The sequence below is a fragment of the Rousettus aegyptiacus genome, unplaced genomic scaffold, assembly GCF_014176215.1.
Source record: "Rousettus aegyptiacus isolate mRouAeg1 unplaced genomic scaffold, mRouAeg1.p scaffold_m13_p_8, whole genome shotgun sequence".
In the NCBI taxonomy this organism is placed as follows: domain Eukaryota; kingdom Metazoa; phylum Chordata; class Mammalia; order Chiroptera; family Pteropodidae; genus Rousettus; species Rousettus aegyptiacus.
The window spans coordinates 111,935,267-112,004,243 of record NW_023416311.1 but is presented as its reverse complement, the minus strand read 5'-3'; the positions used below and the strand labels follow the sequence as shown (position 1 = coordinate 112,004,243).

Here is a 68,977-nt window from a genome sequence, read left to right as displayed (position 1 = left end):
CCTGTGATTTCCATAGTCTCCAGTGCAAAGTTCTGCGTTAGTCTTGTTTCCTTCTCCTTTGGAAGCCGCCATGCCGTTTTCCTCTGGCTAATGTTTTTGGAGCTTTTCCTTTGTATTAGGTTTTCAACAGTTTGATTGTAATGGGTCCAGGTGTGGTTTCCTTTGTATTTATTAGATTCGTGTTCACAGAGTATCTTCGGTTGTGGGTTGAAGTCTTTCATTTTGAAAAATAATTTCAGCCATTAGATCTTCGAATGCAGTCCCGTTCAATCCCTCTGCCCTTGGTCGTTGGGGTGGATTCCTCGATCATTCACCTTTCCGAGCACGTTTTACTTATCCTTCACAGTCCGTCCAGTTCTTCTCATTCTTTTTTCTCTCCGGGTGTTGGTTAGGGTATTTTTTAAATTGATCTGTCTTTCAGTTAATATCCAGTCTATTATTGGACACTCCCGATACAATTTTAAATTCAAATATTGCATTTATTATTTGTAGAATGCCAATTAGATTCTTTTGTATAGATTCCTTTTCCCTATTGAAATTTCCTATTTTTAATCCATTTTATCTTTTTGGCTATTTCGTTTATCATATTTGTAAAAGTTATTTTAAAATTCTTCTTTAGTAACTCCCAAATCTTAAGTATCTTCAAATCTTTTTCTATTCTATTATCTTTTTATTAACTATTATTTTTTTTTCTGCTGCTTTACATTTATCACAAAATTTGAGATAGTTCGAAAGCTGGACAATAGTGCTCAAATAACTACCAAGTCTGAAGATGGTGTTATTTCGCCCTGAGGTGGCCTGTTTGCTGTTCTCTTAGGTAAACAGGGTAAGAGATGATCACATCACTCTGACGGGGAATTGAAGTCGGTCGAGAGTTGGGTTGTCATTATACGTTTACTCGGCCCAGCTTGAGATATCCATATTCCTTAGATTTTAAAATCTGGATAGGGAGGGATGCCATTTTTTATCGCAGGCCCTCCAAGTTAGGGAGACATTGTCTCTTAAGTACGGTGACAGTGCAGGGGACTTCGCCTTGTCTTTCTGGCCCAATACTCATGGTTTAGTTCAACTGCTCTCACTGCTCCATAAAGTCTTGAAAACGATGACTTTTTAAATTTATTTTAGTATTCTCTAGGTTTCACAGTGACGTGTGCCATGCTGATACCCACTACATCCAACCTGGAAGTAGAAGTCCCAACGATTTACAAAAAAATACGCCTGTTCCTATATCTTAACTTCCGCTGACGAAGGAAGCTACTTGCAGCCGAGGAGCGGAGTAACTTGCTGCGCGAGACCCGTGTTGGGGGCAGGCGCTGTAGCTGGCCGGGGCGCGAGGAAAGTCCGCGAGGGAGAAACAAGTCTCGGGGCTTCGCTCCCCTCCTCCCGCCGCTGCGCCACGTCGCAGTCCTGACCGCGCTTTCTTCCTGATGCGAAGCTGCGGGTGGAGAGGAAGTCGGGGAAGGCGGGTGGAGGGAAGCGCTAAATGGGGAAAGAATACATTCAAAAGGGGGAGAGAAGGAAAAGACGACGGAAGGGCTGCTCTGGGCAGCTTCGCCAGAGGCCCGGGCCGCCCTCCTCACCCCGCGGCCCTGCGAGGCCCCCGCGTGCTCAGGGGCTGGCTCCGAAACGGGGGCCAACCACCCCTCGACACACGGCCACCTCGTGGTGCTCGGGGAGGCAGAGAGGCAAGATTTCCGCAACAGCGTGTGCGTACTCGCCCAGCGGCCTCAAACCGGGGGGTGCGCGCCCGGCACTTGTTAACCGGCTGCGCCTCAGGAAGACAAAGGGGAGCTCGGCGCGGAGGCAGCCGTTCGCCTGTGAACCGTGTCGGGGCCGCAGGGGAGCGTCCCCTGGAATCACCAGCCCAGCGAGAGCGGTCGGGCGGACAGAGACGCTGGCCATCAATCCCGCCGTGCGCGCCGCGTCGGCGTGGCGGCTGACAGCGCCTCTCCAGCGGGCTTTTCTCGCTCTTTGTTTAAAATGACACACAACGGGCCTGGACTTATCGGCGTCTCTGGATGCTTCTCCGCGCTCCTCGCCAGCGGGGTGGGGGTGGGGTGGGGGATGGGGGTGCGCTGCGCTCTAATGGATGGCGCAGGATTGATTTCAAGCTCGGTGTAATTTAATCCATCAATTTAACATTAAATGAATATGCAAAGGGAGTGTCTTTGCGGATGAAAAACAGGAGAGGGTCGTTCTTATTAATTCAAAGCGGACTCGAGAGATGGGAGGGCCCGCTGCTCTTCGTATCTGCCGTGGGGTCCGCAACGCACCAGCCAGGGGGCCGCGCAAACTCCGAGCAGCTAAAACCAGCCCGAGGCCCTTCAGCTGCCCACAGCCGGCGGCGCGCGCCCCTCGGGCGTGGCGGGGGCCCCCCGTGGCCCAGGCTGGGCCCAGGGCCCCCGGGGTAGGGGTGGGGGAAGCCGACACTGCGGCTCCGCGCGCCCCGGGGAAGCTGGGGCCGGACAGCTGTCGCACCGTTTAAAATCACATCAAACGCCCAGGGTTGGACAATAGGGCTAATGGACCTCGGAGTTTTTTGGTCCCAAAGGTGTGCTAGAAGCTTTGGAGAGTGGCTTCGAACGAAGCCGGGGAAAGCAGAGGCGCGCATGGCAGTGGGGGAGGGCGGAGCGCCCCACGCCGTGCTGGCCCACGCAGGGCGAGGGCCGGGGTCGGGGGGCACACGGGCCCCGCCCCTGCAGCTGGCCCGACTGGTCCCCCCCTGGGCAGCCTGGGGGGGTGTCTGGGCTGTGTCGGGCGTGGTGGGGTCCCCTGCTCCCAGGGCAGCGCCAGCTCTCTGCCCCCAAATGCTCTCACCCTCCCGCTGTGAGGCTGTGAGTTCATGAACCAAACGCGGTGGTTTCGTCCCTGGAAAACGGCGGGTGGTTCCATCCTGTTCGTCTCCCAGCCAGAGCTTGTCCTGTTCGCCGCGCGCGTTCACCCCGGTGCCTGGCCCTGCCGCAGGGACCGGCCTCCTCCGGGGGCCTGCCTGGCATGGACTGGGGACAGCGCTGCGCACGGCCGCGTCCGACCCCGCACTGCGCACGGCTGTGTCCTGAACCAGCGACAGTGAACAGAAGGCAGCAGACCCCCGTCACATGAACCTTGTGGCACATAGTAAACATAAGTGTCCCCAGGCGTGAAGCCAACAGAGCACGCGGTCCCCTTACTGGGGGGCTGCTGTCCCCCCCTCCCCTGCGCCAGCCGGCACAGAGGCCAGCTGACTGACGCTTTGTGTCTGCGTCCCCTGCACTCCTAGCCGTGACACGAGAGGACCTTGAGAGGAAATGGGGCTTCCGAGCATCGGCATGTGACTTTTGCAACCAGAGACTCCGTCTAAAGCAGGGGAGGAGGATCTGGGGGGCGGGGCACCTCCGCGGAGACTGCGGAGCCGGGTTCTGACCACGTCCACAGGGCGCGTGCGAGGTGGTCAGGGGGCTGCCATGGGAGGGCGCGGGCTCCTGATGGGCCCGCCCCAAAGCCACTGCCACGCAGGCGTCTCGGGCGCTGTTGCTGCAGCCAGAGGCCTCGCGGGCCATGGGCAGAGCTGACGCCAACCGCCTCCCCTCTGAAACTGGGCCACGGCTGTCCCCAGCCCGCCCTCTCCTGCTCCACTGTCACTCCCGCGACCAGCGCGTTCCCGCGACCTCGAGCCGCAGTGTTTCTCAGGCTGCTGCAGCCGCCTGGGCCGCGCCAGGACCAAGCGTGCTCACCACCCCCCTCCGCGGGGTCTGCAGGGCCCCCAGACTCAGCCCCTGTCTCCGGGCTCTGTGCGCCCCCCAGGCTGTCGTCTCCCCGAGTCCTCAGCCTGGCGGTGAGTCAGCACGTCCCCAACCTGAGGGACAAAGTGTCCTGAGTGTGGCTGACTCCCCGTCAGATGCGCTGGACACATGCTGGCTCGAGGGTCTCGCCTGGACGCGTTGACAGCAGCAGGCGATGTCCAAGTTGCCACCTCTGGCCGGGCCGCCGCGGTGCCCGAGACCTTCATGCTGAGTCTGTGCAGAAACAGTGGCATCAGGGCGGGCGCGTGGCAGACAGCGGTGTGCGCCGACTGCTGGGGGCGCCAGGCGGCTGGCCTGAGACCAACGCCGGGTCCCGGCGGCCACCTGCCCCGGTGCGCCTGGGCCGGCCCCCTGCGGGGAGGACCCGCCGCGTTGGGAAACAGCCTTGGCGTGTCTGCGATACACGTGTGTCGTGTGTCGCGTGCGTCCATGGGGTTGGAACTGTGTGTGTCTTTGTGGAGCTGAGCAGGGACTGGAGGTGTCAGGCTGGTCTGGCCACTCCCGGTCACGAAGCGACAGCCAGAATGTGCAGCGACACAGGACAGACGGGCTTGTGGATGCCTGGCCGGGCCTGCCGAGGGGGGGGGCCTTCCCCCCACGGGCGGGTCCCGGGGCCGCGGCGGAGGAAACCCAGCCGCGGCGGCTTCCGCGCAGGGCTTCGCAATAAAATGCAAACTCGGCAAAGCCTCGGCCCTGCGCTAAGTCCCCCTCCTGTCACTCCGACCCGATCACTTGTCCGGGCTGGCGACATGTCGGCTCGCTCCCCGGGAGGTTATCTTAACGGCTGATTTCCATCTGGAAGAAGCGAAAGGCAGAGTCAGGCGAAACGGCCATCATCTGTCCGCACATGTCACCTCCAGCCCCGCCTGCCCCGAGCCCCGCCTGCTGCAGCCCGGCCCAGTGGCTGCAGGCAGAAAGGCGGGGCCAGGGCACTCGACGGTGACCGGGGGTGGCACCACCTTGCTGGACGAGGGTCTGCGGGTCGCAGCCCCCTCTGTGGTGGGCGCTGGTGGCACCCGTGGGCGGTGAGGAAGAAGGGGCTCCTGCCCGGTCGCCCCGCACCCTCAGGCCGGCGCCACCCTGGGCTCTCCCAGCTCCAGACATCACCTCTTCATCACCTGCAAGACACTCATGTGCCACGGTTCTCTCCCACAGGCAAGGTTCACGTTTGGGGCCCCCTGGGGGGAACTTTCTGGTCTCTTGGTGAGGCTGTGAGCACCCAAGGATGTCTGCAGCGTGGCGGCCATCTGTCCTGGACAGGCAGGCCCCCCCGGAATCGGCACAGCTGGTCGACCCTGCTCCCCCCGCCCCCTAACCGGCACCTTCACGGAGCGGCTCGTTTTCTGGAAAGCGATCCGTCATCTTTTCTTCATTTCACCAACCCGATTTCTCAGTGCAGACGCACAATGCCACACTTGTCGTGTGTGTGTCATTACCAGATAAACTGGGGACAGGTGTCCTCGTCACTGATCTCCAGGTAAGATGCCAGCGTTCCAAAGATAACTGAAAACTGGCACCAAATATCACGCCCAGCGTTGGCGCGGTGCTCGGATAGACTTGCATCTCGCTGGGTCCACGCGCCACTGGCTGCTTTTATCTGCTCATTCTGTTTACAGTTGGACAGGATTTCAGACAGAACGTTAGCAGCAGATACAGCAGTGACACTAGGTATCGGGGAGTAAAAGGCGACGGTCCACGAGTGACGAGAAGCAAGTGAGTCGAGCCCTGAGATCTCTCCACCTTCCTGCCTCGAGACTCTCCCAGCTGTGGTGTGGGGAGGGGGCCTCAGGCCCCGCCTGGCCGGCCAGTGAGCAGGAGGCGGAGCTGAGCAGCGGCAGCAGCAGCATGGGGTCTGCAGGACGGGGCTGCAGGGGAGAGGCAGGAGGCCTCCCCCGTGAACCAGGCGGTGCAGATCGGCGCCCGGGTGCGTGCGACCTGCAGGGGTCAGGGAGAGGGGACTGGAGGGACACGCCGGACGCCCACACAGGGCTGGGCTGCCGGCTCCCACCGGGCAAACCTGGAAATGCGAGGATTTATGGGGCACCGAGCAGAGCACACAGAGGAGTGTCACGTCGGTCACGTCGGCCACGGAGGCTGACTGGCCCTCAAGGGAACACGGCTCAGGTTCCGCCGAAATGCTCCTAACACTCCCACAGGACCAGTCTGTCCCCAAGAAACTCAACTTCGTCCTTGATCAAAGCTCAGCAATAGTTACCTAACAGAATAAATTTCTCGATGTCTGGAGTCCTATGATGGGTTAACTGTGTGTCCCCTCTTCGTTCGAATGTTGAGGTCCTAGGATTTATTTTTGTTGTTAATACAAATCATTCTGGTGAACTTTTATTGTTAAACCAACCTCACAATATTGACATGAACTTGGTCCCGCCAAATTATCTTTTTATGTATTGTCGGATTCAAGTTGTTCAAATTATTTTAGAATTTTTGCATCCGTATAAATGAGAGATTTTTTTCCCCTTTGGTTTTCTTGTAAGACTTTGTATGGTTTTGGCATCTAGATAATGCTGACCTTATGAAATGACCTGAGGAAAAAAATTCATTTTCAATTTTATGACACAGGTTGTGTAGAAATAGTATTTTTTCTTCCTTGAGATTTAGTAGGATTTGCCAGAAGCCACTCTGGTAGACAGCATGGAGATTCATTAGGAAGTTAGGCACACACCTACCCAATGATCCAACCAATTCACTCCTAGGCATTTATCCAAGAGGAATGAAGGCACGGGTCCACACACAGCGTGTGCGTCAAAGCTCAGAGCAGCTTTATTTGTGACAGCCCCGCCTGGACACAAACCAAATGTCCATCAGTAAGTGAAAACACAAACTGGGGTATGCTCGTTATTTTGGTTGTGATAATGGTTTCATGATCGCATACATCTGTCACCATGTGTCTCAAGGTACATTTAAATATGCAAAGTTTATTGTATGTAAAGGTCAATTATACCTCAACAAAGCTGTTACGAAATAAAACAGTGTAACATAAAGCTTATTTTTATAGACAAGAACTGAAAACAATTCCATAGACTGGAAACAAAATGGTTGCATAGAGTTCCATAAATGGAAAAGTATAACAGTAAAAATACAACATCTGCAGGTGAATCAAACAGCAGAGATGACACAGATGAAGAGAGGATAAGTGGACCAGAAAATGAATCTGAAAAATTATCCAGAGTGCAACATGCAGAGCCAGATAAATAACAAATGTAAAATAAAGTGCAACAGATATTAAAGATAGAGTAAGAAGGTCTGATATGTTACCTGGTTGAGGTTCACAAAGGAGGTAATTGAGTCAATGTACGGAGAGCTAATAGCTGAGAATTATCTAAAATTGAGGAAACACACAAATCCTTAGACTCAGAAGCACAAATCCAAACCAAGGCATATAAAACGAAATCTGCAGCCAAATGCAATACAGTGAATTTTAAAACAAATGGAAGATCTTAAAAGTATCTGGAGAAAAGGCAGATTATAAACCAAAGAACTATCACAGTTAGCCTGACATCTGACTTCTCCACAATAAATATGGAAGCCAGGAGACGATGGAATTACGTCTTCCAAGTGCTGAGACCAAATCATTGTCAGCCTTCACTTGCACTCCCGGAAAAATATCTTTCAGGAGTTTTCAAGTTTTAAGCATGATTTTTTTCCCAGATTAATGCAAATAATGAGATAAAGGCCAAAGCCGCCTCCTCAAAGTGATTTTTTCAGTCTCTCAAAATTCAGCATCGCTCTACCATTTTCCAATCTACTGATGCCGTTTGGAAAGTCCTGCTTTCTTCTCTCCTCTCACAATGCTTGCCCGAGACCTGATCGTTTAACTCACCGACGTATCTCACTTGCATCCTCTGTGGGTAAAGAATAAAGAGAGATACTTATTTCAAAAATATGGTCATGTGTTTCGGGTGCCCTTCCTGGATACCCTACCTCACTACTTCTCTTGGAAAGAAAAAAAAATGTTTTCTAGAGAAAATGGAGGCTACAAAATGAGATTTCCAGGTCGAAGCATCCAAACCGAAGACATGGTTTTCGGGCGCGGCTGGGAGGAGACTCGGTGTCCCCAGGACTTCATGAAGTGGCAAGGTCTCCACTCCTGGAAGTACCCAAGTGGAGGACAGACAACCCTTTCCCGAAAGTGCTTGAAGAGGGGCGAGGGGACTGTCGCCTCGTGGAAGCCCCTCCTAGTGCTGAGATTTCGGCCCCCGGGGTCCCAACGACCGCTGGTTTCGATGACTCGCTCGCTCTGCCACACGCCCTCTGGCGCTCCCGCTCCTTCTCTGCTGCTCGAAGGACACCCACTGTGTCTTCATCACTGCCCCTCCCCGACCTCACCTGGCCCTCCAGGAGACTTGCGTTGTCAGAGGGAAGGGCTCTGTCTTGTCTTTGTATGTCCACTGCCCACCCCGAAGCTGCGCACAGCACGGACTCTCCCTAAACGCTGAGAGACAGGTCGCGGGTCGCGGGGAGAAAGATGGAGGCGAGCCCGGGGGCCCCACAGCGGACCCCACGCAGCAGGGAAGTAGCTCCTCAGGGGAACTGGTTTTTGGGGACAATTATATGGCTTCCTTCTGTATCACTCTCCTACCATTCTTAATAAGCACTATTTTAATTCACAACAGCAATTTATAGTTCAATTCGCTCACAACACCACAATCCATTATAATCACAGTGCCATACATTTATGTTTTAAATAATTTTTAATGCTGTAGCAGCTGGGCCTTTGGAATGTGGAAGTAGCTAACATTTTTCACCTTGTGCAGCCAAGGGAAAGAAGTCTCTGCTCTTTAACCACACGGCCGGCCGCGAGCAGAGCGGAGACGTGCGGAAGCGGAGGCGGAGGCCCAGGAGGCGGCGGGGCTGTGCGAGCGGCCGCGGGAGCGTCGGGAAGCGGCGCCAGCGCAGACAAACCCACAAGCGGCCGCCGCGGGCCACGCAAACCGGCGCCAGAGGGAGCTTTGTTAGGAAGCGGGAATCGTGGGAGGTGGAAACAGGGCTTCTAACCGCAAGCCGGCGTCGTGGGGCGGGGGGCGGCTGGTCTGTGAGCGTCGGGGATGCAGCCCCGTGCGGGTCCTGACCGCGGTGACCCGGAAGGTCCCTGTCCCCAGGCCCTGGTCCCGCCCGGGCTGCGTTCTGGTCCTACTGCTCCCTGGTCTGACACTGAGGCCATACAGTGTCTCCCTGCTGACGACAATTTCACGCGGGCCCCTCTGAGGAGGGGGTTTTGGGCGAGGCCCCGGGTTTGCTGCGCAGGGTGGGGCGGGGACAGCTCCTTTGGCTGGTCAGCCTGCGAGCGCTGTCGCCGCCTGAGCCCCGCGCAGCCCCGCGCGGCCCCGCGAGCGGCTCCCATCCGCCCCAGCTTGGCCCGGTTCTGCCCGCGCGCCGGGAGCTCTCCCTCCTGTGGACTCCTCCCTGCCTGGCTCAGACCCTGCCCTGGCCCCGGGGGCCCTGGAGGGGACCCACAGGACGCAATTCTGCTGCAATCGAAGGTCTGCAGGAGCCGGGGAGGGGGTACCCCGTGGGTGAGAGGGCCTCACTGCCCCAGGAGGTCCAGAGTGCTTTGTCTCCAGAGTTCTGTGACCGCCCCTTGCCTGTCCCAGGCCTCTGGGGCCAGCAAACGTTCTGTCAGGAACCTTCACCTTGGTGGAAAGTAACTCTGGGAGATGGTTTGAATTTTCTGTGAAGAAAAAACCACACACACACACACACACACACACACACTTTAAATGCGTGGCGGCCGCCGCTCCAGGGGCGGGACGGCCACCGTGTCAGGCGTGGAGCTGACCCCGGTGTGTACGGTCTGGGCGCGCCAATCGCCAGACGCACCCACCACTCCCCGCGACTGGGTCCCCAACAGCCCACAACGTAGATGGGAAAGCGGGGCGCCTGCGCGCCCAGCCGCGGTCAGGAACCGTGGGCCGCGCCCTCACCCACGGCCACCTCAGGCGCCCGGTCCTTCTCGGATCTTGGACCCAGCCCACCGCTCTAGTTTGTTAAGCTCGGTCACCAGAAACCTCCACGCCCGACTCGGGGACACTCGGGCAGGGTCTCAGAAGCCGGCTCTGCTCACAGCCCAGGTCTCATTCCTGCACCCCGAGTTTCCTGGCAGTCTCGCGGGGGGTGAAGGCTGCGCCAAGCCTTGGCTGTCGCCTGCCGTGTCTGCAAGACGCGAAGGAGAGGGGAGCGCCGGCGGCCTGTCCGCGGTCCCCGGGCGCCGTGGGCGCGAGCGGCCACTTCCGGACTGAGCTGGCGACGGACCCCCGGCCGCCGGGCCGCCACCCGGAATAGGGGCCTCGGCCGGGGCCGCCCGGAATTCGGTTTGGTGACTATCCTGGCAACCCTGTCTCCACTTTCTTTTTTACTTTTTTGCTTCTATGCCGCAATTCAGGGAGCTGTTCAGAGAGCCGAGGAGGGGGCCACAAAAACCAAGTCCGCCGTGCAGCTTCCGGTGGCCCTCCCCCCTTCGGCCATCGCGGGTTCCCGGGCTTCGGCCGCCGCGCCTGCGCGCGGGGGCGGCGGTCTCTCCTCCGCGGACTGGAGCGCGTGGCGTGGCAGAGCCAGCGGTGACCACGAGGGGAAATGCGCCCGGGGACCGGCCGGGGCACCGTGGCGTCGTCATTCCCCCCGCCCCTCCCCCCCCCGTTCCTGCCGGAGCGGGTGGCGCAGATCCTGTCCGGAGCCCGGGATCTCCCAGAGCGAGACACGCCGCGGCCGCGACCTGCTTTCGCGTGTCGCGTGAAGAACAGCCCGGTCTCCGAGGTCTCCGGAGTGACCTTCCTATTGGAGACGGAGTACTAAGTGCTTTTGAGCTCGGTCTTTGTCTTAGCGAAGCGCACCCTGGGCGGGGCGACCCGGGCCGCTCTGAGTGATTGCTGGCCGTTCGGGTCCTCCGCTGTCAGTGATGCATGTGGCATGAAAATAAGCAATGCGTGCGCGACACGAGGGCGGCGTGAACCCCGCAGGGGGGGGGGGCGCGGGCGGCGCTTCGCCCTTATCTGCATTTGCAGGTCCCGGCTCCGCAGGCGCAGACGCAGCCCGGCCCCGCGATCCATCCTGCGGGAGGCCGGCGGGCGCGGGCCGCCACGCGCCGCGCATCAAATGCGGCGGGTCCATGTAGAAATTCCTGCTGTGGGGCAGGGGCAAAGTATCTATAATAATTTTAAGGACATTCTCCAAATGTTTATTTAGATAAAAGATGGATAACAGTAAAACTCCCGAACCTGCAGCCCGATAACTAGGTTTTATTAATGACCTGCCATACGCTGGGGCTGGATAATTAAAGTTTTTTCCCCCAAAAGAAGAGAGTGGACAAATTTATTTGATGGTTTGATAACCAGGGACACTGGTTGAAAACTATTGATGTAATCGGAGCTCATTCAATTTGCTCGAGACAGCCACTCCTATCAGCTAATTTCACCTGTGAATGGTTAATTATCCTCTGAATGCATATGGGTGAGCCATTAATAAAATTTGACTATGTCATAGTTTCTTTGTCACCCACATGTGCCTTTTATCGCCTGCATCTCCTTCTTAGTCTTTCCTTTTTTTTTTTTATTTCCTTTCCATTCTCTCTTAAAAAAAAAAAAAGCTCGGGAAGACAGATGCGGGCGTGTGGGTTGGCAGGCTGTGTTCCAGGCGGGGCGTGGCGGGCGGGCCTCAGCTCTCCGGAGCTGGAATGAGCCCCAGAAAACAGGGGGGGGGGGTGTTCCCGCTCCCCACTCAGCCTTGGCAAAGGCCGCGGCTGTGGGGACCAAGCCTGTTTGCAGCCGGACTGGGTTGGGGCTGACGCCAGGCTCACACAGCCTCTGCGCTGGACTTGAGTGTCCAGCAGGCCGGGCGCGGTGGCTCAGCACCTGCTGGTGGGGGCCCAGGCGCCGCCTCACTGCCCGACTTGCATGCAGGCAGCTTCCTGGCCCAGGACCTGCCCAGGGTATGCCGGAGCCTTGTCACCCAGATGAACCTTAGCAGGCTGCGACCTAGTCCTGGGCCATGACCTCAGACAAGTCCCTTAATTTCTCTGACTTTCCATCTTCTCAGATGTGAGACGGGCTTCGCCGCATCACCTGCAGTGACCGTGTGGGCTTGGAAAGCAGCAGGTGTAAAAGGCATCTCGGAAGACACCCCCGGACGAGGGAGGTGCCTGGACGGGGGGGGGGGGGGCGGGGGAGTGGGGTGCGGCTCTTTCTCACTGGGGGTGGCCGGGCTGCCTCAGTTTCCCCCCTGGTGGTTCCAAGCCCTTCCACAGAGCGGGGTGAACTCTCAGTTTCACTCACATTTAGCTCTTCAGGGCGACGTGTCTTCTGTGACAGTGGCTGTGCTGGCCTTCTGGAAGGACACGTGTGAGCCCCTCAGGTCGGCTTGGAGCGCCGGTCCAGGGAGGGGCTGGGGCTGGACCCCGTGTGGGGACCCAGTTCACTAGCGAGGACGAAGTGTCGAGAGGGGAGGAGAGTCTTGAAAGCTGTGAAGGGCAGGTGGGGGGGGTGGAGCGGGGAGCACGGCCCCGCGCTCCTCCGCGGCGCCAGCGTCTGTGGGCGCCAGGCGCGAGCCCCCAAGGAGCAGGGAGGAGATGGGGGCTCGGCCCCTCCCCTCACCCTGCTGCTTCCCGCACCTCCCCCCACTTCAGCCCTGCTTCCGGGCCAGTGGCCCCTAGGCCCGGCCGCTCCCTGCCTGGGACGGGGCCCTGTCATCTCGCCGCCTGCCCCGTGCCCGGAGTGACGCCTGGTGCACGACGCGCCTTCCGTTGGGGGCGGGTCTGTCTGCTCACCCGCCTTCTGGAGAGAGACCCTCGGGGTTCTGCTTGTTCTCTCGGGCCCTGGCAAGGCTGCCACGCCGTAAGGACACCCCACAGCCCTGTGCAGAGGGCCAGGGCAGGAGGGCTCCGGCCAGCAGCCAGCTCACCCTCCCGGCGTGTGAGCGAACACCCAGCAGCCCCAGTCAGGCCTCGGGACGAGACGCGGCTCAGCCCCCGCGAGCTCGTCACGGCTTCGTGAGGGGCCCTGAGACGGAACCGAGCAGCAAGGACCCCAGATCCGGACCCGCGGAAGTGGTGTGTGACAGCTGACACTCGGTGCTGGCTCGGCTGCTCAGCTCTGGGTAACCCCGTACGTTGCGGAGGTAACTGGTACTGCCCCCCAGCGTCCACGCCGGGGGTTGGGGGGGCGTGGCCTTAAGTCATGCGAAGCACCTTTGCGCCCCCTAAACCACTCTTCCTGACTCTGGAGAAACACTTTTAAAAAGCTCCGCCTTCGGCACAAAGCAGGCGAAGGAATGGAAGTCCGTTTGTCCCCGGATCACGTCTCCTGTGGGAGCTGCGAGCGGGGCCGGGGCGTCTGACACGCGGCTTTGCTTCCCGACCTTTCCTGCAGGACGGCTCGGGGTGACAGCCGGGCAAGTGTGGGTCCATTGGCTGCTGCTCCCTTGGCGCTCATGGTAGGCAGCGTTGACACCCCCAGCGCTGGGGCCCGGCTGGGGCTGGGAGGGGCGGCCCCTGGCCATCGCAGTCTTTTCTGCTCGCCTCTCAATCCTCCAGGGCCTCCTCCAGACCCCCTGGGCTGGGCCCTGATTCCATAGGACCAACGCCAGCAGCACGGAGGTCGCCCTGGGTTCCGGGGGCAGCGGACCCAGGGCCCCACAGGCCAGGGGGTGGGGAGGCACAGAGGAGGGGCTCGGCCCCACAGCTGGAACAAGCCCCTGGGATTGGCAGCACTGTCGGGCACCGTGACCTAGCTGAGGGGGGCGCCGGGCCTTCGGGGGCGCCCGCGTGCTCCCAGCGCCAGCACCCAGCCCCCCATGCTGCGCCGTCCCCGCCTCCGGCCAGCCCGCCCCTCCCTGGCCACCTGTCTGTCCCTTCCAGATTCCACTTGGGGATGTGACGCTGTGTCCCGTCTCTCGGTTCCCAGGCCTTCCTGGCCTGACGCTGGGAGAGGTCACTGCGCCCCCTCCCTGTGGTCAGCCCGGGCGTCTGTCCGCAAACAGCCCAGGGGCCCGCACTGCCGAGGGTTTCCACCCGCAGGCCGTCCTGCCCAGCGAGCTGCGTCTTCTGGGTCTGTGACAGCTCGCTTCGCAAATCGAGACATCTAACTGTTCACGTACTCACCATGTCTACGTGGAGAAGGACTCCTACTCTGATCACCAGCGGGAGACGTGCGAAACGGCCACGAACTCGGCGACCGGCTGCCGCGACGCCAGCAAACACCCCCAGCCCGAGTGCTGGCCAGGGCTGGTCTGCCCGGGTGAGGCGGTCAGGGCTCCGGCAAATAAAGCCCCCTGGGGCCTCCCCCAGGGCAAGGGGGCTAGTAACAGGGACAGAGGTCTCAAGGCCCCTTGGAGGACCCTCAGCCACAAGACCATTCCTGGGCGTCCAGGAGTTCTCGAAATGTCCCTGGCGGTCAGAGGAAGCAGTGGTGACAGAAAGTGGATAAAAGGAGAAACGGGCCAGGAAGTTGGCCACACTCTGCCCCCTGGAGCGACAGATGTCGAGACCCGCCACCCTCAGGAAAATGGACGGCCAGAGTTCCCAGACGCGGCCAGGGTGGCGGCTGGACCGCGAACCCCAAAACACGCACCTCGGGATCCACTCTTGGGACTCACGTGCGACCTGTTTGGACGCCGGGCGGTTGCAGGAGTAGCTAGGGAAGACGAGGTCACCCTGGGGTCGGTGGCCTTGACCCCGACGGGCAGCACAGACGCGCACTCGGAGGGCCGCCACATGAGGACAAGGGCACGGACGGGGGACAGGGCCGCGGGCCCAGGACGGGCAGTGACCACAGGGGGTTGGGGGTCCCCCAGGCCCCAGGAGGAAGCTGCCCGCGGAACGCCCGTCTCTCAGCCCTGCCCTAGGGTCCGTTTGTCCCTCTGAAACAACCCCAAGCTGGTTGGAAACGCCGCTTTCCTGGGTCTGTCCCACTGTTCCCACGAATGCCGCCGGGAGGTCCCCGGGCCTCAGCTCTGGGAATGCGCCAGCCAGGGCTGTCCTGCCGAGTCCCCACCCAAGGGACGCAGTGCAGCCGCGCGAGGGCCGCTGGCCAAGCCAGTGTCTGGGCTGAGGGCAGAACGGGCCTCGTTCCGGGACCCCTGACCTCTGCTCAGACCAGCCCCCTGCCCCTCCTGCCCCCTGGAGCTCCTCGCTCCGGCGTCTGCCTGTCCTCTGCCCCAATCCTGCCACTGTAGCTCCCCACCCCCACCCAGGCTCCTCTTCCCTCAGAGTCCCCTGGGCACACACAAGTCCCTACGTGGGCCCAGCTCCTGGTCAGTGGGGCCACACCCCATGCTGCCCACCGTCCCTCCCAGGGCCTCCCACAGAGACGGGGACACGGTGAGGACCAGGTCTCCCACCTGGAGGGCGTCCCCACCGGCCCCTGTCCCTGGTTTCAGCACAGGTTGCTGAGAGGGCCGGCAGCTTCCGACTCTCATGGAGCTGGGGGGACAGGTAGATCAGAGCCTGGAGGGCCGGGGGTCGGGGCTACGAGAATCACCCCTCGCCCCAGCTCACGGGCGCCTGGGGGCCACAGAGGGTCAGGCTGGCACCGAGGGCTGGGCATCCCCCGGCACTCTGTGTGCGGACGTCTTGGTAGAGGCTGGGGCCACCTGCCCACTGCGCCCCTGCCGGTGAGGGGCTGTGCAGTGCGCGGTTGGCCCACCCACCCCTTTCCTCAGGAGCAGCCCAGGCTCTTCTGGACCCGGCCGTAGGACCTGGCATTTGGGCATCAGGATGTGGGACCACACACGGCTCTGGTGGGCAGACCTCACTCTCTGTTTGACGGAAGACAGCTGAGAGCCCACAGCCAGGCCGCGCTGGGCCGGAGGGGCCGCTGGGAGCGCCTGCGGCTCACTTTGTCTTGCTGGAAACGGTGTTCTCCCCCAGGACCCGCGCGCGGCCATTACAAAACGTCATTCATATTGCATGAGCTTGGAGGTGTTCCTCGCGGGCGACAAATGGAGGCTTCAGTGAAGAATTTATGCTCTGCTGTGAGCAAGACATCCATAAGTCATGGGGTCCCCGGGCACTCGGCCGGACGCCTGCTCCGCGCCCCAGTTTCGCACTTAAAGCCAGAGAGCGCTCTCCCCCACCCCCGCCAGCAAGGGCGTGGCTTCGCTGTGACGCTGGGAGCAGGTAGCATCGGGCCAGCACCTCGCGCTTGGCTCAGCACGCTCCTGCGTCTGGGGACGGGCTCGACTCCGCTTGCTGTCACCCAGGGCTCATAGAAGGGAGTGACGACAAGGGAGCGCGAGCCACCCTGGCACAGGCGAGGACGGGCTCGGAGCGTGCGAGAAGTAATTCGTGTCGGGGGGATGTGCACGGACACTGGAGGTGCCCCCGCAGCCGCCTCTGCTCCTGCGGTGCGGAAGGAGATCAGGGGCGCGGCGCGGAGTGCGGCGGGCCTCCCGGAGGGGCCGTCCCCTCGTGGGTGACCTAGCACAGCCCCCAGGCGTGGACCTAGTCACCCCCGGCCAGGCCCCTGGCTGGGAGGAAGAGATGCTGGGTGACTTTCCAAAGCTAGGTCACCAAAAGCCATCCACCTTGGCGCCAACCTACGGTGTGGCAGACAGGGCGCGGGCGGAGCGGGGCGGGGCGGGGCGGGGGCACCACAGTTCCGGATGAGCAGCCGGACCCGGCTTCCCGCTCTCAGATGCAGCCGCCCGCCGCTGGGCGCGCCGCGCTGGCCGTGGGCACCTCAGCCCGGTGCTCAACCTGAGCTCGACCCGACCGGCGCTGGGTGCCCACACTGCAGACGACCACCCCGAGGCTGGGACCGAAGTCAGTGCCGGTCCCCTGGGTGGGTGGGGGCTTCTCCCACTGCGCCCCGGAGTCATTGCGCTTTGTACAAATGAAGAATAAAATTAGAGCAAAAGGAGAAAATGCAATCCTGAAAATTGAAAACAAGCTAAAACAAAAGAACCTAATTATGTATTGGGTTGACGACAAGGCCCTGGGGAGGAAAGCATTATTTCCCGAGACTTGAGAACGCCGGCTCTGACTGTTCATCCGCCCCGGGGACGACCGTCAGGAAGCTTTCCGGCGGGGCGGGCAGTGGGCCGCCAGGCCCTCAGAGATTGGGGGAGTGGAGCGCGGCCCTGGAGCCCAGTCCCGGGGACCCCGGGGGAGACGGCCAAGGATGAGGACGCAGGGCCGTCCTGCCCAGCCGCAGGCATGCTTCCAGCCTTTTGCTCTTTGGCCTGACCTGTGTGCAGCCCTGGTGGCTGGGGGCACCCTCCGCCCTCTGGCCCTTCCCCTCCCCAGGGTCCCACCTTTTGCCTGGTCCCTGAGGTCCATTCCATTCACAGCACCCAGAGTGGTCTGCAGGCCTGTCCCCTTCCTGTCCGAGCCTCCAGAGGTGGTGACGCAGGGCGAAGTTCAGGGAACACGCCCCAGGGCACAGTGCCTGTCCCCCAGACCCCGGTGCGGCCCTCTGCGCAGGCACCTGCAGCTCCCTCCTGCCTGCGGGCCCCCTCGAAGGCGCCAACCCAGCAGCCCTTCATCTGTCTGTGGGAGGTACCCCCCCCCACCATGCCTCCCGCGCCTTCGGACTGTCTGGTTTTGTTTTCCGCCCGCCAGGCGTGGGACGGCAGAGGTCCTCTGGTGTCCAGCGAGCGGAGCTGGCCCCGAGGGGGCCGTGCCCCTCCAGGGATTGCTCTCCTGTCACAGCGGGAGGCAGGGTGGTGCTGCCCCCCCCCCCCCCGCGCGCGCCCAAGGCTCACTCTACCCTCTGCTTTGGACCCTGCGTTCTGACCTAGCAATTAAACGGTGACGATGACTTTCTCACTCCATTTAATTTTTGTTTTGTTTTGTGTTATTCGACGTTTTAATTACCAAAGCAGTGTCTGCTCACTGTAGCAAGTCGAACAAGGAAATGAGAAAGTTAGCCTGTTCCCCCCCCCTCGCCCCCCCCGCCCCCCCCCCACCCCGGCCCCCAGACCGTCCCCGGGGGTTCCTGTTGGAACCGGTTGTCGCAGCCCCAGCGTCTCTCCGCACATGCGCGGACACAGCGCAGGTAAATCAGGGACGCGCCGCCTGTCCTGTCCTGTCGTTGTTAAACAAACGCGGGACCCACGCCGCATCCCTCACCCAGACAACTCTCCTTCACACCTGGGCTCCCCCCGCCCCGCCCCCACCTTGCACCTGCGGCCAATATCCCAGCAGGGCCTTTGCAATCGCGGCTGGGACATCAGAGCCACGAACTGGCGGTTTAACCTACTGCCCGAGCGCTGACCCTCCGGCTCCGCCCTCACGCTTCGAAGGACCGAAACAGGTATTTCAAGAGCCCTCTCACGTCGTCATCAATATGCACATTGCTCTAGGAGCCACCTGCGGCGGGGACCGTCACACGCGAGGGGCGCGTTTCCGTTTGGCGAGCCCCTCACCCCCACCGCAGATGCGCCGCGGGGTTAACACCTGGGCTTTCCGTTTAGGACACGTGGCCGGACGACCTCCTCCCAATGACAGTTCAACTCGCACACGGCCCACAGCCGCGTCCCCTGGCACAGGTGCGCGGGGTCGCCGGGGTCGCCAGCGCCGCCAGTGCTGCGTTGGGGGCGAAGGGCGCCGGGCTGTCGGAGCGGCGTCCCCTGAGCCTGGGCCCCGGGGCCGGGCGCCTTTTCGGTCCTTACTCGCTGTCGCCACGTCCTCTGGCACGGTGGCTCGCTCCTGCTTCTGCTGTTTTACAGAAGGAAGGGGCTCCTTGAGCTTAATTATCCTGAGGGTGGGACGGCCACACCCCCGACGCGCCGCAGGCGCCTGGGCCGAGCAGCGCCAAGTCCCACGGAAAGTGGCGGAAGTCAGGTCCAGCCCGCGGACCGCGGACCCGCGGGGTCAGAAACCCCGCGGCACGTCACTCTCCGGCGTCCCCTTTGCCCAAAACACGTTTTGGGCAGGGCACGGACAGAGCGCTGAGTCTTCACCAACGGTTGGTTTTTGTCCAAGTCCCTTCTCACGCAGGGTTTGGCACCAGAACTAAATGACGCTCCATCTAAACGGAAGGTTCCACCGCGTTTAGGTCCCTTGGGAGCCGGCAGAGACCAGGGCAGTGCACGGGGAGCGAAAGCCCCATTCGGCTTAATTTGTGAGGAGAAAAACCCAGTGGTGTGTGGGTGTGACGGCCAGCTCGGGAGCTGCAGGCTTTCAAGTCCGGACCTGAGTCACAACTGACCCGTGGTTAGGGGGGTGGAAGAGGTGGGCTCCGCCAGCCCCCCCCTCCCCCCGCCAGGGGCGGGTCTTGCGCTGCCGGCTCCCACCTTGCTCCCAGGGCCACCTCACCCCTGAGTGCGGCCTGTTTCCCAAACAACACAGCTGGGGCTGCGCCGATCCCGCCCGCTGATGCCAGGAGTGGCCTGCTCACGAGCCCAGGGGCCAGCCGCGCCCACCACCTCCAAGGGGAGGCGGCGCGGGCTGGTGACCTGACCAGGCCGCTGCGACTCTCTCTCAGCCTTTCTCGGCGGGAAAGGTCCGGGCGAGCACCGACCTCACGGATGAGTGTCCGGGAAATGAGCACAGGCCGCTCCCCACTCCCGCTGGCCAGCTTCGTGGGGACAGGCCCTTCCGCAGGAGCGGTTCCCGTCGGCAGGGCTCGCTCTGCATGTCCCCAGCTTCCAAGGCGACCCCTCGGCCATGCCGACACCCCTCCTGCACTCGGCCTGACCCCAGGAGGGACAGGAGCGTGCCCCGAGGGGCCCTGGGGTGCACCGACCACCTCTCCACAGTAACGGGTGCACTCAGAGGCCCCCTCACCCCATGGCCAACTCCTGCTGTCCTCAAACTCTTAGAGCTGGAAGCCACTTTCTGAAGCGAGCGCCTCAGGGGACAGGCCTTGGCATCGTCTCCGACCCGCGGGCAATGCCCGGGACGGGAGAAGAGGAACAGCCCGTCCACTCTCGGGTGGGAGTCTTACCTGCGCTCCCGCTCGCAGACTGAGGACAGAGGAAGGACGGACGGCTCCCGTCACCGGACCCGGGTCCTCCCGCGTCGGGTCCCCGCGGCGGTGCGCCCCGCGTCCCGAGGGGCGGGTCGCCGGCGTCTCAGGCCTCCTGCCCCGGTGTTGACGGCAGGAAGCTCCGCTTTTCCAGCCCGTTCCATGGTACCCAGACAGACTGCCAGCGCCTGCGGGCCGCGGTCCGGCCACGTGAGGCGTGACCTGGCAGCCACTCCGCCGCCCTGAGCAGCCCCCGGCCTCTCCCGCCTTCTGGCCCCGGCTCCCTGGCTGCAGCCCCCCCCGTGGACACAGAGGCGCGGAGGCGGCCTCTCTCCCCATGGAGAGACTTCTCAAGCTCACTCTCTGCAGCGGTCGGCGGTTCCTGTCTTCTGTGCTGCTGGCCTGTCGCCCGTTGGTCCCCAGAGTTACGGGCACCAGGCGCAGCCAAAGGCCTCAGTCTGGGGGTGTCTAGCTCTCGTGGAAACGGCCGGAGAGCAGACGCCCCCAAGAGCTGCGTGTAGGGGTGGCGGGAAGGAACACAGCCCCAGGGCTGACCCGCACAGAGGCGGCCGCCTTTCCTGGGGTCTCTGCAGGGGGGCCAGCGGCGCCTGGGGTCCCTAGGGGGCAGTCTTGGTTTGCCGGTGGGGCGCGCCACCCAGCCAGCATTCGTCCTCACTTAGCGGAAGAATATGCTATAAATTTGCCATTACATCCAAATCGACATGATGTTTTTATTAAGAATGTCACAGAGCCAATTATTTGTGTTTATGTAACAGCCGTGCATGTTGTTTCTTTGGGAACAAACAACACCCCGCTTCACAGCGGAGAGGGCGGCCGTTGGTTTGGAAGGGGAGCGTTCCTGCGGGGGTTTGAGGGGGGGGTGACTCCAGACGGCGCGGAACGGAGAAACAGCGGAACGGAGAAACAGCGAGTCCTGACGGGAAGAGAGAATCGCGCCTGCTGGCGACCTTCGGAGGCCGAGGCCGGCGTGCGGACGCGGGAGTTCCCCGGGCCATCTCGTGTCCGGCAGCTGCTGGCACCCAGTGGGGAAGCGCAGGCCTCCCCCGTTCATCAGCCCCAGGATTCGGCCTCGCCGGGAATGAGGTGACACGGTTCTCACCTCCATTTGCTCCTTCCTTTGCAGCCGGATTAGAGGGAACAGTAGAACGATTTTAAGAAGAAAAAAGAAACAATTCTTGATCGAACTGGAGACTATTTCCTAATTAAATCTGTTATGTTTCTGGATACAAAAATAATTTACTCATATAAATGAAATATAATATACTTGCAAATAGAATATGCAAGGTTAATTTAGCGTAGTATCGCCGATAAACAGAAAATCCTAGAGCTCGAAACAAATAGGAAGTATGGTTTTTTCAAAATAAGCTCTGTGTTTTACACACAGAACTTAATTAAAATTCTGAAAAATCAGACGGCTTGAAAGGGCAGCTTTATTTTTCTTCCTTCTGAAACAGAAAAATAGGCATCTCAGTTAGGCTAAGATATTATTTTCATTGAGAGTGAAAGAGAAGAAAAAAATTCTTTGTTAAAGAGCAGCAAAACCAGTGGGAATGAAATCTCGTGAAAACAGAAGCCACATCCGGACTAACAGCCTCCGCCGTGCGCAGAGCTGCTCCTGAGCCTCGCTCACTGAATTCTGGGCCAAATTAAAGGGGTCCCTCGTGAGCCACTCAGGGTGCGCTGGTGCTCAGGCTGGGGCGCAGGGAGCCTGCGCCCTGTGAGGGCCTCAGGTGGGGGGCTGGAGACACAGGAGGGACCAAGGGGGGGAGTTCCTGAGTGTCTGTGAGGGCCTCGGATGGGGGGCTGGCACTTTGCTTTCCTTGAATCTCCTGTCACACCGGGGGGCACCGGGGCTGCTCCCTGACCTGGTGGGGGTGGCACGTGGCAGCAGAGTCTGGGAGGGTAGTAGTTGGGGTTCCCATGGCCCACCTGATGGCAGCAGGGCCCCTGCCATGGTTGCAGGGAACCCCGTTAGCCCTGGAGGAGGGTCCGGTGAGGAGCCAGAGGGGCGGCAGAGAGCCAGGGAGGGAGGGGGCTCGTGTGTGGTTGGGTGCTGTGCCCAGGAGCGGGTGAGCCCCCGCTGTGCCCGCCAGTGCTCCAGGATCGGCTCGGACATGCCGAGGGCTGGCCGGGAAGCTGAGGGTCCCAGAAAGCCCCGTTCGACCAGAAGAAGCTTGCCTGCCGCAGCCTGGGGTCCTGGCCGGAGCTGGCGCCTTGATGCCAGGGTCACTGAGCTGGCTGTCCCAGGGGAGCTGCAGCCCCGGAGAGCTCACCTGCCAGGCCGGGAGACGCTCGTGGAGCAGGGCTGGCACAGAGATGGGGAACGGCGCAGGGACACCGTCAGGGCGGGTCGAGGGTGCGCTGAAAAGCAGTGGCCTCCGGGTCCAGGTGTGCGGGCCGAGGGCGGCTCTGCTGGCCCCTCGCCGCCCCAGGCTCTGGTGACGACCGCCTCTCAGTGGGCGCGTCAGACTTCTGGGTGCCCGGTGGGCAGGGCAGGGCGTGTGCACCCCTGTGGCCCCGGCACCCGAGCCGTAACAAGCTCACGTCTGGGCAGAGTCCACATGGGGGCGTGTGGTCACCTCCTGGAGTTCCTCCACGCATCCATTACGGGTAGGGCCCGGAGCTGCATCCATCGGCCGCCATGTGGCTCCACGTCCATGTATAACCGAGGCTGTCGCCACCGAGGGCCCCGTTCTGTTCTGTGTCCCACAGCTGAGCCTGTAAGGGAGGGACCCTTCGACAAACTACAATACCAATTTATAATTTAAGAAAATCTCTTAGCAGATGAGGAAAGGCAGTATATTTCCCAGCCTTATAAGGGGCTATCCATACGTCAGTTCAATACCACACGAGAGGCCAATGCGCTAAGACAGGCCAGAAAGAGCAGCTCAGGTAGATTCAGGAGAAAGCTGTGAAAGACGCTGGGTAGCTCGTCTGTCCTAAGCGATTCCGGTTAGATGGCCGTCTTTGACAGGCCAGGTTCTGGGTCCCTGGGGGGTGACCAACGAGGGCTGATCCGGTGGCCTGAGTGAGGGCAGACGGAACAGTTCCCCTAAGGCCGAGCTCGCCACCGGGCGGAAGTCACGCCCTTGTCCAAGCCGAACACATCGGTTTCCTGGGAAGCGTGAGGTGACATGCAGTTCTATTTTCTTTTTAACCCGTCTGTGTCTGTGCGCTTTCTGAAATGACCACGAGTTGCGTCCATAAGTTAAAACACTGAATAATGCGGCGTTGTCGAAAAGGTGGGAAGGCGGCCTGGAGTGATCTCAGCCCGCACGCGCTCGAGAGAGCGGCTTACAGGCCCCCCTCCGATAGCAGCTCCCCGGAAGGGCGGCGTCCGGAGCTCGGCCATTCAGGGTGGCCGTCACGCCAGTGGGCAGAGACGCGCACGTACACGCATCGCTCGCGGCCCCTCGGGGGGCGTGGCCTGCGGGGCCGGCACCCTCGCCCTCACGGGCCACCGTCCCACCTTTTACAGGTCACGTTTTCCGTTTCACAAAATCCCACGGGGTCGTTCTAGAATTAAGTCCTCAGGCTCGGAGCGCTCGGACTCGCCTGTTTTTGTGCATCGGGCATCCAGGACCCGGCGTTGTCCCGGCCTCCAGGAGCCACGGCCTCCACTCGGCCTGCTGACCGCGCCCCCCCTCCCGGCCGTCCACCCGGGCCCGGAGGGGCGGGGCTCCCGCTCTGCCGCGTCTGCCCCTCTGAGGCCACAGGGAGGCCCCGTGCTTCTCCCGAGCCTCTCCTTGCGGCACCTCGGACATGCTCCCGCCCGCCCCTCCCCGCTCTCCTCTGCCCCGCTCTGCCGCGGTCTGGCTCCCCAAGGTTGGCCGTCTGGGCAGGACAGGGCGCGCAATGGCGTCTGCGAAGTCCTCTCCCCTGGAGCCCGAGCGCTCAGAGCCATCAACTAACGCAGGGTGTGTCATGCAGTCGGATCCCCGAAGCGAACGGCCGGGGGCCCCGACGCTGGCTGGGTGACAGTCTCCCTGCGAATTTGCTGGAAGCGTAAACCTGCGCTGGAACATGAGCGCGAACGGCAGATGCTTCATCTGATCAAGGCACCAGCGCCTGGGCTCCAGAAAGCACGTTTGAGAGGAGCACAGCGGTGCTGGGCCTGGGGCCACCGGGGGGCCCCTCCCGGCTGCCGTCTCTGTCTGCCAGCGCCCCTCGGAGAGCCGCAGGCTCCTCAGCACGGCTGGCGCCTCTCCCGGCGGGCCCCACGCGGCCCTGCTGGTCCGGCCGCGGGCATGCCGCACCTGCGCCTCCCGGAAGAGGCCGCGTGCCTGCGCGGGGCCCCTGCCCTGGCGAGGGGCGGCTTTGACTGGGGTTTAAACTTGGGGGTCTCCTCTCTTCCCTAGAAATGTGTCGCCATTGGCTGGCTCTGGGGCCAAGCATCTGGGTCTCTAAGCCCAGAGACCTGTAGTCACAGCTGGGGAGACCTCAGGGGACTTGCTGACCCCTCTGTCCCTGGTCCTTGCTGGCCTCCAGCCCCTCCCTCCTCCCAGTTCACTCCAGGTGGGAAGGTGACCTAAAGCTCGTCCTCTCAGGGACGGAGGCTCAGGCCCAGCACAGACAGGCACCCTGGACCCTGCATGGGGAAGTCCCCACTGCACGCACTGGTCCTGGGGGTCATTGGGGGCTGAGGGAACCCAGGCCAGCCCTGCCCCCCTCTGCGGGTGGGCCTCGAATGCAGGCCTCCTGGGCTCTCAGCCCAAGCTGCCGGCCGGGCGGACCCCGGCTGGACGCGGCTCAGCGGCTTGACCCTGAGCTCCACTCGCTGCACCCTCAGCAGGAAAATGTGGCCCGGGAGTTTCCCACGGGAATGTTCTAGAATCCTACTTTCCCCTCCTTTCTTCCATCCCAGGAGGTGTACCTGTCAACCCTCCCCTACCTCGCCCCTCCGAGTAACCAAGGACGTCCCCACACGCACACGTCTGCACTGGTTCCAGAGGGCGACATCTCCTTCTCCCCCTGTCTCCTTCACATACTGTCACACGCACGTGCGCACACATTCACACGCCACACGCGTGCACTTATGCCATACGATACACGTGTGCTGCACATGCGGACACACGGCACACTAGCGTACATGTCACAAAGTGCACACCTTTGTGTGTACACACACATCATGCACACATATGCGTGTGCACACACCACCAGGGCAGGCGGACATCATACAGATGCACACGCACACACACGCACAGGCCACAAGCATGCACACACACACACGTGTGCACACACACGCTCTGCCCTGCACAGGAGACCCAGCGGGGCCCTGCCAGCTCGATCCCTTAGCAGAGTCGACCCTGCCCCTTGTAGCGATCGCATCCCGGGAAGTCCCTGTGGGGCTCTTATGGGCGATTAACCTGCACCCGGTTCTCTGAGGGTTTCCTGGGAGAGGCCTGGGGACCCGAGGCGGCTCTGTGTGGGGGGGCGTGTGCTTTATGACAAGGTTTTTAAAAGAGTTGCCTTGTTTGTGGGTCATGGTGACCAGTCTCTTCCTGCCGCCCTTGTCCAGCGTGAGAAAGGGTAGGGTCCTGTGGCCAGACGACCTATTAACAGGAACTAGGGGCCCATGGAGCTGCTTTGGAGTCCCGGGGCTCCGAGTTTGGCCCAGGGCGCCTGCTCCGCGGGTTGCCACGCTCACCTATAAATAACACTGGTGACAGGTCCCCTGTCAGCACCTGCTGATGGACGGTCCCCTCTCCCGCCATTACAGCCTTGTGACTGTGGGAAAATTAATTTAAGTGGTAGTTAATTTCTAATGAATTCCACCCAAGCGGTTAATACGGTCCCTCAGTGTCATGGTAACCTTCACGGATCACTGCATTATGTAAATAAATCCTACTTTATGCTGGTTTATTAAAAAAAGGAGCGCAGTCGGGGAGTCTGGCTGAGTCTCGGCGCACAAGCGCTCGGGGAGGAGTGGGTCCCCTCGCTCTCCACGCCCCCGTCGCCTACTCGGCCGCCCCCACCCACGGCTCCCGCCAGTGTGTCCCTACCCGGCCGCCGCTGTAGCCCACGCCTGTGTGAATTTTGAAACGGGCCTCAGGGAGTTTCTTCTCAGAGACGTGCGTGTGCGGGCTGGGTGGCCAGGCCGGGGTCAGGCATGAACAGGGGAGACACCCGCCAGCCCGGCGGGGCCCCGGGCCTCCCCGCCGGTCTGGGGGTGCGGTGTCGGTGCTGCCTTGCCGTCGCAGTGGGGGGTGGTGGACCGTCGCTGACCATCCTGGCTGGTCTGTGTGCAGGGGTGGGGGAGGCTTAGGGCAGGGTCTGACGAGGACGGCCCGCAGCCAGCACCCCGTGGCATTCCGAGGTTCCGACGGCTGGGGGTGACCTGTCTATGTCTTCGCTTCTTAGCTCCAGCATGGCAGAACCCCCAGAGGGGGAACAAAGCAATGCTCATGTATTTCCCACAGTTCCGGGGGCTGGACGTGGGAAATGGTCAGCGCCCCTGTGGGCGGGCAGAGGGCCTAGGCCACGCCCCCACGCCGCACGGCTCTGGCGTCTCTGCCGATACCGGCGCTGGTCACACCAGGCCAGGGCCCACCTCATCATCTCACGTAGCCCGAACTCCCCAGCACCTCCAAACGCCCTCGCTCTGGGTTGTAGGGCGCAGCCTGGGTACCGGGGACACACAGCCTCGGGCGTGCGCCGGATCTGAGTGCTGCGCCCCCACTTGGTCCCCACGTCTGGGGGGCAGGGTGCAGCACGGTGGCGCTGGTCCGGGTGTCCACACTGGCTGTCAGGAGTGGCGGTGGCAGGGTCATCTCCCACTGGGCAACCCGCAGGAGAGACCCACGCCTGGGCTCCTGGGACATCTCTATCTGAGCAGTCTCGCCACATGGTGGCCTCAGGGCCGACCGTCGTACAGGGCCCTGAAGGCCCCCGAGACGGGTAACCAGAGGGAGGCCTGAGAAGCCGAGCAGGTGTCCCTGGCCGGAGCTGCCTGGCGGGCCCCTGGTCTCCCGGGCGCAGCCGCAGGGGTGGCGCTAAGCCGCCCGGGCGCCGCTGCTGGCCGCCGGGCAGGCTCCCGCGCGCTGGGCGGCGACACTGCAGCCTGGAGTCTGGACCCGCAGGCCCGAGGGTCCCGCGGTGTCCACGCTGCAGCCCGCTCCCTGCACAGGCTCCTCCAGACGCCGCCGCTGTCCCCCAAGGCTCCGCCCGCCCCTGCACCGCGCGCACCTCCTCTGTCCCGTCTCCGGTTCTCCGAACCCGAACCCGAACCCAGGGGCAGTCTGGGGGTCGGGCTCCGGCCGCAGAGGAAAGGAATGGCCGCGAGGCCCGCTGGAACCCTGGAGACTGGGCCCATCTGCAGCTGGCGCAGCCTGGGCGGGTCTGCCGGGCGCAGGCGCCGCTCACCAGGCCACGTGCGTTGTGGCCCCGGGGACGGCGGTCGCCGCGTGGCGCCGGGCGGCCCAGGGGCGGCCCACTCACGTGGCTGCTGCGGGCCGCGTGGGAAGGCTCTGACGGGCCTCTCCCTCCTTCCTACCAAGAGGTGGCCCCGCTCTGTCCCCGCAGGTGAATCCGGGCTGCCTGTGGCCTCTCCAGTCCTTGTCCCTCTGTCCGGCAGGTGGAGCTGGCCCACTGACGCCACAGAGACGCCAGCAGGCTCCCAGGCAGGGGAACCTCAGTCACCTCTCGACGGGACCCGGGGTCTCTCTGCGGCACACGAACTCCGAACTCCGCCGTGGGTCACACCAGGCTGCCGGGGCCTCAGCTTGTCCTTTGCCCTCTGACCCCGAGAGCAGCCTCGGCTGTCCTGGGGGCTGCGGAAGATGGTGACCGGAACCCTGTGCAGCAGGAGCGGCCTGAGGTGGGGGGGACAGGACCACGCGACTCCTCCCAGGAGGCAGCTCCCTGCACAGCTGCCGTCACATGAAACTTACGATAAAAAGCATCAGAGTGTCACATGGAATTGCTGAACCTATGTGAAGAAGGGGTGAAGCATTCCTTCACAGAGAGGGTCCCACCCGACCCTGGGGGCATGGGCTCTCCATGCAGTGGAGCGGGGGACCGCGGAGGGGGGGGGACGGGGCGGAGCTCCTGCGAGTGGGCGTCAGTCCGCTCCCCCACGTGAGCAGCAGGTCCCTGTCCATCCCCCGCACAGCTGGCCAGTGGGGTCTCCTCCCCCCTTCGCCAAACTGGCAGCCTCGGGCAAGGAAGTGAAATCGTCGGGTGACTCAGGAGAGCTGCTTAAAATGAGAGGGATGATTGCCTGGAATGTCGGACACAGTCACTGGGGCTCCAGCCACCATTTGTGCCATGAGGCTGCAGCGAAAACGAAAACCGAGCACCGAGAACGGCTCGCGGTGGAGGGGACGGAGACCGAGAACCCGACCCGAGAGCGCGCCCTCTGACGACCTTCCTCGGTTCACGTGGGCAGCACCCGCATGTCTCGTTTGGACCGCCGTCGGTTCCAGCCCCTTTGTTCAGTGGACACAAGCCGTAACCGATGTCATGCTGTCGGGTGACCCGGCAGGACTACTTTCATGCATAAATCCGCATGTGTGCCAGGTGTTTAGCGCAGGATGTGGTGCAAAGTAAAAGCCTGATGAATGTTTGGGTAAATGTGTGAATAAACAAAGAACCACAGAGTGTGGTTGACTCGCCAGAGAAGACCCCTTTATTCCAAGTCCCGTAATGCCGGGTGGAGATGATAAAAGCTGTGAGCGAAGAACCATGGCTTCGTTTTAGAATAGGTGACTACACGTTACTAACCACCGAAAGAACAATTGTACCATTAGGCGGAAATCTTAGGCGAAAGCCTCACTCCGCTGAACTGCTAGCATTTCTGCACAGTGATTTATGTTATATTTAGTATGATGGCATCGCTGTGTAAGGAAAAACATGTCGCTTGCCGGGGAAAGGACAATGACTCTTCCGTGATGCATGCGGGGGAGGGGGGTACTCTGTCGAACCCCACGTGTGGGGGCTGCTTGGCTGGACCCCTGAGGTCACAGGGCTGAGCCTCCTGACAGCTCTGCTCTGAATGGCGACAGCCAAAGTCAATTTCTCATGCAATGCAAAGCAGTGCTCTTTGTTCTGTAAATTCCTCATTTTTTCCATGCCTTTTAGACAGAAAAGTGTCAAGTAGGAACTTGGAGAAGCAAATAACTGGCTTCTAGTTGGGAATCTCAACCACTAATTACGAAATAGGACAAAATGCTTTATAAATCAAAAAAGGAAAGAGAAAATAAAAATCTTATATAGATGCAGAAAAATGCCCTAAGTCAAAAATATAATGTTTACAATCTGCTATACCAACTTATTGAAGAAACTGGGGGCAGCGAGCCCTGGGAGAGGAATGAGGACCCCCCGTGGTGGCCGGCCTGAGCCGCTGTCCAGATGCGTCCCAGGGTCAGGATGAGTGTGCAACAGGGGAAGGAACGAAGTCACAGGGACTCGCCCGGGAGTCACAGGACACGACTGACAGCGTTTCCGGAGCTGCCGATCTCGCTTCCAGGGAGGGAGACTGGGTCTGGGGTTCAAGAGGAAGCTTCCACCGCGTTTCCAACGGCGCAAATGCATGAACACTAATTTAAATTAAAATCGTTTTCAACAACATCCTGTACCACTTGTAGCGGACTGAATATCGTCCTCCTTTCCCAAAGCTATGTCACAGGATGTGACCTCACGTGGAAGTAGGGTCTTTGTGGATGTCATTAAGGACATCCTGGGCTGTTTGGGGGACACATGTCTGTTACTCTAAGCCGTAGATCTGATCGTTTGTTATGATCTTGGCCTCTAATAAAGGCGTTCACTTAAAGACAATTAATGTTAATTTCTTCCTTACTTTCCATCTTAAATTTCTGCCCACGTAGTAAGCTTTTAAGTTTCTTAGGCCATATGACCTTTGTCGCAACCTCTCACCTACCACTCCGGCTGCTGTGGGGGCACAGACAACACATAAGTGAATGAGATGAATGAGGTGGCTGCTTGCCAATAAAACTTTATTTACAAAAACAGGTGTTGAGCTGGAGTTGGCCTACGGACTCTGACTTGCTGCCTCCTGACTTAGGCAAAGTCTCTGGTCGTGCTGGAATCACGTGTGGGGCCATGCATGCTGGTCCGTCGAGCACGGGGAAGACGAGCTGGGGGAGGGCCTGGTGGGCGCAATCCCAGGAGAGGGACGACTTAGGGGTTCACCATCACCCCGCGAGGCTCTCAGGTTGCCGGCAGCGGTCACGGGCTCGTGTGGACACCGGCCGCGTGGCTCCTCTACATCACGGCGGCCTGTCCCTAGCATCTCCAGTCACTCGCATGGGCAGCCGTCACCAGCGCTATGCGCCACGTAGAGCCAGGCCCGCACCAAGTGAGTGAGCCTCACGCTTACCTGTCAAGGGGAAAACGATCAAAAAGGAGTGAGGTGTGTGTGTGCACGCGTGCGTACAAGTGTGAAATGGCTGGACAAACCCAGCGTCCGGCTTCGCCACCCGACCTCTGGTGCCGGAGGCGTCTGGGTTCCCGCGGACGGGACCCGTCAGCCACCTCTTCGGGACAAAGCCATGGGCCTGACCTTGTGGGATGAGCCGGGTCTGAATGGGGAGAGAGGTGAGGGGCTGCCTGCTCACATGGAGGCGTTATCGCGAGTCCACATGCACTTACTGAGCGCCTCCTGTGTACCAGGCCCGGTGGCAGGCGCTAAGAGCAAAGGCCTGACTGAGACACGGCTTCTCAGAGGCGTGAAGGGTGCAGCAAGCAGAATCAGCCTCTTTTTAGACTCTAGGCTTCAAAAGAAGTGTCTCATCCGGGGCCCAACGGCAGGGATGAGCAGAGCCCAGACTCCAACCGGGGCGCGAGGCCCCTGCTGCTCTCACGTCCGTCTGGGGGCCAATCACACTGCCGTCACCGCTGAGCTCTGCCGTCTCCACACCGAAGGACAGGCCTCTTGCTCACACAGGGGGTAGGTACATAATGCACACACACGTTACATACACGTGCTCACACCCACACCATACACGTGCACACTCATGTCTCAGACCAAGGATGACATATTTAATGGATACCCAAAATACTTCTATAAACAATTCAATTGCCCTTGACTTACAGGCTGCTGTCAAGGCCTCCGCCGGACCCGGAGGCAGGATCGTGGACAGGTGTTTGAGTCGGGAGAGCAGCGGCGGCCCCGTGCAGACCCCGTGAGGACTGCCCCCTCCCGGATGGCCTTTCAGACCAAGTCTAGCTCTTTCTGAAGAACTTGCTTTCTAACGTGGGCGGACAAAGTGGCTTTCCTGCGGTCCAGGCCGAGCACACACAGGAGGACGTGAGATGACGCCCTTCCCGCTCGGGTCTCTGGCTGGACCTGGAGAGTGTGAGGCGCCTGGAAAGCAGAGTCAACAGAAGGCGAAAGGCAGCAGTGTTAGAGGACAGAAGCGTCACTTTTAATTTTTCTCGGGTAGGGGACACCATTTCCCAAAAAGATGGGCCAATCTGCACGATTTCACGGAGAAAGGAGCTACATTTGCCTCTGCTTGTGCTTTGGGTTCGTTTTGCAGTAGATGAACCACCGGCCGCGCCTCTTCACGAAGTAACAGTCCCTGCAGCGCTTCTTGATGACGCCCTTGGTCTTGAACCCCAGAGCGGGCTGCAGGCAGGAGCGGAGGGAGGCCGCGGCTGCTGCGCCGGGCTTCGCGCCTGCGCCCGCTGTAACTGTGGCGCGAGGGGGACCCAGCAGGAGTGTGGAGAGTGCGCGGGGGGTCGCTGTGCAACGACTCAGACGTAATAAAGGGTTCACCGCAGAAACGATCACATTCCTGATCAAAACAGCTGCCATGTTGTGGCTGAATCTATGGAAGAAAGAAAAAAGTTGTTGTGGCTTCGTCCGCGTATCACTCGCTACTCAGAACTTCCCTTTCCCGTCTCCCCTGGGCTCGGGCACACAAGGCGCGGGGTGAGCGGCCCGCACGCACCCGCTGCCGGCAGACCCTGAGGTTCACGGTTAGCAGTGGCCCGCTCTGCGGGGGCCGGGTCGCCGCCAGCACTGAGCAATGCCGCCCTCTGTGCGAGGTCCAGGCGTGGCCGCGACGCCACGACCCCCACTTTGAAATTTGAAATAATTAAGCCAGGTTGAGGGGCTGGCTGACTTGTCCTGCTCTGTCAAGAAAGGTGGCAATGAAGCCCCGACCCCAGTCCCGAGCTCCCGGTCAGGCCACGTAGGGGCTGAAAAGGCCAGCGTCCCCACGACACCAGCGACAGCAAGGCCCGGAGCCCACGTCTCGGAGGCGGGACCACATCCTCAGGGAGGCGAGGTCACCAATTCTACGTGCACTCCGACCCCGCTCTGGTTTGGTGATGGACAGATGGGGCAGAGCTGGCTGGTGGCGGGGTAGAAAACATCCGGGACAGCACCGAACCGCGGCGGGGCCGCTTCCCAGGCGTGGGCTGCGCAGGGCTTCCCGGAGGAGGCACATTTGTGGCCGCCGCGGGCCTCGACCCCACGACGGCAAGAAACCCTCGGGGCTCGCCCACCCCCCGCGAGGTGTGGGACAGACCGGCTCCACACCGCCCCCGCTACCTCCGACCGCGGCCCAATGGGGAAACTGAGCCCGAGGTCTCAAAGCCGCGTGCTCCCGCAGCCCCGGCCCGGGTGGCGGCTCCAGGGGAGATCCGAAGCCCGGCACCCTGCTGCCACCAGGGTCTGCAGCCCAAGGAGAACCCCGGGAACCCTGACCTGGGAAGAAGCAGCCCCTACTCTTCAACAACGCGGCTTGCGCTACCCGCGCTTGCGCAGTGGGGCGGTGACGCCGCTGCCAGGAGTCTGCGCCAGAAAGAAAGATGGCGGCGGAGTCACGTGGCGGCCCCTCCTGAGGGCGCAGAGACTGAGGACGCTGGGCTCCTCCCCCGCTCGCCTTTCTTCCCTAGAGCTCTGCGCCTCCCACCCAGAACGCAGAACGACACTCGCCACTTGGCTCCTACGATCAGGGTGTTATTAAGGGCATGCAAAATGGGAACGAAAAAAAAAAAATCTAGAATGAAAAAAGTCACAACCAAGGAAACATTTTAAAAACTGACAAATACTAATGTCAAAACAAAATCTGGAAAAAAACACATGCTTGTATTATACGGACATCCTAGGAAACGGTGACGATCCTCATGGAAACCAGTGGAAATAGACAAAAGTCCTAACTGGTTTCTGTTAAATGTTTTTTTCTTCCAACATTTTATTATGCAACATTTCAAATAGAAAAGTTGACAGACTTCTATACACCCATGTACCCACCACCCAGATTCCACCACTAAGTCGCTACACTAGCCTTCCAGGGGAGTGTCCGCGAACCCACGCGTCTACTTTCTGCGTAAGCGGTGAGTTGCAGACGCGGTGCACCTGCCCAGGTGAGCTCCGGGACTGCCTCTGTGCACCCGTCTGTGGGCGACTCTCCCTTCCAGATTTTCAGCACTTCTTGCTCTAATCACCTTACCGTCTTCTCCTCCACGTCTCTGGAGTGGAGTCCAGGCTGGAGGTGCCCTCAGCTCCTGGGGAAGGGGGAGTGCGCGACCCCAGCCCAGCTCCGAGCTGAGTCTGCCCTCGCCCCGCGCCCCCTGCCCTCCCCTGTCCCGCCGGGTGTATGCACAGGAGGTTCCAAGGACCATGAAAGCAGAGGCGGGAAGCGCCAGGACGCCAGCTAGGGTCCTGGCAGGTGCGCTCCAGAACAGTGGGCCCGTCCGGGGCTGGTCGCTTGGGGTTGGGGATGACATCGGTTATGCTTTACTGGTTGCTTCGTTGGGGGCGCTACCGCAGAAATTCCAAAACGGGACATCTCGGCGGGACTCTTCAGCAACGAAAACATGTTATGTATCCCCTATAATTATTGATTACCATCGAATGCAAACAATGTGTCTTCACTTTGCATCCTCCTCTGCCTTCCCCCTGGTAAGAATCACGGAGCAGCCGCCAAGTGCTAAAGACGCGCGAAAAGTTTCTCGCCTTTTCAGGGATGAGGCCGGGCTCACACCCTTACCCGCCGCATCGCTCCTGCGCGTGCGCGCCTCTCCGGGGCACGATAAGTCCCAACAGAGCGAGTCCCGCGGAGGCTGTGCGCATGCGTCGGCGCAGGGGCGTCGACGCGCCGGGTCAAGGGTCATGCCGCAAGATGGCGGCGGCGGTGACCTTCTGTCGGCTGCTGGGCCGGAGAGGTACGACAGCGCTAAGCTTGCCCCAAGGCGCCAGATGTTTCGGGGTGCGGACCTCGCCGACCGGGGAGAAGGTCACGCACACCGGCCAGGTAACCGCTGCGGCGCGGAGAGCGCCCGAATGGGCGGAGCCCCGGCTCGGCCCCCGGTTTTCCGCTACCCCCCGTGCCCCGGGTCCTTTCAATGGCCCCCAGTCTTTCAGGGCCCAGGCCCACGGACGCCCTTCAGCCCCTGCTCTCGCCAGGCGACCCCCGCGGGCTCGCCGCCCTGGTCCGTGGGTCGGGGTCGCGGAGAACTGGCGGCTGAGTACCCTGTGGGTCCCCCGTTCCGATGGCGGTCGAGCTGTGCTTTTGTCGCGCAGACTAACTGACGTGCGTGGGAACGGGTGCCACAGCGCTGAAGTTGGCGTGTTCGCAGAATATGTGGCCTCATCCTCAGCGTCCGCGAACTCTAAAATGAGGCGGTTGCTGCAGGTCACTGCGGGGAGGCTCCCGGTCGGGCTCAGAACTGCCGATTCTGGGGGCCGAACCTCTTTAATGTTTGTGTGATGTGATAGTAGCTAATGCATTTAAATAACTGAGAGTCTCCTGTAGTCCGAAAACAGCGTTAGACTGTAATCATAAGGCAAAAGATGAGACAGTAAGTACCTGTAGTATTGAAGTGTCACGCAGAAGATTTAGAGGGGACACAAGCTATAAGCCATGTGTAAAGGACGCGGGTGGGGCGGGGTGCCTTCTCGGCCAGAACTTCTCCCCTCCGCTCATCCGCTCCACCTTTGCTACCTGCCAGTTCAGATTATTGCCCTGTCATCTTAGGTGTCTTGCTGAAAAATACCCCCTGTGGGACAACTTTGCCCCTTATGTGTTTGATTATGAATGGTCTAAACCTTAAGAGAAACACTTTTCTGTAAGTTTTACGATTGCTATTGAGTGACCTGTTTCAGAATCAGGCTGTAAAAGTCACATGTGGTCCTTTTCAGGTTTATGATGATAAAGACTACAGGAAAGTTCGATTTATAGAGCGTCAGAAAGAGGTAAGTAAAGCACTAGTGAAATAGAAAAGCTTTAATAAAACCTTTATATAACCAACAAGCAAGAAAAGTCAGTATGAAAGATTTAAATAATTTTCTTCAAATCGTGAGCACCCTAGCAGCTCTGGAGTTCTGCGTTTTTTCCTAAATGTTAAATGTGAATTTCTGTTTTGATTTTTTTCCCCTCCTGCAGTATGTAACGCAATGTCTCGTAAGTGTAATTCTGGTTTATATATAAATGAGAGTGGTCTTTTCCTTCTCTTCTGTGGGGGATGCCCCAGAGACCCTCGCGTTAGAGTAAGTTTTGTCCTCGGTAGTCACTTCAAGTCAGTCCTTGCCCTTAGCCAGCTTGTCGGTTCTTGTTAAGCCTCAGCTTCTCCTGAATTGCATGTCTCCTCCCTCTGATCCTGGTTACGTTTTCCATTCCCAAAGTCGGATTTTTTGCTTCCAGTCCTGCTTTGTGGGAGTGGTCGGGCAGGGGCAATGTGGTGGAAATGGAATTCGGAAGGCTGGGTGGAGCAGTTCCAAGCAAGTTGGTCCTGAGGTTGACACTGTGGCCTGGCTCCCTCTCTCAGCCCTTCTGATGACTTAGCAAGCTGGGTCTGTCACAGACGCCTCTCTGCTGGTAATTCTCCTGTGGCCTCTGGTGTCTGGTTGCTATAGCAAGGGGCATCAGGGAGCAACATAGAACCAAAACCAAATAAAATCAGTGTTGAGGGGACAGAAGAGTGCCGACGGTGTCGCCTCGCTCTCTGTCAGCTCACCCCCGTCCTGGGTCCCGAACTGGCTGTGAGCCTCGTCCCCACCCAGCTGGGCGTCCCTGGAGCCGTTTCCAGTTCGGGATTATGAGTGTTCAGAGTTGCATCTTCAAGCTGTAAAGGTGCACAGCATGTCTATAAGTGATAAGTAGGAATTCTGCTCTGGGTTTTGTTCTCACAACAAAAACTTTGGGTTTAATAATATTTGAAAATTGTCTTGGCTTCCAAGAGACATTTTAGAAGACTTTAGCTATGCAAGACAGTTGCGCAGAATGTACGGGGGCTCCCATATACCCGTCGCCTCCCACACTTCCCTGTTATTAACATCCGACATTACTGTGCTACGTTCGTTGCCAGTGGTGGATTTAAACAGTGTGGGTTGATACACTAGTGCCAACTCCATGCATGGGTTAGTTAGGGTTTACTGTGTCCTGTGGTCAGGGCCCTGGGCCTTTACACATGTATAATGCCCTCAGGTCACCTCAAGTGTCAGACACAGCGGTTTCGTTGCTCTGAAAACCTGTGCACCACCTGTTCGTCCCTGGTTTTCAGCATTTTGTCCAAACTTAGTTTAAAAATTAGTTTGGACGAAAACAAATTTTTACTGTGGTGTTTAAATTATATATGTGTGTATACACATGCACGTTTAGCTTAATATGATTATTGGTATTTGATTTCAAAATGTGATATTCTAAATTAACTGGGGCTTTTTATTTTAAACTCGTGAATTTCCATTAATAGGGTCCATATTTTACAGAAAGTTGATTATTCAACTGGCTTATTTCCTTTTTGTACTAGTTTTAGTGTTTCGGAGTCATATATTTATATTTTATTTTTAATGGATTTAATCTCAGTTTGACATAAGGGAATAAACTTCCCATAGGAGCTGTCACTCCCAAAAACATGAGCTTAAAAAAATAGAACAGATTACTGACAAATGAATCATTCAAACCTGAATGTCTTTATGTCCAGACCAATCGATCACGAGGTCACTGTAAAGGTCGCTTCGTGTATTTTTATGTTAGTGACGTGTGAGGGGGTATTTTTTACAGTGGTGGGACAATTTAGGGTGTGACACACCACGTGCTTATGAAAACGTGTTTGCGGCTAATGCGAAGTGCGTGGGACACTGCGATGTGCTTTCCTCCCGGATCCCCCAGTAAGTCCTTCTGCCCTGTCCCAGGACGGGCAGTGCACCGCAGCTCCGGGTTTTACTCTGCATGGGAGCCGGGCCGCGGGGGGTGATGGGGCCGCGGGGGTGATGGGGCCGCGGGGGTGATGGGGCCGCGGGGGGGTGATGGGGCCGCGGGGGGTGATGGGACCGCGGGGGTGATGGGACCGCGGGGGGTGATGAGACCGCAGCGGGTGATGGGGCCGCGGGGGTGATGGGGCCGCGGGGGGGTGATGGGGCCGCGGGGGGTGATGGGGCCGCGGGGGTGATGGGACCGCGGGGGGTGATGAGACCGCAGCGGGTGATGGGGCCGCGGGGGTGATGGGGCCGCGGGGGGGGGTGATGGGGCCGCGGGGGGTGATGGGGCCGCGGGGGGTGATGGGACCGCGGAGGGTGATGGGACCGCGGCGCGGACTCCTGGGTCGGGTTCCAGGAAGATGGTAAGGTGGGGGCGACGCGGGGCCGGGTCGCCCTGGAGCTGCGGCCCAGGGTGGTCAGCTGGTCCCTTGGGCTGCGGGATGGGAGTGTGTAGTGCGGCCTTTGGGACCCATTTGTCACTGAGGTAGGCACCGTGTTCTTTAGACCGTGGGGCGCCTTTCGTGTGGCACATGGTGAGCGGGACAGGACTGCGCAGCGCTGTGGGTGGGGAGGGGCCGGGAGGAGGCGCTCCGCGTGGGGGGCTCTGTGTGGGGCGCTGTGCGGGGGTGCTCGGCGGTGGAGGGCTCTTCGTGGGGTGGTCTGCTTGGGGCTCCGCTCCGTGTGAGGGCCCTCCATGCGGGGCGCTCCGTGTGGGGGTCTCTAATGCAGGCGGCATCCCCAGCCTCTCTGGTGTGTGTCCCAGGGCCCTGCATTTCCCAGGAACGTCCTGCTGTGTTTCTGGAAATAGAACTTTAAGGAAAAGCTTTACAGAGTCGTAATCTGTGGCTGACGGAGCCTTTGAGAAAGAATCAGACCTTGCCAAAATGTTGTCCACGTCTGTGGGCTCAGGGCGTCGCAGTTCTGGTGAGGGGTGTTCGGTGTCACCTGTGTTGGTGGCAGAGGAGGCCTTCTGTGTGGGAGTGTGGGGGGCTCTGTCACGCTGGATTGTGTGTCCTCTGGACGGTCAGCTGGCTTTGGAAAAACAATGAACTGGGCTTGGTTGTGCTGCTTTTATTTTGAAGTGTTATTAACCCTCACGCCCCCACCCCGCGTGCGGAGCCGTGCCCGGGCCTGGTCCTTGTGGTCCTGTCACGGCCAGGGCCGCAGGCCTGCCGTGCAGGGGGCGTTCCGGGCGGGGCCGGGACCCACCTGGTGACCAGGCCCGGAAGCCATTCCTGGCCAAGGCGGCAGGGAAGCCGCGGGCGACATTTATTAACCTCTCACAGCCTCTCACAGCCTGTCGTGTCTCCACGAAGCCATCTGTCCCTGCGACTCGTGACGGCTTTCAGGGGACCTGTGAGGGGAAGGACAGCGTCCCCCGCACTGTGTGTCCCAGTGGAATGATCCGCTGGCCCTCAGAAGCGGTGACACTTGAGACGCGGTCTGGCTGCTGTCGTCCACCTGGTTGGTCAGAGACGGTGGCTAGGCGCTGGGTTTGAGAGGTGCCAATGGGCCAGGGGGTCCTTGGGCACAGTGTGACCACGGCCGTGGGAGTCGGCTCCGGAAAGGAGAAAGCTTGGAGACCTCAGCGCCACTGGGGGTCTCCAGAGGACGCGAGCGCTTGGTGCCACAGCCCCCGGACGTGGGGTGGTGACCGCGGGGCCCGGCACAGTGTGGCTCTGAGGTGTGTGAGGCTGAGGTTCGGCTCTCGTTCTCAGTCACACGCAGACACACGCTCCGCTCTTAATAGGCCCCAGCTTTGTGTTCTGCAGTCGCCGAGGACAGCTCTGAGCGAGGCAGTCAGAACCAAGACATGCTCCCGTCCAGGGGCCCAGCTTGCCCCAGTAGGGCATCAGATGAAGCATGTGCCAAGTCAGCACGTTCGAATCGCTGTCTCAATAAGGAAACTCGATCCAGGGGAGGACAGCCTGGCGCGCCCCCTCCGAGGGCCAGGCTCTCCGCTTCCGGTTGTCACAGGAGGCCCCGAGATGGCCACGCCGCTGCTGGCTGTGCCCAGCCCCGACATGCCCTCGGGGCCGAGCTGGCCAGACGTGCCTCCAGCCGGCGTTGACAGCAGCGTCCGCTCAGCCTAAAGCAGCTGAGTCTTTTCAATCTGACATCTGGATGGTGGTAAACATTCTCGATCGTGTCACATTTAAGAAAAATTTACAGCTGGTTTCACTCAGAATCCAAATAAGTGCCCTGCATTGCAGTTGTGACGCGTCCAAGGTTCTCTGACCTTTAGGTCCCGCCCCCCGCACACGTGCATGTGCTCACACACACGCACACGTACTACACACGCACACACACAGCCTCTTCCCCCGGGGCCCCGGTTACAGGCCCGGGTGTTTCTTCTGCGTTGGACACAGCCTGTGCTGACTGACCGCAGCCCTTTCCTGCCGTTCGGTCCTCTGGTCCTCTGACTCGGTTGTTCGTCTGGGCTGAGACAACTGAGAGGGACGTGGTGGCTCTGGCATGGAGTGGACAAGCGTGTGCCGGTCACTGACTCGGGCCGTCGGCATGGCGCCCGTTCCTGCCGCCGGCTGGAGGACTCGCCTGGCGGAGCCGTCCGTTGCCCTGAGGGGAGCAGGGGAACCGGGCTCTGCACTCACCAGTTTGGAAAACACTGTACAGCCCCCCGTGAGGGCGTCGGAGTGGCTCAGACGCCCGGGCAGCGTGTCCAGGTGCCCTCGCTGGCCCCGGGCCCCGCGTGACAGTGCCGTCGTCCTCCAGTCTCCGTGTCCCATTGCATCCTGCGTGGGCCGCGTGCCCAGGTGGCCGCCATCGGACACAACCCTGCGTAGTTGTCTCTCGTAGCGTCCTTTCCTCTGCCACAGCCACACCGGCTCGGTCCGCGTGACATGGTGCGGACGCCGGGCGCAGCGCCGCTGGCCATCGCTGCGCCTGAGCTTTCCCAGCGGGTGGATCTGGGACCCTGTGCATACGTGTGTGTGCGTGTGTACGTGCGTGTGCGCATGCGTGCGTGTGCGTGCATGCGCGCGTGTGTGTGCGCGCGCGTGGAGAGGGTGGGGAGAGGCGAGAGCAAGGGAAAGGCAGGATGCCAGCCATGTGTGAGCCCAGCGAAGACGAAACGAGGCTCCTGCGACTGTCGCAATTCTTGCCACGTTTCTGTAAGTTTGAGATTATACCTGAATGAAAAATTGAATGTGCGCACGTATACACACGTGCTAAGAAGATTTAGTTACCTTCGAATAAACTCACGCAGAACGTGGTCCTGCCTGTGCGGGCAGGTCGCGGCTGCGGGCGGGCGGGAGGTCGTCTGCGTCGGTCTCAGCCTCGCGAGATGACCAGGTTCTCCCGCTTGTCCGTCCACGTCTTCCCGTTGCAGGTGAACGAGAACTTCGCCATCGATCTGATAGCCCAGCAGCCAGTGAGCAACGTGGAGAGCCGTGTGATAGTGTGTGACGGCGGCGGCGGGGCCCTCGGCCACCCGAAAGTCTACATAAACTTGGTACCGTGACCGCAGTTCCCAGCGCCGCCCCTGCTCCCAGGGTGGCCCTCGCTCTGTCCCTATGACCACGCATGCCGCCCGATTCTGCCAGAACCCGTGGCGGGGCCGGAGCGAGGGGCCGCCCCTCCCGGCCGCGCTGTGCCGCGTGCTCAGCGGTGCCCGCGCTGACCCTCCGACTTCCTGGAAACGCGTAGGCGCCCGTGTCTCCCCGAGCTGTCGTTTCGGGGCCCGCGTTTGTTGGGGTGCGCATGGAGCCCTAGAGAGGAAGAGCCCTGGGGACATCAGAGCAGAGGAGGGAGCCGCGGCCGAGCCTCACGTACACGTGGCGCACAGGGATGGGGGTGTGGGGTCCCCGCCCACTCGAGTCCCCCCAAGTCTGTGCTCGGCAAGACGCCCCGCCCTCCTGGGCGGAGGGAGCCGAGGGCGGCCGTGGCCGCTGTGCCGACTCTTCCTGTCCTCGTGGGGTCCTCTGAGGCCCTCTGAGGGGGCCAGCGTTCCAGGCGGGGAGCCGGCCCCGGGGCCGGGAGGGGGGGGCGGGGGGGGGGCGTGGCCCGCGGCCCCTAGTGCTTTGACGCGCAGCGCTCCGGGCTGGCAGCGCGATCCGGGTCAGCGCACCCTCTCGGCGTCTGACGTCTGTGTTCACGTCTGAAGTTGGATGTGGAAACGTGAGGTCTTTTGAATTTTTTCAGGACAAAGAAACAAAAACCGGGACATGCGGTTACTGCGGACTCCAGTTCAGACAGCAGCACCACTAGCCCCGCGGGGCGCTCGGGCGCTGGCGGGAAGCCGGGGACCCGGGGCTGTGCGCGCGCGTCCCCGGTGCGAATAAAGTGTCTCAAGGACGGCCGTTCACAGCGTGCTTCTTTCGCAGATGGGTCTTTTGCGAACGAGCAGCCCTCAGAAGTGGGGACCGAGGCGGGGCTGCCCCGGGGGTGGGGTGGGGGGGTGCCAGGCGCTTCTGCAGCACGTGTTTTAGTGCAGGCGACCACGCCGGCGCTGGGAGGAGCAGAAGCAAACTGCCCTTCCCGTCAGCTGCAGCCTCAGCTTCCTGTTTACAAACCTGGAGCTGCCGTGGCCACCCACGGAGTCCCAAAGCCACCGTTCTCCCCTCCGTCCTTAGATCCCGCTGTGGACACAGGTCCAGACTCAGGGTCTCAACTACGTGACCGGGCGGCAGCGCACTCACAGCCCGTGGCTCTGCCCGTGACCACCTCTGGGTCCCCTCCCGCCCCCCAGTGCAGCGGAGGCCCGGCCTCCCCACTCTGGGCCTGTCTGGGCGGGGGGCACGGGCCACAAGCCCACACCACCCGGGTGGGGTGAGCCCTGCCTCCCCACGCTGAGCACGCCTGGTCCCCGAGCCGTCAGGAAGTGGAAATGCACTTCCTGGGCCCTGCAGCCATGCGGGCTCTGCGCCCATCGTCTGGGAACTGCCCACGTGACCTGACGCCATGAACCACCTGCCGGCCTGGTGGCGGGGCCTACCCTGCCCTGCGCCCTGCGCCCTGCGGTGAACGGTGGTGCTGAGTCCCAGATGCCACGCCAGCAGGGGCTGAGGCCGTGAGAGGCGGGCCGCACTAAGGGCGCTGCTGTCACGGGCGGAATGCTGGGCCTGCACTCAGTGTCGCCCCGAAGGGCACCCCAGTGCCAGGTGGGGTGCCCTGAGCCCCTTCCGTGGCTGCCCGTGCCTGGGGTCCCACGGTCCGACCCGTGGGAGGGAGCCCCCGTGTGGAGACTCTGGAGTGCGCTCATCCTGGGTGGCGGGGGGACGGTGCCAGCCCAGAGGCCGGGTCTGCACAGCAGCCATGTCCTGGGTCCTGCAGACACCGGTTGACCAGAGACAGACGTGCTGACCTGGGGCTGCCCCGCCAAACCGCCGTGTGGGTGCGTCACTCACAGGACTCAGTCTCGCGGGGCCCAGCGGCTCGCGGCCTCGCTCCCTCTGGAGACCCCAGGGCAGGCTCTTGCAGGCCAGTCCCCCGCCCCTGGCGATGCGGGCGCCCCAGACGCACCCCCCAGCCCCTGCCTTCGTCTTCACGCGACCTCCCTGTGCCTGTCTCGTGTGACCTTTGGGCTGGGCCCACCTACCCTGTCCAGGACGAGCACCGACCGCCTCGCTGATCACAGCTGCAGACACCGGGTGCCCCTGTGCCCCCTCCTTCCCGCGGTTCTGGGCGGCTGTGCGCTGGGGGCTCCACGGAACGGGGTTGGGGCGCACTCACCCCTTATGGCTCCTTCTCCTTGCCCAACTTCATGACCAAAAGCGAGTGGGGCGAGGACTGGACCACGTGGCTGCTGCCCAGCAGGGTCCTCGAGGGCCCGGTGGGAGGGGGGCCGGGTGCAGCGGGCGGGCTCTGCTGACCTGGGCCGCCCTGCCTCTTCGGACGGGGGACTCGGCCTGGGCCTGACGCTCTGATACAGTGCCACTCACGGCCCCCCTCCCCTGAGACCCCGCGGTGTGTGCACAGGGGGGCGGCCCCCCTTATGAAGAGACGCAGACCCGTGAGTGGTTCGCGCGCTCAAGCACGGAAGTTGCACCTAGCAGTTAACGGCGAGTGCAGACGTGGAGGCGACCATGCAGCCGACAGGAGCCGCTGGAACCCGTCGGCGCGGGGGCCCCGGGGCCGTGCGTCCGCAGCCTGGCCCGATGCCCCCGCTGTGGCCCGTGGGTGGCACCGTGGGCTCGAGGGCTGTCGGTGCCCATGTCATCATGCACTCCGAGGACGCCCAGTGCCTGAGTCCGGTGCCAGGCCCTGACCTGCCGCCTGCACAGCAGGGTCCGCCCCGCTGCCGGGCACTGTGACCCTGCCGGGTGCTGTCCCTGCCCGTTTACAGGTGACCCAGTGGGGAGGCCTGGCCAGGGCCTCTGTTAAGGGCATGGCCTGGTCCTGACCCCTCCGAGACCGCAGCACTGACCTCTGCCCCCCAGACCACACGGGCTCACTGAAAACAAGTAAAAATTATAACCCCTTGATTTCCATGAGGAAGAAATGTATGACTTACCTCAAAATGACGAGTTTTACACAAGCCAATGTATGTGCCTGCTAACGGAGGACGTCCCAGCTGCACAGTCACCCAGGGGACTGTCAGTGGACCCACAGAGGCCCAGGCAGTCACCCGCCCCTGTCCCCACACCTGGCGCCTGTGCCCTGGCCACTCCCAGGTCAAGCCTGGGGGCTATGGCTGTGGGGGCGCAGAAGCAACGGCCTCGTCCCCCCCACACTTCCTGCTGGGGGTGGGTGGGCAGGACGAGCTGGGCCTTGCCTGCCCCCCCTCTCCTGAGGGCCCCTCCCCCACGTCCTCTCTCTCCCAGGCCCACAGCGGGAGGGCCAGGAGCACACGGACACGTTTTCGTGGGCTCTGACGAGGTCCCGTGGGAGCTGAAGCTCATCAGTTTCGGGGTAAGCCTGGACCCACGCGGTGCGGCCATGCACCTCCGCCCCGGGGCCGGCGTCACGGGATGTCCTGGCTGCGCGGTGATCCTCGAGACTAATTTGAAACACGTGAGTTTCACTGTGGAAGCGAAGACCCCTGTGGTTTGCAGGCTTCTGGAGAGGACGCAGAGGGCGCCCGGGCCTGCAGGGGCGTCAGCTCCCGCGGGCAAACGCGCCGCCCCGGGCTGCACCCCCACAGGGTCGGCGTCTGTGAGCAGAGCAGCGGGGTCTCACGGCCGCCTCGGGAGGCAGGGGACACGCGAGGGCAGGCCGGAGGGCAGCGCGTCACCACAGGCGAGGCGCCCGGCACACCCACGTGGGTGACCGGGTGACCACCTGCAGTGGGGGTGCAGCGCACCCTGCTGGGCCCTCGCCCCGATGCGGCCGGACGTGCCCCGCCCCAGCCAGGGCGACTTTGCCAGCGGCTGCCGTCGGGTCCCGTGTGACGGGCGGGAGAGCAGTGCAGACCAGTCCTCCTCCGGAAGGCAGGCACAGGGACGCCCCACGGCCCGCGGACACCGCCCCACGGCCCAGGCTGCCGGCCAGCGCGGCCTTCCCTGAGTCTGGGCGTGGGCCCTGCCCGCCCCCCGCCCAACGGCCGCGAGCCCCGGCCTGGCCACCAGAGGGCAGTGGTGCCTAAGTGAGGCAGCTGGTCCCAGCGGGTGGCACCCCCTTGGGGCTGCTGACCCCCCACCACCTGTGGCTGGGAGGCCAAGCCCCAGTAGAGATGGCACTGCCCTCAGCCTGCCCAGGGGACGGAGGGGAGCGGGAGAAGCAGCTGTAGCTGGTGCCTGAGCTGAGCAGCGGACGGCAGGTCCCCCCTGCAGAGGGGCGACGATAGACACCCCCACTCCCTTGAGGCCCACGGGGCACCGCGGGCCACGCGACAGGGTTCCACCTGGACGGGTTGGGCAGACCAGCATGTCCTGGCCGGCTGTCGGAAGCAGTGTGTCGCGGGGCGGGGCGGCCAGAGCCTGGACAGCAGGGAGGCCGCATGGATGGTGGGGGCCGCGTGGACGGCGGGGGGGCCGCGTGGACGGCGGGGGGGGGAGGGGCTGCAGGCTCGCCGGCACCCGCCCCCCGTGGTGCTCAGCATTTTCTTTCAGCGTTTCTCATAAAACGGAGCCACCGACACCGGGTCATCAGGTGCCTGGCTGTGAACCGGGAGCTGACCCTGACGGGCGGGTCCTCGCATCCTCCCTGGGGGCCCGGCGCCCGACGCCAGCGCTGCCCCTGGTGGCGCCTCGCACACGCTGAGCCGTGCCCGGTCCCTCAGAGCCCAGGGCAGCGTCCCAGCACTGACCGACGAGGCACGGGGAGACTTAAATGTCGTTTCTGTGCCGTTATTTAAAATTTAAAATGATAACGTCTGACCCAATTAAATCTCAGTTGATCACCCTCCAAATGCACGGTCTTATAAAATATGAAGTAAGAGTCTTAGGAAGTCTTAAACAACTTAATCTCTGCGTTGGTGATCTGCTCTGGGGGCTGCCAGTCACCATGGAGACACCGGGAAATAAAAAGTAGGGACGGACCCTGGCAGGTCCCATGACAGAGGGTCCCAGCATCTGCCCTCGGGATCGGGGACATTTCCATGCACGTTAGATTCCTTCTGCTGCTTTGCAATAATTATGTTTTTCTTACTTGACCTCTCTCTTTGGGGATTTCTGGCATTTTCATAATTCAGTGACTCCAGCAGACGGAGTCTGTTTCCAGCCTTAACAGATGTGACCTGTCGCGGGCGGCCTGCGGGGGAGGGTAGGCAGCTTCCTGGCACCTCCCGCCCCTTCCTGTCGTCACACCGGTGTGTGCACAGCGACGGCCGGCCTCGGACAGCAGCTCCCTTTCCCGAGAACACTCAGCGCACGGGGCTCCTGGCCCGACGGCCCCAAAACCCGCCTCGTGCGCCAGGCCGGGAGCTCGCCCAGGAGCGCCACCCCGGCTGGTGACCGGGACCTCGGCGGGACGCGGCCTGTGGCAGAGCTTGCTTGCTGGTGACCTGCGGGAAAGCCGCCACCTTCAGTTCCTGGCCCTCAGTGCGTGGGTCATAAACACATCCTCCGCGGGGCTGTGGGCCTCGTGCTGTCTGCGGGCAGGGAGCCCGTGCCTGGCCGGCGTGGCCAAGGGGCCCAGCCTGCCCGCTGCCCTTGCTGTCTGCAGCGGGGTGCGGGGCGCACGCACAGAGTCAGTTACCCGCGGCCACAGATGGCGTCTCTGTTCTGAGGTCAGAACTAGCAGAGCTGGAGCAGAGCCCAGGCCAGCAGGTGAGTGAACAGCACGCATCAGCCCAAGGCCGCCTTCCAGGGGTGGCAACCGTGTCCATGGGGAGGTGCAGCTGGCTGCCCGGCCCCGGGGCCCCGAGCGTGTGGCTGCCCCGACGGGCTTGCCTGTCTCGGTGTCCTGGTGCCCTGTGGTCCACCACTCTGGGCAGCTGCCCCGGGGTGCGGGCCGCTCACCCCACTGGGGCCGGGGCCCTGTTTGTCTCAGACACACCGAAGCTCGGGGAAGATCCAGCCTGAAGAAATGGTTTCTGTGCTTGAAGGCTTGGGAGAGCTGTTTCGTGTTTCCTTCTGCCTTTATTATTTATGAAACTAAAAAATTCGTTGATGCGAATGATTGTCAGCACAAGTCATGAGCGCTTCATGCAGATGAAGGCGACGGCCAGGTGAGCAGAATGCTGCACGTTGTCCCCCTGCGGGATGGAGCGACACCAGTGACGTGAGTGGACGGTGACTCGCCAGGTGTCCGCAGAACACCCACCGCGAGTCCAGTCCCCAAGCACATAGGGTCACCGTCGGCCAGGTGAGCAGAGCTTGGACAAGTCACACGCACCCCCGAGAGCTTGGACAAGTCACACGCACCCCGGAGAGCCGGCCACCAGGTGCCCGGGTGTGCAGTGACGTGTCCCCACTTAAATGCCTCTCGTCCTGGTCCTGCCCCTGGAGACGCCGGGAGAGCAGGCTCCAGAGGACAGCGGGGCTCCGCCTCGGCGTCCACGGGGCTCCACGTACGGCGGGTGCGGCCATGACCTCACGCGTGGTTTTCACGGTCGAGGTGCTCAGCCCAGCCGTGGGCGAGTGGGTCGGAGGGGGGTGCTAATTCATAAGTTTTGATTTTACCCAAGTGCCACAAGAATCAAAAGTCAACACTTTCCATCACAGCCACTGACCTAAAAAAACCCAGACGACGTCCCTGTCGGTTTTATCATCCGTATTTTTCTCGGGTTTTTATGCAGTGTGACTTTTAAAATGACCACACGTGGATGAGGTAGTGGCTTCCCTTTACGAAGGAGGGGCCACCGCGCTGAGGGGCACTGATGTGACGGGGGCGGGGGGCACGCGAAACGCCCAGCCGCGTGGCGGGGTGTCCCCGAGCTGCCGGCGCCAGTGTCAGCGGTGGCCTTTCCGTGGCCCACACCCCCGTGCGCCCCACGCAGCAGCCATGAGTTTGGGGGCCGCGTCTGCCCGAGTGTGCGTGGGGCTCGCGCGTGAGCAGCCAGAGTGTGAATGAACAAGACGTTTTACTTAGACCAGCTCTCGCCAGCTTGGGGGGCATTTACAGCTTCTCATTCTCAGCCTCTGCCTCTCCGTGTCACACACAGCACACGCACACGCACACGTGTCTAAACCATAACCACACACACAGCACACACGTGCACACATCAAAATCCCACACGCACACAGATATGCACACGTGTATATCATAACCACACAAATGTGCACACACACGTGTACAACCATAATCACACATGTGCACAGATGTGCACACATGTACACAGCATCATCACATGCACAGATGTGCACACATGTGCACCCTCCACAGTCACACACAGATGTGCACATACACAGTGTAATCACGCACACGGATGTGCACGCACTCCATAGTTACACACGAACCACCCCCCCAGTAGTCTCCTGGCCAGGGTTTTGTGCTTTGCATCGACAGCCCCGTGAGAACAAGCTGCCTCCAGAAATCTTCCGGAAGGCTCTCTGGCAATCGCTCCTCCTGGCCGACCTCGCTGACCGCTTCGCACGGTTACGCCTCATGCAGAGTTTGACGAAGCTAGTGGACGCGCACGCGGGGTCGCCCAGCGCGAACGTGCAGCGGGCGGAGTCAGCGTCACCGCCCGCGGCGCCCCGTGTCCGCGTGGCGACGTTCGCTCCCGGCACTCAGCGCCTCCTGCGCCCCCCACGGAGAGAATCCACCGAGGGGGGCACCGCCTGTCACTTCGCACCCTCCCGCGGCGTGACAAACGCCGCGGCCGCAGTGGCTCGGGGCCCCGAGCGTCTGCCTGGTGCCCTGGCTGGGTCTCGGCGCCCAGCGGGCCGTCCGCTCACCTGGGGAGGTGTCGCCGCCCGCACCCCGTGTCGCGGTTCCGAGGCCAGCCCACCTGCACCAGTCTCCTCTCCCGCCGATCAGAAGCTCCGTCCTACAGGGGCGGCTGGCTGCAGGAGGCCACTGTGGAGCACTGTGTCCCTCAGGCGGTGTCCCGGGCGGGGGCAGAGCAAACCCAGCCCGGCCTGAGATTCTGGGGCGAGAAAGGCCAGGCGGGAGGCCATGGGGGGCGGGGCGCTGAGGAGGGAGCGGGAGGGGGCGCTCCACGCAGGCCCGCCCCCCCCCCCCGCCCCCGCCCTCTGGGAGGGGCTGCAGGTGGGAGGGGGACACTCAGGCGGGGGGGGAGGCGGGGGGGGGCGGGGGGGCGGGCGGTGGGGGGGGTGCTGGGGCGCCGGCCACGTCTCCCACCCCGCCCCCCCAGTAGCAAAGCGCAGGGGCTCCTGCTGGCAGCCGGGGTCCCCCCAGGTGCCCCAGTGTCTGCGGGGCCAGAGCACAGTCCGGGCCGCCAGGGGGCTGACGCCCCAGCTGCTTCCCCACCTGGGGCCCCTTCTACAGCACATGGCCTGCGTTCAGGGAGCCGGGGCGGGGCCCGCACAGCCAAAGGGGACCGGGCTTCGGTGCCCTGCGGCCGCTCCTGCTCCGGAGTCTCGACTCCCAGGAGGTGGCCCTCGTCAGTCCCAGGGCACGACGCGGGGCGTGTCCTGCAGGGCCACAGCGCCTCGCCCGCGCCTTCCCGTCCTCCCGCGTGGGGACAGCCAGCTCCCCGTGCGGCGCCCTCGTGTTGGAGAGGAGAAGCTCCTCGCTTGCCCCGGGGCGGCGCTGCCCTTCCGTCGCCGTCTGCGCGCGCGTGGGAGGCCAGGCCCGCCCTGACCGCTGAGCTGTCGCCGCCGTCTGCGCGTGGTGGGTTACGGCGGCTTCGTTAAGGAGCAGAGCTCGTTCTGCAGCCGGACCAGCACCCGGCGCTCTGGAGGCGCTCGGACCGCTGGCGGGGTGAGCCCCAAAGCATCTGCTGCGTGGGCGGGCACCTCCCGCGCTCCACCTACGGGAGGCTATGGCGCTGAGGTCTCCGCCTGCACCCCAGGGTGGCCGCATGGGTGAAACCCACTCCCACGCCCAGCTGAAGATTCGGGGCTGCGTACCCCCTCGCTGCCCGGGCCATGGGCCCCAGTGCCCTCGGGGTGGGAAGGGGGCTGGCGGGGTGGCTTTGCTGAGACACAGGAGACGTGGGGGGCTCTGCAGAGGGCCGTGGGGGGAAGGCCTCCCCAGGGCCCCTCCACGGCCCTCCCTCGCCCTCTGACTCGAGGAGACCCTCTGTCTGGGCTCGCCCTTCGCAGCCTCCTCCAGGAAGCCCCTGGACCTGCAGCCGGCTGCGGTCCCTGCTCACTCAGGAGATGGCCTGAGGCTGAGGGGGGGCTGCGGCCCCACGCCTGGGCCTCCCTTTCCTTCTCCCCGGCCGTGTCCCAGGGGAAGCGTGCCCCTGAGCGGGAGTTCGTTGCTGGCCCTCTGGCTGGGCCCTCTGCACTCCTCAGCCGCATGGCCGGGCCCTGCAGGCCTGGTGCCCGCCCCGCGCTCACTCTGACCCTGCTGGCTCTCTGGACGCTGGCCGCACCGTCCCCGGTCAGCACGGAGCAGCAGCTGAGCTGGAGGGGAGCGGGCCGCACGGCGGGGCCACCGCCCGGAGCCAGCGCTGCTGCGCCCCCCAGGCCGCTGCCGCCCAGACGTCCTCAGGCCACCAGCTCTGTGTCTCGCCCCTTCTCCACCCCCGGCTCCCGCCCCAGCCCCAGCCCCGTCCGCGTGGTGGTCGCAATGGCCCTGGCGCCACACTAGAACACGCTCCTGCCTGGCTCCGGGGACACGGCAGGCGGCTCTCCCTGTCCACGTCGTGGGATTTTGGGTTTGTCACCGGCAGAGCTCTGCGGCCCTGGGTTTGTCTCATTATGGCGCTGGGTCCCAGACACTCGCTTGTCCTCCAGCCATCAGAGGAAATTAAAATAAACAGCCGCCCTGACACGCGAGCTGGCCCAGACGCACGCTTACCACTCACAGCAGGAAACCCGCAATCAAATCCCGACAAAAGGTCACATTTGCAATGAGTAAGGAGAGCGGAGGTAATTGGTTCCGCGGCCCGTTCTCCCTCGCGGGCCCTGGGAGGCGGTCCGACCGACTCGAAGCCTTTTTGTTCAGGTCATTAAAAAGGAGGTTTCGTCATATCATTAAAGACGAGGGTGCTCGGGCTGCTCTCAGACTCTACGATGTCAGAATGAGAAATGTAAACCGAGGTGCGGTTTTGTGCATAAACGGGGTACAGTCACACTCGCTGTGACCCCCAGACCCTCCTGGCGGGGACTGGGCGGCTCAGTGGACGGCAGGCTGGACAGTGATGCCCCCCGGGGGGCTGACTCTCCTCTGACAAGGGGGTCACCCGCAGATGGACAGGAGCCGAGGGGAGGGGAATAGGGGTCACCTCCCTCTGCCTCCCTCCGTCTCAGGTGCCTCGCGGGCCTCACTGTCCTGTCTGAGGCCAGGGGCCCCGCGCAGCCGGCCGCAGGGCAGAGACGTGTGGGTCTGCAGGGGCCCTGGCTTGACCCTGGGGACAGGCCTTCAAGACACAGCTACGCGGCCTCGCACATCACAGCACGTGCCCTGGAAAGTCAGCGTGAAGTCGGCATCTCACCGTTCGTACAGACCCAGGTGAAACGTCGAAAGTTGGGACACAGACGTTTGCACGAATCGCGTGTCGGTGCCATTTTCTTTTTCGAGCGCGCTGCGAAGGGCGCGCAGGCCGTTTCTCAAACCCGCACGCGGCGGCGGCGGCCGCACGGGGCACCTGCGCCGCGTGCGGAGCCTCGCCTGGCCGTAGCGGTCCCGGAAGTGCGCGTGGAGCCCCCGCTTCTGGCCCGCGGCCCTCGGGGGCCCCTCTGTGCTGTGACGGCCTCGGTCCCAAGAGGGCCGCAGGCACACGAGGTCCGGCAGGCGTCCTAACCGCCAGGACTGGGTGTCCCCACACGCACCCCCTCGCGAAGGGTCAGGAGCTGTGAACCCAGTTGTCACCTTCCGTCTGAGATTCTTTTGTTTTTGCTTAAAAGAAAGAAAATGATGACATACCAGGCCGTTGTTTTTTAAGGCATATTTTCTCAGTGAACATAATTATTTGTGAGACTCGTTTCATTTCCAAATAGAATAATTAGTTCTAATCCACTGAATTTTTGGATTCAAAAACAATTCCCTGAAATAGATTTTTTTGGCTTGCACAAAAACATTTATCAACAAAATCTCAGTTTTATATACATAAAGTGCCGGGCCCAAGAAATTGTGGTCATTTCCTCATATTTTTTGTTCATAATTAGGATTTCTGGCATTCAATCTTATTTTTAACTGAAAAAAGGAAAGACTTTGTTAAAGTTTTCTCTTTTTATTTACGAGTGGCTTTCTTTAACGGGTGAGCGAAGTTAGCTGTGAGGTTTAAAGAAGGCAGAGGCTTCGCTGTCGTTAGAAGCCCCACACGCGCGAATGGCCAGTTCCTGGTTTTCTCGTGGCCCCGGACGGTGCTGCTGGACCCACTGCCCATGGCGCTGGTGTGCCCTGGGCAGAGGCTGCCCCACCAGCGTTGACCCCCGGGGACCTGACAGCCACTCTCCTTACCCTGAAAACAGGCACCCAGGAGAGCCCGCACTGCGGGGACTCGGTGACTCGGGGACTCGGATCCTCCCCCGCCCCGCCCAGCACATCCTGTTTTACGGTTTCCTGTTCTCTCATTGGGGCAGCAGGGGACAGACACCATCCTGTGGCTCTGCTCTGTAAAAGGCCCTCCTGTCTGTGCGGAGTAGCTGTCCTCGCATGGACTGCTCCCACCCCTCCCTGCCTCCTGAACCTTCCGTGCGTCCCCGCCGGGCGCTCTGCCTCTGCCCTCCCTTCTCTGTCCCTAGTCAGGTCCCACTCTGCCCTGCACAGGGCTCCCCGTCCTCACCCGCGTGGCGTCCGGGGGCTGTTTCTCAGTGGGAGTCTCCGGGGTGGGCTGCGTCTCCCTACCCTTTGTCTCCTGTCCAGCTGGCTGAGTCCTCACCAGTCCAGACTCAAGGCTCCAGTGGGTGTCAGGCAGCCGCACCTGTGCCGTGGGTGACCCTGATCCACGGAGGTTCGTGGCTTGGTGCCGAAACGCCTCTGTCACTAACGAGCTCGTTGCGCAGCTCCTCTGAGGCGTCCTGGAGAAGCCGAGGGGGTCACCTCTGCCCGCAGGGTCGGGGCGGGGGACGTGCCTGGAGCCGCTCCGCGGGAGTGCGCCCGCGTCAGCCCCGGTGGGCAGCGGTCGCTGCTTCTCGGCCGTCCCAGGGCAAGTGGCCAAACTGAGACCAGCTCTCTGGCTCAGCAAACCTTGGTGACCACCTGTCTCGCCCGGACAGCCGGCCGCCTGTTACCCACACTCCGCTCCGACACGGCCACTTCCCACTGTCTCTCCCGGCCTGTGTCTCCCACGCACTGTCCTGCTTGATCAGAGGCTGCACCCTCAGGCCCACCCAGAAGTGCTGCGCCTTGCGGCCTGAGTGTCACTTTCCCCGGGGAAGCCAGGGCCCAGGCGCAGCGTTGCAGAGGCCCAGGCCGGCCAGGGCGGTCGGCCGTGCCGTGGACTCCGGCCCCCAGGATCCCGGCTGGCAGGCCTGTCTGCCCCCTGCACGTGGGCCTGGGGGCTCTGGCCCCTGGAAGCGGGGGCTGCCTTTTCTAACTCACACGCAGGAGCCCAGCGAGCAGGCAGCCACCTGTCACGGGCTGGAGAGTTTCTACATGAGGCTCCTAAGATCTAGTGGGAATCCACGTCTTCTAATGTCCGGGCGATTGCTTTTATCCCACTGCGAATTGCGAAGCCAGTTAAAACCAGTTCTCGTGATTCGCGCCCTTGTCATCTTTACAAGGGAGACTTTGGGGACAGGCAGCGTGAAACCAGAGCCCCTTCCCAAGCGGGTGGAGGATGTGGGGCTGGGAACCCGGAACCGGCATGGCGCATGCTCGGGGGAAGCGAGGAGGCGGCCGCCGGGTCCCCGAGCCTGCCCGACACCGGCGTCGTCAAAGTCCCGCCCTGGCCGTCGGAATCCCAGCCCGAGGTCCGAGTGACCTGAGCAAGGGCGCGAGCCGGTCGCCTGCGCTGACCCTGGGCGGGCTCACGGCCCGGCCGGCAAAGGCGCCCGCCTCGCGTGGACGCCCGTGTGTGTGGCAGTGGCCGGCTTCCTGGACGCGCTCAGGCGGCCTCTGGGGCGCGGGCACCGCGGGCCGGTCTGAGCCGTTTCCGGGGGGCGATGGTTCTCGCCCGCGCCGGCGGCAGGACCAGCTCGTTCTTCCCATTCTCCGCGAATGGGCTTTGAGGAAGATCTCAGCTCACCTGGGGGTCGGGGCCAGATGTGTCCGTGGCTTATGAAGTCGTTTGCTCCTCGGCTGTGATTACACGCACAGCGGAAGGGTGAGCGGAAGGTCAGCAATAACTCTGCCGCCGCAGTTTGGGTGGAAAAAATGTGCTATCGATCGACAGGAGAGCGCGGGTCTCTGCGGCCTTTCCCCCGCCGAGCCGATTTCACGCTCAGACGTCCCGCCTCCCGGTCAGGAGCTTGTCCTGCTTCGTCTGCTGTGTGATGGATACCGACCGGCCGCGCGCCCGCAGTGGCGACAGGACGTCCCCTCGGCTCCTCTCGGGCCGCCGTCCTCGCTCCGCGTTCTCTCTGCCACCGAGGCTCGTGCAGGTCACCCCGGCAGCCTCCGAACCGCGCTGTCCTCCTGCAGGTCCTTGGAACGGATGGCTACTTAGGCCGAGCAAGCTCCGTGCCCTGCGCGCTGTCAGGGGTGGGGGTAATGGGGGGCAGGCGTGTGCGCTGGGGACGCGGGTCTCACAGGAGGCCGGCCCAGTGGGCGGGGGACGCAGACTCCTGCTGCAGACGGTGCAGGACACACCGCAGGGGCTCCTGGGACGCAGCAAGCAAACCCCGAGAGGGTCCCCAGGTTCGGCCACCCCCGCCCCATACACACACAGCAGCTCTGGGCGACGTCCCCTCAGAAGCCTCAGGATGAGCTGTCTAGTCCACCTGCTCCAGGGTCGGGGGCGAAGTGCAGCCACCCCTGTGGAGGCCTCGGGCTGGGCAGCAGGTGGTGCGGGCGGCGGGGCGGACGAAGGCCTCAGGGCCCAGACGGGGTGCAGGGGCTTCACGGGCCTGTCCTGCTGAGGAGTGGCCTCAAGTCCATGTCCTCATGGAGCCTGTGCTATGACCTGATTTAGAAATGGGTCTTTGCAGCTGTAATCAGGTTAAGGCAAGGCCTTAGTGGATTAAGGTGGGCCCCAAAGCCAGTAAAAGCAGTGTCCTCATAGGGGACACTTGCACACAGAGACCCAGGGAGAAGCTGTGTGAAGACAGAGGCTGAGACTGGAGTGAGGTGGCCACAGCCAAAATTCAGAGGGACGTCTGAGGGAAGCACCCTGGGTGGAGCCCTCCCTGGGGCCTCCAGAGGGAACCGGACTGCCGGCCCCGGACCTCGGATGCCGGCCCCCCGACCCGAGCCACAGGCTTCTCTTGCTTTCAGCCCAGGATTTCCCGACCCTGGTACAGGAGCTGAGGCTGTCTCCGCGGCAATGAGGGCTGAGGGCAGTGCCCTGCCAGCTCCCCGGGGGCCACGGGCTCAGGACTGTGCGCTCTCCTGGAGGTCAGAGGTCACATACAGGGGCTGAGGGCCTGGTAGATCACCAGGTGACCTGTCACCAACCTGCGCACATGCCCTGCGGCCCTGGGAGGGGCCAGGGTGAGAACCGGGACAGCCCGGCGCAGCGTCGGGGAGCCACGGGGCTGTGGGGCGGGCGCGGTGGTGGCTCCCCGTGGGGTCTCCTCCCCCGTGGGGCGGCTGGGGTCCCTTGAGCAGGTCGTTTGCTGTTTCCAGAAAGTCACGTGTGATGCTTGTCATTCTGCCAGATCTGAGGCCAGCGCAAAGCGGCCATGGCCGGCGGCGTGGGCAGGAGCTGGGCTGGCCGGGCCGTGGCTTGGTGGGGACAGGCGCGGGTGCACGCTGGCCTGCGGCAACTGGCACGCAGAGCCCGGGCTCCTACGCAGGCCCCTCCGGGCCCCGCTCTCGGCTCTCTCTTGTGGGCCCTCCGGGTTCTGTCCCTTCTCAGCGGACAGTAGGGCAGGAAGGACAGAGATAAGGCCTCTTGGGACGGGTTATCTGGCTGACCCTTGGAGAGGCTGCAAGGGGAGTGTTGTCATCCCAAGGGCACAGAGGGGTCACTAGGCCGGGAGCAGGCAGGGCCTCGAGAAGACAGCCCAACAAGGCCTGACCGGCTGTCAGCACCGTCAGCGCCACCGCGGCCCCCAGACGCGCGCGCATGCGCGCAGGAGTCCGCGGCGGCGGGGGCGGCGGGGGCGGCGGGGGCGGCGGGGGCGGCGGGGGGCGGCGGGGGCGGCGGGGGGCGGCGGAGGCTCAGGCAGACGCACACTAAGCAGGCGGTGGGCAGGGACGGCCACCTGCGTGCGCTCTAAGGGATGGGCCGGGGCCACCGTGGCAGGAGGAGAGAAGCTGTTTTTTTAGACACGCTGTCCCAAATATTGAGGGCCAGGAGGCCACGCTGCGGGGCGATCCAGGAGTAGACTTCTTTGGCTTCAGTTAAATTGTGTTCTTGCATTTTCCAGGCAACACGAGAGAACCGGAAGCAGCTTCCGTGTTTTCTTTCTTTTTTTAATTTTTTTTTTAAGAAAATAGGCATCTGACTTTACTGTGGATTCTGCATTCATGTGTAAATAAACAGCCTCCTGCATATGAAAGACTTTAGAATAATCTCCATTTATTCAGAGGACAGGCCGCCCATCACATCCCAGGAGCGTCATGTGACAGTTTCGTTTGATGGGTAGAGGACAAGCAGAAGACAGGTCCCCCCTCCCCACAGCGAGCATCGCTTTCGAAGTCCCCGCGACTGATATGATGAGGACAATTCGGTGCGATCGGACAGCCTTAAACGTGCTTCCTGAAAGTGACCTCGTGCACGACAATCTCCGCATGTCACATGCACGCTCGCTGGACGCCCCGAAGGCAGCCGAGCCGGGAGGGCGTCCTCGGGGGGTGCCGGGCGCTTCGGAGAGTCTAAAGTGCGTCGTGTTTTATTAAGCAGCCAGCCCACACGGGTGTGGCGTAATTAATTCCTGAATGCCACTTAACAACGAAAACAAGTTACTCGTCGGGATTATAACTGGATTTTGTATCGTTTAAAGGTACCTTGATGATATTTTATAAGGAACATTTTATTATTTTTACCTTGCACATGTGTTGCTAAAGTGAAAACCATTGTTTCAGGGTAGAAGAGGTGTTATTTACAGCCTTTTAGGAGTTTTCTAGACTGTAAATTTTATTCTGGCTTAGAATTCTATCAAAATGGTGGGGGGAAAATACCCCGGTGATATTCTGATACAGAACTAAGGGAGAAATGTGTTTTTAATTAATATAAATTATTAAATTATGTTCTGCTCAAAAAGGTGACGGGATTTCAGGGGCCCGAGGGCTGTGTTTGCTGTTTGCGCGTGAGAACTATACGTCGCCAAGCCCTCGAGTAGTGGGAAGCGCGGCGCGAATCCTCAGCTACCGTGGAAACAGTGAGAAACTTGACAAAACTGTAGTGTCTGTTACGATGCTCGGGGTCGGGAGCGGGGTGGACGAGGGAGAAACAGACCCAGGTGCTGACCAGGCAGGTGCAGCCCCCGCACCTGGCACCGGGCCGGCGCCCTGAGCCCACCCGCAGCCCTGAGCCCACCCGACAGGCTCTATGTCCTTGCCCTGAAGTGTCCGCATGACGGCCCCTCGCCCTGCGCTCCGACAGTGGAATTTTGTGCCGCCTCTGCCCCTTTTCTCTGCGAATCCTGCTTTTGTTATGATTTCCGGTCGAGGAGCCTGGAGAGTGCAGTCTGTCCACGGACAAGCAGACAGGTCCGTGGACTTGCCGAATGCCATTCAGATGGGTCTGGCCTTTCTCAGCGACTCGGAAGAGGTGACTCTACTGATTGTCCTCAACTGGAGCCTGGTTGCAGAATTGGGGGGTTAGTCAGGAGGGGGCAGGGCCGCTCTGAGCTTTCTTTGTGTCATTTCCTTTACAATAAACATTGTGAGCAGCTTAACCCCCATCCTCTGAAATCTGTGTACACGCACGCGGCACTGCAGCCGACACCCACGAGCGGCACTTCCAGGGCCGCGTGCCCTCTGCTTGGGGCTTTCTCGGGTCTCGGTCGCAGGGAGGGTCTGCCTGCCTTCCCGCACCCTCGGCGGAGATCCCGAGGGGCTGTGGATGGAAGAGCCAGCAATTTGGGGGTCTGCCGCATGCAGGAGAGCGGATGTGGACTCTGCCGCGGACGCTGCTCCCTGCAGACTGCGGGGAGCCAGGCCGGCCACCTGCTGAGGCCCCGGGGAGCGGAACTGCCGGGCGAGTGTCCCCATAGCCCAGGGGCAGCGGGTCTATTGGGCAGTCCTGGGGCCCTGGGTGCAGCTGCCTCCCACCATGTGCTCGCACGCATGCACACGGGAGCACGTGTGCACACGCAGCACCCGCACACGTGCACACATGCATACACAGCATGCACACACATGTGCACACATTCATACACAGCATGCACACATGCACACATGGATACACACAGCACACACATATACACACATACACAGCCTGCACACACACACGTATGCACGCACAGCACACACATATAGGTGCACATGCATATACGACATACACATATACAATTCGCACACGTGTGCACACACATAGCACACACGTGCACACACAGCACACACGACGCCACCCACGACTTCTGTGGCCTGCGTTTTCAACCCTTCGGTTCTCCGGGGGCGTCCTGGTGCCTGCGGGGCGTGGTGCGAGGTCCCCGGGAGCCCCCGGTGCCCGGGGAGCGCGGCCGTCCGGCCCTGTGCCTCTTTGCTGGGTTGCCTCCGCCACACGGCAGTGACAGCTGGGAGGCCGGGGACGTGTTGGCGCGGCGGCCTTTCGTCACCTCTCTGGCATGCCTGACCTCTGCCGCCGTGGCATTTGGAAGTGCTCCCCACCGGCCAGGCCGGGCGCGGGCCAGCGGATGCCAGGTGACATGCGTCAGCAGCGCCTGACCTCGGAGGCATGTGCTGGGGGCGGCCCGCAAGCAAGGCGGGGTGTGCGGCCCTCAGCCACCATCTGGCGCATTCCAGAGGCGCTGGTGGCCTGGGGGGTGACAGGTGACACCTCGCCCTGTCTGAAGGCCGTCCCTCCCTGAGAACCAGGCCCCAGCAGCCTCTTGAACATTCATTCGCTCACCAGCCACCAGCTGGCCAGGCCCGAATGTGGAGACGCTCACACCTCCCTCAGCGCAGGGCAGGGGCGTGGGCCTCCCTGCTGAGGGCAGAGGGGGCCAGGCCTGCCAGGCCTGCTGGCCTCCCCCCTCCTCTGCACTGCCTCAGGGGCCTCCGGCACGTCTTAGGGCCACTGCGTGTCACACCCCACTGGCCAGCAGAGTTCCTGAGGCCACCTGAGAACCTTAACTCGTCGCAGCCCACCCTGTGTGGATCCCGGAGTGCTCCACACGGTGGGGCGAGAGCAGGGACAGCCTGGGACCTGTGAGGGCAGGTGGGCGGGGGCGGGGGGGGCAGGAGGCTCCTGGGCCACAGAGCCCGCGAGGACCCTCGCCGCCTACGGCCTCGCTTCCCAGCGCATCTGCACGCAGCAGACACACTGTCAGGACGCTCAGAGAACCACAAACGTCCCAAACATCCAGGAAAAACAACTTTAAGGTGGCTTCATCACAGGAAGAATGAAGGAGTGATTTTTATCAGGTGACTTTATCACCTCGTTTATGCTTTCTTCCTATTTTTAAAAAATTAACAGACTTTTTTTGTTTAGAGGAGTTTAAGATTTGCAGAGAAATCAACGAGGAAGCAGGGCGAGCTGCCCCCACCTGCCTCCTCCCCACCCCGTCCCTCACGCCCGCCTGACGCCCAGCGTGGCTGTGCTGCAGTATTACAGCTGACAGTCCCACTTGGACACGTGATCACTAAACACACACCGTGGCTGAGCCATGGCCACGGAGGACCAGCCAGTGGGCCGATGGCATTTTCCTGTCACCCTCCTGCAGTGGCTGAGAGGCTGAGCCTCTGACCCGCTCGGTGGGGCCTGAGACTTTGGCCCGAGGCCCGTTTCGATGTCCTGGTGGGCGGCCCTTACGGTCCTCGCTGGCTTCTCTCCTCGTGGACAGGGGTGGGGGAGGCGGCGGTGGCCGGCCTCACCCTGGCCCGCGGCTATGCGCCCCCGCCCGCCCCGTGTCCCTGTCCTTACGACTGTAGGGGGGGCGTCGACCTGAGGACGCAGGTCGGCAGCGGATGTGCCCGACGGAGCGCGACCGGCGCCTGGCCCGTGGACAGGCGGGTCCTCCCGGTCCGCTGGCGGCTGCGTGGACGGCTCTGTCTGGCCGACTGTTCCCAGCTCCCTCACCACCCGACGCCTCAGGGCGGTGACGGGCCACCCGCAGCTCGTGAGGGGCGTGCGGTGCACACTCGCGTGTGGACCGTCGTGTCTCGGCACCGCCTCTCCGCGACCCTCCTCCTCTGGCATTGCGTCCTCACCGCCCTGACCCGAGGTGACCCTGAGGCAGGGGACGCGCCGGGAGGTGGGCCTCGAGGAGACGCCCTCAGGGGCGGGAGGGCGGGGGGCGCCGTCAGCCGAGCGCGGCTCCACTCCGAGCACCACTCCGTGTCACCGCAAGGCGGGATCCCCGATCCTCTCCTCGGCAGCAATAGCCACTGTCACTAGCTTCGGCGGCTGGCAGTCCCCAGGGCGGGACCCTGGCGGGAGCGACCGATGGCCTGCGGGAAGGGTGCTGGCCGCAGGTCGCCCCCAGCCCGGGGGGTGGCCTGCCCAGCAGGGACCGCGCAGACCCACTGAGAGTCCCCAGATGGCCGTGTCCCCCAGGGGCAGCGGCGCCCCTTCCTCACCCCAGGGAGACCTTGAAGTCGCGGGTCCCCAACAAGGAGCTAGTCGGGATGCTGGCTCCTGCTTCCTGGACCACGTTGTGGCCACCGGCCTCTGATGAAAGGACGCGTCCCCCAGCAAGCAGCCCGTCAGGGGACAGTCACCAGGGCGCCCTGCCGACAGGGCTGTGGGTGAACCTGCCGACCGCGGCCGCCCCAGCGCCCCGGCTCCCTGCGCTGCTGTCCCGCAGGCCAGCGCTCTGACTTCATTTCACGCGCCTGACTCGTCCCGTTTGAAAACCCAGAGCCGCTCCCAGCTGCTCAGACCCACGGTGACGCCGGCACACACGGCACACGGCGTCGGGCGCCAAACCGCAAGTCCCCAGTCCGCTGCGAAGCCGCAGGACGCCTCCCAGCCCCGCCCGCGCGCTCCGGCGCTGCTGCCCGGCTCCGCGCGCCTCTGTCGGTGAAGGTCGTGACGCCTTGCGCGGTTTTGTGTGCGTGGCCCGGCCTCCTGGGCCAGAGCCTGTGCGGGACGCCGGGGACTCCGGGACTTCAGGCTGGTTCTGGGTATCACCGTGGTGGCAGCTGGGAGGCGGCAGGATCTTTCCAGCCAGGAGAGGCCACACAGGAAGGGCAGCGGGAAATGCAGAGAGGTCGGAGGTCCCACAGGGCCCGCTGGGGACGCTGCCTGCAGTCCCCAGCCTCGCTTCAGAACCGCCAAGACCCCGGGACTGTGAACCCGGTTGCACTGTGGGTCCGCCCGCGGCAGGCTCAGCCGGAGAATGCGGTTTCTAGGACTGAGCCCCAGCTCCTGGAGACGGGGCTTCCTTCGGGCCGGCACAGGGGCGGCCTGGGCCTAGGGTCGGGGCGGGGTCTCAGCGCCCGGCCTCGAGAAGCGGCCATTTGGTCATCAGAGCCTCGCCCCAAACAGGCACAGACTCTGGATGACCACAGGTGACAGTGAGTAAGTATCTCGTTATGTGGTCCATAGACCGCCTTGCTCTGGTTACCATGGCAACAGGGGCATTAGTGCCTTTCCGTCTAATCAGATCAGGGAACTCATTCGGGATTTCGGTCCTGCGGCCCCGCTCCGCGGTGAGCAGCCGTGCGGGCCCGGGCGCGTGTGCGCAGAGGCGTCCACTCTCACCCGGACGTGGGGCTTCTGGAAGGCTGTGGGCAGGACCAGCGAAACAGCCGGGTCAGCCCGCGGCCGGGGGCAGGCGGGGACGCGCGCGAGGACGGACGTTTGCAGCCCCCGCAGCCTCTGCCTGGCCAGCCTCCCCGAGGGCCCTGCGATGACACCAGCCCGGGGCCTTCAGGGGCGCGGCGCGAAGGTGCCCGCGGGCGCTCCCGGTCACGCCCTGACTAGGCGCGCTCGCTCTGAGGCCCCTGCCCGTCTCCTACGTCCGGAGGCGGTGCCCGCAGCCCCTCCAGGCCGTGCGACGGCCCCACGCAGCGAGGACCAGGTGTTCTGACGAGGACTTTTTGCCCTAAAAGTCTGACAGCCGGAGGGGGCCTTGCCCTGAGCCCTGCCGTGTGCTGCAGAATGCGGGCGGTCAGCAGGCACGCGGGGTGACTCAGCGGTCCCGAGCACTATGACCCGTGAGGCTGGACCCCTGTCCCGCTCTGACGCCTCCAGCTCCCTCCCTGTACGCACTTGTCTCGTTAAACATGAAATCCCGGGTGGGGGTGCGGTAGTGTCTGGTGCTATAGACAGTCGGTGTCACTTTACAGTAAGGACGTTAATTATGTCCCCTTTCAGAGTACTCTGACGAGGGGCAGGCGCTGAAGAGAAAATGCAGGTTCCCGGACCGCTCCCGGGCGTGGGCGCTGCAGGCGGTGGCCGGGCTGCTGCCCCCTCCCCCTTACTCGTGGGGACCGCTGCATTTAAAGGGCACACTGCTCTTATTTCTAGGTATCTATGTATTTATATCTCGCTCCTTCACAAAGGAACATCATCTCACACTCCTGCAGTGATTCATTCGCTGCCCGTCAAGATCTACCAAAGGCCAGCAGCGAGTTAGGGTCCTGGTGGGTGTGAGCTCTGAGGCCGCCACACTTGCCAAGTGATGGGTGGGATGCAGTGAGGGAGGCAGGTGCCCCCCACCCCCCTCTCGGATGGTCTCTGTGATTCAGGCTTTGGGAAACCAAAGTCTATTTTATATATGAGGACAGCATTTTGAAACGAACTTAGTGGCAAGTGGGACGCATTAGGAAATGAGAGATTTGCCTCTTTAGTCCGTCTCCTTATTTCACAGATTCTTATATTTCCTCAAGTGGGCAAGTCTGTATCAAAGGCGTTCAAAACAAGGATGTTACATTAAATGAGGGAAGAAAGTGTTACATGTCAGAGATTATAACTTACTTTGTGCTTGAAACCAGAAGAATAAAATGAATGCTTTCTGCTTTCCAAAGGAGGGTGATGGGGAACACTACCCTCTGTGGTTTGTGTCCTTGGGGAGGGGGAGGGGGCCTCCGAATGAGGAGGAGGCGTGGCGAGTCAGCTGCCTTCGCCCCACCTGCTTTCCGCCTGCCAGATGTGAGCTGAACAGAAACAGGTGAAAAGCTACAAATGTGCTGATAACCCCAATCAGCCCGTGGCCAGAGGGAGGGAGCAGTTCAGGAATGAAACCGAGCTGGACAGCAGGCGGGCCTGGGGGCGGGGGGAGCCCTCCGCTGGGGCAGCAGGAATGCCTGAGGGAGTCCCCTTCCTGGCAGGGCAGGGTCCTGGGACCGCGGGCCCTGCCTGGCCTGCCCCAGGTCTGTGGTCTGTGTAGTGCTTCCTGCAGCTCGGCTAGGTCCTCCAGAAGGACGGTCTGCCTGCGAATCCCGCTGGGAACACAATGGAGGGGAGAGCAGGGCGCCCCGCTTCCAGTCTGAGCTCCTCAGCCCTGTAGCTCTGGGCGGGGTGAAGCGAGGTCTCACCGGGCGGGGCAGTGTCCCCAGCCTCACTCCCGTTTACTCCCCTGGGATCCTCAGCAGCCGGCCTGCCCCCGTCACCTGCAGGGCCCTGTAGGGTGGCCAGATGGAAGGCAGCACATTGTCCGAGGGCAAGAAGGGAGGGAGGTTCGCTCTGCCGGGCCGCAGCCGCTCCCTGGGTCCCGCGGCCCTGGCTGGGTGCGTGTGCAGCTCCTGCCCCCTAAACCGCTGCAGGTGCGAGCCCCTCTCTGAGGGCCTCTTGTCCTGGGCTGGCCTGGCATCTGTTTCTGGAATAATCCCTGGGACCGCCCCATGTCCGCCTGCGTGCCCAGCTGATTGTCACTACCTGAGTGCCAGGCAGGAAGCGCCAGGTGTGAACCCTAAGTTTTAAAGTTCTCCCCATCTTTGGTGCCCCCTCCCCTCTTCCTGGCCACATGGTCACAAAGATGGGGCCACAGCGGAAAGGGAGCAGGCTCCGGAGGCCCGCAGAGCAGCAGGAGCGGAGCCGAGCCCACTGCCCCCACAGAGGATGCTGACGGCGCGGAGGCGCCGGTGACGGCGTGTGCATGCACTGCTGCCAGCCCCCCGCCACAGAAGGGGCCGTCCCCAGTGCCCAGAGGCCCGAGAGCCACCGAGGAGTGGGCGGCATGCCCCCGTCTCAGGCGGGAGCGGCCATGAAGCTGCTCGGTGTTCAGGCCGCCCCGTGAGTTCAGGCTAACGCTCCATGGAGGGGTTGCTGTCCTCGGTTCAGTAATTAAGGCCCCATTTGCAGCCGGTTGTGAATGGCAGTCGCACGTGTGGGACAGGTCCTGCCCCTTGCTGGCAAGGCCACATGAGCACGCAGAGGTGTAGGAGGGACAAGGCAGGGGGTCCAGGGAGGCCCAGCACCTGCTTGCCAGTCCAGCTCGCACTCAGACGCCCAGGCTGGGCGCCGGGGCGTGGGCCCTGGGGCTGGGAGGGTGTCCATCCTGATCCGGGGCTCGTTCGGGCAGGCCCAGCCCACAGCTCCTTGGGGACAGGCTGGGGCTGCCTCGCTGGCTGTCTCCCTGGGACACTGGGCACTGCTCCACCACCCCCCGGCCCTCCCGCCCCTGCTCGGTCACCAGCCCAGCCAGAGGGAGAGCCTGCTCTAGAGGGTCCAGAACGGCACCCCGACACCACGAAATGTGCATGTGTGGACCGTGTGTGAGCATGCGCGTGCACGTGCGGACTACGTGTGCCTGTGCGTGCATGTGTGTGAGCATGCACATGCACATGTGGACCATGGGTACCTATATGTGACATGCATGTGCACTGACGGGTTGTGTGTCCATGTGTATGAGCATGTGTGTGCACACGTGAACTATGTGCACCTGTATGTGCACATGCACTGTGGACTGTGAGTGTGCACACATGCGTGCACAGTGGGAGGTCCCCTTCTCAGATGTCCCGGGGAGCGAGCGATTCGGTGACCCAGACTTCTCCGCGCCCTCTCCTCCCGGCGAGCTCCCAGCCCGAGTCCCCGCGACCTCCCCTTCTCTTCCACTCACTTCAGCCTCTCCCCATCCTGCCTCTGGTGCTGGGGGAGCCTCGGCTGCAGCTAGGGGCTGAGCTAGGAGACACCCTGAGCCCCCGGGCCTCAGGGACGGTGCCAGCGTGAGGTCAGGATGCCGGGAGGTGGCGGGTCGAGCCTGGCACAGGCGTGACCGCGGGCCGTGCTGTGCGTTCTGCAGAGCGAATCTGCTCCGTGGCCCCCGCGTGCCCACGCCTGCCCACTGGTCCCCGTGTTTCTATTCCCAGAAGCGCCCCGAACTTCGTTGGCTTATCTCTGAGTCTTCCTGATGCAACATTACTCCCTGCCAAGTCCAGTTCGGTCCCTAAGATGTTAAATCGTCACATGAAAGCCACCTTTCCTCTGGTCCTGGGATTTGTTCCTGCTGCCCGGTGGGTTATTGGACGCTTTACTTCCATCCTCGGCCACCTCATGCCAAGCGGACCTTCCAAATTCGAAACTGCAGCCCTCCCCTGCCTGTCCTGGGCAACCGTGGTCTTCCTGCCCCTGGGGGCTGCGGCGAATGATCTGACGTCCTCCCCTTCACTGCCCCCCCTCGGGCTCTCCCCAATCCAGCCACATTCAAGACCTCCTCGGTGTTGCTGTCTCTGCCTCATCCCCAGACCCCACCCTCTGTGTCCCTGGGTAAAATGAGCACTATCCCTCCCGCTGGGTGCTCCTGCCTCTAGCCCCTCCCTCCGCCTTTATCTGGCTCTGTCTGTCACAGTCTGACCTGCCCACTGAGACCGGCCTGGCCAGCCGTGGCCTCACTGCTCACCGCAGCCGAGCCGGGGGCCTCGTTCTGCAGAGGGCGAGGAAACAGAGAACGTGCTGAACCTGCTGGAAAGCACCCAGAATCACTCCGGACCCCTCCCGCCCTCCTGGGGCCCGGAGCGGGCAGCCGCCCGGAACAGAGGGACATGGGGCTCGCACGGTGCTGTGCCTGTGACTCCAGTAGCCTGTCCCTCGATGGTCTGATGAGATGAGCACAAGGCCTTGAGGAGCAAAGGCGTAACGCCCTCCCGTGGCTCCCTTTCTGCCTGCAGGCCCCTCCCCGTGTGGCCCTGGCTCTGTCCCTAGCCACGGGCCACCCTGCCCAGGGGGTCCACGTCTTTGGCAGGGCAGCAGTGGGGAGGAGGTTGCCATGCAGACATTTGGCCCCTCCTCTGGGAGGCCCCGAGTGACCATGTCCCTGTGACAAGAGAAGCATCAGGACGCGTACTGGGCCCAGCCGCTCTAGCTACCAGCCTGGGCCAGGGTCCAGCAAAGCACGGACCGTCCTCGGTCTCATTCTCGCTTTGGGCATCCGGCACCTGCCTACTTCTTGGGTTCAGGTCAAGCCACAGGGGAGGCCGTTGCTGTGTGGGCTTGAGTCCCACCCTGGAGTGAGCGGTCCTTGGGAGGAGATCTGAGGGCCTCCCCTCGGCCTGGGCCATGGGGCAGGACTCCAGCTTCTTGAAGTCCAGAGTGGGCTCGGCTGATGTCTGAGCCTCCGAGGAGATGCCCTGCTCTCTGTGGGAAACATGGGGGTGCCCAGGGCCCAGGGCTTCCTCGGGCACGATGCACGGGGGCCTGTCTGCCCCCCGGGTTCAGGTCATCCTCCCATCTCCAGCCCAAGGGGCAGGGTCCTTTGGGGAAAAGGCATTTTTCTTCACAGGTATTTCTTCATAAAGGAGATGCCAGACAGCTCGGACCCTCCGCAGGCTTCCCCTCCTTCTGCTCCCTTCCTCCCTGCCAGCCTCCCCTCTCTCCCTCCTCCTCCTGCTCCCCCATGGGCCCCATTGTCCCTGTTCCCTTGTGACAGGGCCCAGACCAGGGTCAGATTGAAAGGTCACTGCTCTCGCTTCCCTGGCCAGGCTGCCTTCCCCTGGCTTCTTCAGCTCAGTGGAAACAAATGCTGAGGCCACTGTCACCTCGAGGGCGGTGACAGCATGAAAGGGACAGCAGCTGACCCCAGATGAAGGGCTTCCGCAGAGCTGCAGGAAGGAGGTGGCACCTTCTGGAACGTGGGGACACAGCAGTGCTGCCGCGGGGGCGGGCCGGGACCCCCGTGCCTCCACGGCACCAGCGCCAGGCACCGGGCCGCCACGTGGGCCTCGGACACCGCAGGAGGGGCCAGACTCCGTTTTCCTCAGTCTCCTACCATCTGCCTTGGGAGACAGTTTGCGGGTCCCCACAGGTGACCGGCGCGAGGGAGCAGAGCTCCGATCCCAGCCAGCTCACGCCGCTCTCCCTCCGTATTCTCTTCCTCGGAGCTGGAGGGGAGATGGAGGTCGGATGGGGGCGGCGGCGGAGAGGGGGAGAGCGGCAGAGGGGGGCGCGATGGAGCGGGAGAGGGAGGCTCCAGGCCGTCTGCAGCGGCACCCGCGGGCAGGGGCGCCCGCTGGAAAGTGGGTGGCATAAATCGCACGCACGGTCTCCGGGGACGACCACTTTAAATCTTAATTGGTTGCCTTTTAAATATCATTTAAGGGCCGGCTTCCCTGCCTCTCTCTCTAGTTAAGAAGGTGCCGTGTCAAACTCTATTATTACCTTGCTGGACGTCTCTCTTTTAAGTTAAAAAAAAAAAAAGGAAGAAAAAAAGAAAAAAAATGGAACCATCAGCGGCAGTTGGAGGGTCGATAAAGCTTTTAGATTTGGAGCCGGCTTCCGGGAGCCCGTTTCCCGCGGCGAAGAGTTGTTAATGGAGCTTAAGGAACCGTCCGCGCCGCCGTATATTTCCCGGGCCTGTTCCCCTGTCGGCTCCGGATCTGCCGCTGTCACACTCGCTTAATGAAAAGTAACGCGCCGCTGATTACAGTTTTATTTGGGCTCTATGTAAAGAGCGCCGTTAATTTAGCACCCTCCTTGGCGTGTTTGAATTCGCCACGCCTGAGTGGCTGAGCGCGTCGCGGTCCCCAGCGCCTTTCTTCCCTGACAGCCTCGCGGCGGGCGAGGCGGGGCCGCGCCCGGGACCGCGCGCCCCGCCCCCCAGCGCTTCCCCTGCCCCCGTCGCCGCCTCCCCGCCCCCGGGCCACCCTCGCCTGACCCCCTCCCCCACCCCGGGAAGTGAGGTCAGAGGGCGGGGAAGGTGCGTAAAGCGAACCTTCCAGAGTGTGCCCCCAAAGGCCAGGGGTGTGGGGCGATGTGACAGCCCCGGCCTCGGGCGTCCTTTGGAGTCGCCGTGGGATGTAGCTGAATCCCCCTCCCCCACTTGATGTCTTTATTTCACGATTTCGCAGTTTAATCAAATAGCCCACTTTCAGTCGGCCTGTTCCGCCGAGAAGTGGGGGCTCCGGCCGTGTGGGTCGCTCTGGCCTGGGCCTCAGGGACGGCGCGCGCCACGCACGGCGCCTCAGCGCGGGGCGCCGCGGGCAGGGATGGCAGTCAGTGCGCGGGCCCGCCGCGCACGCCGCCCGGCGTCCCCGCGCCCTCCCCGCGCGGCCGCGGCCCTGGCCCGGGCGCGTCCGGCCCGCGCCGTCTGCACCCGCATCCACAGCCGCGCCGCGCCGCCCGCGTGCACGAAGCCTTGTTTTTGCTGAAAATGCCTTGGCTTTGTCTCGGGCTGGGCTGGGGGCGCTCGGGCGGCCGCATTAAAATTCCTGGCGCCCCAGCCTTGGCCGCGGCGTCTCCCCTGAGACTCCACTTTCGCTATTACTGTCAAGTACCCTTGACTCTTTATTTTTGCCCTTTTATCTATTACAACTAATTCGAGTTCTTTTGCCCTTTTCAGTCTAAGACGTGGCTTTCCGCAAAGCCTCCCCCTGCCAGCGGGCGCTCGCAGCGCCGAGCCTTTAGAAATTGAGGGGTTTACTGTCAAAATGAAAATTTCACTTCAAATTATCTTGGCTGATGCTCGCTCGCCAGGCCGGGGGCTCCCGCCGCAGCCTTTTGACAGGCACGTCAGCGGCGAGCTTCCGGATCTCGATAATATCATCCAAGAGAGGGAAAGTCGATGGGTGACAGCGCGCGGGCGGGTACAATCCAATTACCACGCGCTGCCCGGGCCGCCTCCGCCGGCCGCCGGTCCCCGCGCAGGGTCCGGAGACCGCTCCCTCCGCGCCAGGTCTGGAGTTGGGGGACGGGCCGAGGTCCAGCCATCAAGGTCCCACCACTCAGGGCGCCCCCGAGCCCCGGCGACCGGCCTCTGGCCGCGCGGTTTCTCTGCCTCTGATGCCGAACTCGGCCGGAGGCCCCGTCCCTGCGGCCGGCTTTCCAGCGCTTCCGGCCCTGACCCCACGGATGCCCAGACCAGTCCCGCCGTCGCAGGAGAAAGCCGCGGCCTCGCCTGTCTCTCGAACGCTGCCCGCGGGCCCACGAGAGAACCCGGTCTCCTCGGTGGCCCGTCTGTCCGCGTCCTGGGCGAGGGCCGCCATCACGTTGTCGCTGCAGCCCTGGGCCGCTCCATCCCTGCGGGCCCCTCACCGTGGGCTTAAATGAGGCCTTAGGCAGAGTGCTCGCGGCTAGGGGC

General features: G+C 62.2%; 1 protein-coding gene and 1 long non-coding RNA gene across 2 annotated transcripts; one reads left to right on the top strand and one right to left on the bottom strand.

Moving 5' to 3' along the window:
• Positions 1-29,649: 29,649 nt before the first annotated feature.
• LOC107499975 lies at positions 29,650-31,169 on the bottom strand. Its single transcript, XR_001594408.2, has 2 exons — positions 30,768-31,169; positions 29,650-30,053 (listed from the first exon to the last, which is right to left on the bottom strand). It is a non-coding gene; the product is annotated as an uncharacterized LOC107499975 (long non-coding RNA).
• Positions 31,170-33,771: 2,602 nt separating this feature from the next.
• NDUFS6 (NADH:ubiquinone oxidoreductase subunit S6) lies at positions 33,772-41,206 on the top strand. The gene is made up of 4 exons (XM_016124693.2): positions 33,772-33,942; positions 34,830-34,883; positions 40,237-40,359; positions 41,049-41,206. The coding sequence occupies exons 1-4, from the start codon at positions 33,811-33,813 to the stop codon at positions 41,112-41,114; spliced, it is 375 nt and encodes a 124-aa protein (XP_015980179.2). The 5' UTR covers positions 33,772-33,810; the 3' UTR covers positions 41,115-41,206.
• The last annotated feature ends 27,771 nt before the right edge of the window (positions 41,207-68,977 follow it).

Excerpts from the sequence above, each read along its gene's own strand:
- NDUFS6 (XM_016124693.2), top strand. The coding sequence starts at position 33,811 with ATGGCGGCGGCGGTGACCTTCTGTCGGCTGCTGGGCCGGAGAGGTACG. Across the intron at positions 33,943-34,829 it reads AGGTCACGCACACCGGCCAG|GTTTATGATGATAAAGACTA; the intron begins GTAACCGCTGCG and ends GGTCCTTTTCAG. Across the intron at positions 40,360-41,048 it reads CGAAAGTCTACATAAACTTG|GACAAAGAAACAAAAACCGG; the intron begins GTACCGTGACCG and ends GAATTTTTTCAG.